At 42.4% G+C, this 72,089-nt stretch overlaps 2 protein-coding genes across 3 annotated transcripts in view; both read left to right on the forward strand.

Annotated features, from left to right (window-relative positions):
* The first annotated feature begins 15,011 nt into the window (after positions 1 to 15,011).
* arid5a (AT rich interactive domain 5A (MRF1-like)) lies at positions 15,012 to 33,362 on the forward strand. Its single transcript, XM_034169902.1, has 7 exons — positions 15,012 to 15,091; positions 15,974 to 16,044; positions 22,609 to 22,774; positions 22,853 to 22,905; positions 25,610 to 25,707; positions 25,804 to 25,957; positions 32,001 to 33,362. The coding sequence occupies exons 1-7, from the start codon at positions 15,088 to 15,090 to the stop codon at positions 33,255 to 33,257; spliced, it is 1,803 nt and encodes a 600-aa protein (XP_034025793.1). The 5' UTR covers positions 15,012 to 15,087; the 3' UTR covers positions 33,258 to 33,362.
* A 36,978-nt stretch (positions 33,363 to 70,340) lies between these two features.
* The window catches only part of gins4 (GINS complex subunit 4 (Sld5 homolog)), a 25,473-nt gene continuing 23,724 nt past the window's right edge, over positions 70,341 to 72,089 (forward strand). For both annotated transcript variants that reach the window (XM_034169903.1, XM_034169904.1), the window contains exons 1-2: positions 70,341 to 70,618; positions 70,731 to 70,817. In XM_034169903.1, the coding sequence (XP_034025794.1) occupies positions 70,526 to 70,618; positions 70,731 to 70,817 (180 nt within the window). In that variant the 5' untranslated portion in view covers positions 70,341 to 70,525. The remainder of the gene's footprint in view (positions 70,619 to 70,730; positions 70,818 to 72,089) is intronic.

The raw sequence follows: 72,089 nt of genomic DNA on the forward strand, positions 1-72,089 counted from the left end.
GATATGGAGTTGTGTAAAATTTACTCAAATAATGCACTTAGATACAAATTTGGGCTTGAGTATTTAAATTTTCTGCTATTTAATTCTCCATGTCAGAGGAAAATATTGTACTTTTACTGCATTTTGTTTCCCTGAAATTACCTGCTATTACATAGTCGATTCAGCTTAAAAAACACAAAATACAATCAGTAAATGAATTATATCAATAAGGTCTTACTGATCCACAGTATGAATAAAGAAACTACACAGAAGTATATAAAGTAGGAAAACAAATGAATCATTCTGCATTTAAGTACTTTTAGTTTTAGTGCTTTAAATATATTTTGTTATATTTATTTTTAATGCATTACCTTTACTTATAACTGTTTCTCTTGTGTGGTATTACTACTTTTACTTCAGAGAAGATCTCAGTACCTTTCACATTGATAATTCTTAATACTGAAATATTTTGCTGTCATCTCAGCACTTTTAAAAAGTTAAACACTTGTTTTTGAACATCAGGTATGTTAAAAAATCCCTCTGCAATTAGAACGTTGAATAGATATTTTTGGTTATTTTGACATTTAAATGTTAATAACACTGAAATGTCATTCTCTATCTGCAGCAGATGGAGGAATAGGGCATCCCCTTTTCAACAAGATCAAAAACATAGGGAGGAAATGTGGACATTATTGAGTGCAGCTTAGTCACCTGAAGGTGTTTTTATCATGAAACATATTTCAGTTTTGAGTGTCAGATCACCAAAGGGACATGGAAGGAAAATATGCTGTTGAATATTTGGTGATTTGAACATCTAAAAAAAAAAAAGTTTTATTTAGTGAATGTGAATGTAAATGGTTTATTTGAAGTTTTTTTTAAGTAAATTGGAAATAAAAGTAAATGGAAATCAAAGATCTGGCATGAGACAAAAAACATACATTACACAAATCTTATTTCAGGCGTCATAAGTTTGCACAGTTTCATAAAAGTCCGCCCTTCTCGACAATCATTTTGTTCACCAAGGGGGACCTAGTCCACAGTTTGAGAACCGCTGCCTTGGGTCTTCACTGACTCACAGGAAATGTCTGACCATTTTTGAGCTCTTACTCACTCTAGTGGAAAATGTTTCTGCAGTGTCCTGCTGTTTTATTTTTGTCTGCGGCTGTTTTTAAAGTAGTGACCCCTGTCCTCTTAAAAAGTAACTCTTTAAATCTTTGCAGCTACCGACTTATTTTAAATCTTCAACTCACACTTAAATTACAAACAAAGGACTGAAACTCGAATAACAAGTACATTTAAGTGCATTGATGACAAGGTAATCTCATTTTTGTTTTAACCCTCTGGAGTCTTTTTTTTTTATGCTCATGCACATTCAGAACTTTATTTTAAAATAAATCCCATAATTCCATGTCTGTGTGCAGTGGCCTCCAAAAGTATTTGAACACTTGGTATTTCACACATTTTAATTTGTTTATGCCATTTGAAATACAAAAATTACAAAAAATAAATACATCTAAAAATGATATTCCTTGAACTAAAACTGAAAGCAAAACTCTACAACTTGATATAAATGAATTAAAAATATTAAAGCCAAGATGATGGGCTGCATAAGTAATGGGGTCCCTTTGGTACAACCCCAATTCCAATGAAGTTGGGACGTTGTGTAAAAAAACAAAAAAACAGAATACAATGATTTGCAAATCCTCTTCAACCTATATTCAATTGAATACACCACAAAGACAAGATATTTAATGTTCAAAGTGATAGACTTTTTTGTTTTGTGCAAATATTTGCTCATTTTGAAATAGATGCCTGCAACACATTTCAAAAAAGTTTGGACGGGGCAACAAAAGACTAGGAAAGTTGATGAATGCTCAAAGAACACTTGTTTGGAAACAGGTGTGTCATGATTAGGTATAAAAGGAGCATCCCCAAAAAACTCAGTCGTTCACAAGCAAAGATGGTGCGAGGATCACCACTTTATGAACAACTGCATGAAAAAATAGTCCAACAGTTTAAGAACAATGATTCTCAATCGTCAATTGCAAGGAATTTAGGGATTCCATCATCTACAGTCCATAATATAATCAGAAGATTCAGAGAATCTGGATAACTTTCAACACGAAGGCGGCAATGCCGAAAACCTCAGGCGGCACTGCATTAACAACGGAAATCATTGTGTAAAGAATCTTACTCCGTGGGCTCAGGAACACTTCAGAAAACCATTGTCAGTAAACACAGTTCGTCGCTACATCTACAAGTGCAAGTTAAAACTCTACCATGCAAAGCAAAAGCCATACATCAACAACATCCAGAAATGCCCTCACCTTCTCTGAGCCCGAGCTCATTTGAAATGGACAGACGCAAAATGGAAAAGTGTGCTGTGGTCTGACAAGTCCACATTTCAAATTGTTTTTGGAAATCATGGACGTCGTGTCCTCCGCACAAAAGAGGAAAAAGACCATCCAGATTGTTACCAGCGCAAAGTTCAAAAGCCAGCATCTGTGATGGTATGGGGACTAAAAGGTTTTAGTCATACTCATGCTCCCAAGATCCATTTTACTGAAAAAAGTCTGAAGGACCTAAAGGACATGGTTAGATGGCGAGGAGCTTTTCCAAGTATGTGAGAGGCAAATAAAGAAAAATGCTTAAAAAGGCAGGGGAAGCTGAAAGGTTTTTACCATGCTAATGCTCCCCTGAAGCATTTATTCAAAATAAAGTCTGAAGAACCGACATGGTGAGATTCTGATGAGCTTCACTCGTTCATGCCCGCGACATATGCATATTATTTTAAATGAATTTACAGTATATCAAGTTGTAGAGATTTGCTTTTAGTTAAGGAAGAAAACTGAAATTTTTATTTTTTGCAATTTTTTGTATTTGAAATGGCATAAACAAATTAAAATGTGTGAAATACCAACTGTTACAATACTTTTGTTGAGCATTGTATTTTGAATTTCTCACACCTTTAGCGAAATTTAGGTCTGAAATGGCAAATTTTATAATTTTGTGACGTATGTCAGGGAAGTCCTTATGGAATCTTGGGTGCTTTGTGAGGAACACCTAGTGGGCCAGTCTGTGCTCTGTGTGGCACCCCCACAGGTTTTGTATGATGGGAGAGAAAGATGGAAATGTGCTGCCTCTCTGAGGGAGAGAGGGGGCGTGGCAAGCAGCAGCTTCTTTCTGTTTAAAGCAACAGAAACAGGTTGTTTCTTAGAAAACTGAAATGGAGTGATTAGTGTATTTATGGTGTGTTTTTGGCTGCAGACTTTATATATCTGTTGACACAAGGTGCCACATTTATAAAACTGTAGAATCCCAACTAAAACTGTGTGCACAAATGAATGTGGAAATGTGTGTGTGCACATTCTTTTCACCAGTTACAAAAATGCACACGCATAGCCTTGTTTCGTAAGTCTGAGTCAGCAACAAATTGTGCACACAAGCCTGCTTTCCACGCCCATCTTTACCCATGAATGGATGTAGACACACCATTAAGTGTTCATGTATATATAAACTCTGTGTGTCTGGTGGTCTAAACTTGGCCCATTTCCTCACACAGCTCATAGAGAACAGCCCACAGAAACCAAAAGAAGCAAATGAGCCAATGATCATATTGAGCCAGAAAATCTATCTACAAAGCAAGAAACATCTGTGTGTGAGTATGTGGCTCACATATCGCTCTGACAGAGGCAGTTTCTCTAAGACTGCAAGGAAAGCTCAGCTTCCCCTAAAATGTCAAAAAATTAAATGGTCAAATATGTACAGTTTGTTAACATTTCATTGACTATAAATGCGTTAGAACACGTTCATCTTGAAGACGAGTTTGTTCAGAATCAGCTACACAGAGAAACACACTGGATTAGATGTTATGTGAGGAGATAGGGGAGGGGGAGGGGAGGTGATGGTCTAGTGGTTAAGGGTTGGGCTTGTGACCAGAGGATCCACGGTTCAAATCCCAGTCTGACCGGAATATCACTAAGGGCCCTTGGGCAAGGTCCTTAATCCCCTAGTTGCTCCCAGTGTGTAGTAAGCCTTGTATGGCAGCACCCTCACATCAGTGTGAATGTGAGGCATTATTGTAAAGCGCTTTGAGCGTCTGATGCAGATGGAAAAGCACTATATAATGCAGTCCATTTAAGATCCTGGTGAGTTACTCTTTGCTTCGTTCTTCAGTAAGTGTTTAAAAGTCATTGCACGTTAATTAACATCCCGGTTCGCAACACAGCATCAAAGTATTCATGATTATAATTTATCAGGGCATATGTGGTAATAATTAGTGGTTGCTGATGCATTTTATTCATGAAAATTACTAGTGACGGAGAAAACAAATCACTGAATCAATATGAAGCAATGGTTCAGTGTTTTGAAGCTTTGATACAATTACATATGGCGACATGTGCTGGCCAATCTTTAAAAAAACATTTGCATGAAACAATGTCAGGAAACAGGCTCTGTTGTGTATGTTTAATAATAAAGGTTCTATGTGCTTCTTTAAATTTTTGATATTTTTGTTTAGAAACATTAATAGTATTCTTGTAGAAGTAAGTCCCTTCGGCTGCTCCCTTGTTTTCACTCGGGGTCATCACAGCAGATCCAAGGTGGATCTGCATGTTAATTGTGGCATATGTTTTATGCCGGATGCCCTTACTGACCCAGCTCAATATTACATGCAGAAATGTGGCGGGGGGGGGGGGTTGAACCTGGAACCTTCCACACAGAAACCAAGCGCACTAACCACGGTAATTGTGCCATCATAAAATGCTGTATGTAATAAAGATATAAACTGTGAAATGCTTGTACAACTCGGGACTGTTATGACCATCTATATACATAAAGGGCTACGTCTGTCTGTCTGTCTGTCTGTCTGTCCAGGATAAACTCCAAAACTATAATATGTAGCCCTAAAAACTATATATATTCTGAATCCTCATGACATGGGGAACAAACTGGTACCATTTTTTTAAAAGCTGAACTGAAAATTATCCCCAAAATAGCCGGCTGTGGGTATGACCAGGCAGATTCAAATTTCCAGCCCTGTATATGTGTTGGCCATCTCTGTTTATTTAATCCCTTCCTTCAGCTACTTTATGTTCTCAACTGTTAAACACCTGACTGTCCTGTACAACCCAGTTTGCCTTCCTGTCTGAATACATTAATTTTATGTTAGTAAAATTGCAATGTAAAAAAAACAGTGAAATACACCACTACCTCAATTTTGATTTATTGATATTTACATTTACTGTTACCTACCTTTTGTGTGTAATTTTGTTATAAACTTGATTGCAAAACAAAGTCTGCATGAAGGACTTCAAATGTGTTTGTCTTTTAACCAAGTATTTCCACTTAGTTTGGGGAGTCCACCTCTTATAGTTCTGCTGGACAAACTTTAGCCCATTAACTATTACATTTATAAGACATCAGCATTACAAAAGCAAATATTGGGCAATTGTTTTGATTAAAATGATTGGCATTTGGCTTATGTCTAAAACAGGTTGACCCGGGCAGCGCTGGGTACCACAGCTAGTTTACATATAAATAAACTGACAAATTTTATGATTTAAGCCGAGAATGAGCTTCCCCTCCTTGACAGACCAGCAGCTGCCACTGCTCTCTATTTGTCAAATCAGCTTTCAGATATGGTTTGCGCATAGGACGATGATGTGCATCCTTTATTATGAAAATTTTGGGGATTAATTTTCAAAACCTTTATTTTGAAAGCTTTATTCTGATTAACATTGTAACCACAGATTTGTAACATTTGTACTTCCAAGATGGCGAGGTTCGCTGATGTTACTGGTAGCAAAGTTAAACAACATCAGATAGCTCATGCTGCTCGCACCGTTTCACAACAAATGTTTAAAGCCAGCGTCCCAGCAAATACTTTTACAGTGAAAGACATGCTATCAGTGTTCCTTGCATCTGAGCTTAACTTGAAAACACTGAGGAGGCAGCTAAAATCCGTTTATTAATAACGCCAACAAATTTCCCACTATTTGTACAATGTTTCAGTAAGTACAAAATCTAAATAAAATCTTATATTTGCTGTGAATTCAACTTTAAAGTGTGTTCAGGAGGTGGGATACTGAGGATTTGCTGTTTCGAATATTCTAAATGTTCTGTTTAATTTTGTCTGTCTTCCAAAACCTGTTTAATAGCAATACTTTTATTTTCATATTATTGATAATAAAACTGATTTTTTTTAAACAATCTGAAATACTATATTCAAATAATATTATAACATAAGTCCACCTCTTTGTAGATCCCACCTTCAAACACAGCCATACGACCATCCATCCATGAGTAATCTACTTTTAAGCACACAAACTTCCTACAGCCACTGCACTAGTGTGAATACTTTCTAAATATTCATTCTTGTCTTATAGTCACATAAGGTTCTCCATCATTGCCAGAGCAGCCATCCTTACACACGACTGTTATGCAGGGCTCCAACTATTTACATAATAATGACAATAATAATAATAATAATAATAAAAGGACTCATAACAATGTTGTACATACTTTTTACAGTGGAGTTTATGAATGGTAAATGGTGTGTTTGTGTGTGCATGCGTACGTGTGTGTGTAAGCAGAAATGACATTTGAATGTAAGTAAGAAATCCAAACTATGATACACGCTGCTTTGTTTTATGTTACATTCTGCCTTGCCTTGTTTTTCATTTCCACTTTGCCATACCAGGCTTGATTTGCTCTGAAAACGTGTACCGTCCATGTGTAGGGAAAAGGTGCACACGTGGCTTTTGTGCAGACACATCATTTAGAAATGAAGTCAGTGGTGACTCTTCTTAGTGAAATAATATAACACTGTATGACCCTTAAGTTTGCCTTTACTTTGAAGAATCGTGAAAATAATAATAATAATCAGCATTAAAAGGTTTCTATGATGTTGCAGTTGCAAGTTTTAGAGTTGAAATAAAACCTTGTTTAATTTGATGTTTTTACATCCACAATTCAAGAACACACGCCACAGTTTCAATGGAAATGTTCTATTTCTGTTCCTGACGTGGTATTCACCTGAAAACCACCCAGATATTAGTCACCACCACTTTAAAATAAATTAAAAAATGAATTCTCTTCACAAGCCAGTGATCATAAACCTTACATCATCTTACACTTTCTAATAGCATGTTTGATCTTAAATTGGTCACTCACATTCTAACATTCTCTTATTTAAGACTTTTTCTGAGGCCACTTGCAGTTTATATTATAGGTTGAGTGAATAGGATTAAAACATGGAAAAGTTTTGACTGGTTTGAATGCTTGGTTTGCAAAGTACAGGTCAAACAATGTCGACGTCCATCGGATTCTATGGCATGTGTCACTTTTTAAAACCCTTTATTAAAAAGAGCAACTTTAACTTTTGACCCCTGTACAAACTGAAATTGACCTTTGTCACCATTCTTGCTGTTTTTACCTCGTAACTCCATAACATTCAGTCATAGATAGTCCAAACTATACCTTTTTGGAATCTTTGTGATCAGACAAATAATGTGGTATAGTTTTCAGTTTGATTGGAGTGTCTTTTAATTTTGACCCCTGTGTAATACTTCAACTGACTTTGAAAATTCAAGTGGACAATCAGCTTTTTCAAAAGACTAATGTCTGAGGAGTATGTGTGCCAATTTTGCTGCTTGTTTCCAGAAATTAACTATTGTTACAGATGAGTTTACAGTGCATACGGAAAGTATTCACAGTGCTGCACTTTTTCCACATTTTGTTATGTTACAGTCTTATTCCAAAATGGATATAATTCATTTTTTTTCCTCAAAATTCTACACACAACACCCCATAATGACAATGTGAAAAAAGTTTTTTAAAATAGATTTTTGTAAATTTGTTACAAATAAAAAAAAACTAAGAAATCTCATGTACATAAGCATTCACAGCCTTTGCGATGAAGCAAAAAATTGAGCTCAGGTACATCCTGTTTCCACTGATCATCCTTGAGATGTTCCTACAGCTTAACTGGAGTCCACCTGGGGTAAATTCAGTTGATTGGACATGATTTGGAAAGACACACACCTGTGTACATATAAGGTCCAACAGTTGTCAGAGCACAAACCAAGCAAAGCAAGGAGAGCATCCATTATTAATAATATCCATGACTGCACTGTTATTGCAGCAAAATGTGAATCACCTTCTAGCCCACGACCTGCCCAGAAATGGCAAGAATGCTTTCATTGGGTACAATTAGTAGAGGACAGAAGAAGCAGAACAGAATCTAAAATTCCAGGGCCATATTTTTTTTATGTTACAGCTATAAGATCCAGCTATATGTTGTCTATAAGGTCCCACAGTTGACAGTGCATGTCAGAGCACAAACCAAGCATGAAGTCAAAGGAATTATCTGCAGACGTCCAAGACGATGGTCTCGAGGCACAAATTTGTGGAAGGGTACATGAACATTTCTGCTGCTTTGAAGGTCCCAGTGAGCACAGTGGCCTCCATCATCCATAAATGGAAGAAGTTCTGATCCACCAGGACTCTTCCTAGAGCTGGCCACCCATCTAAACTGAGCGATTGGGGGAGAAGGACCTTAGTCAGGGAGGTGACCAAGAACCCGATGGTCACTCTCTGAGCCTCAGCATTCCTCTGTGGAGAGAGAAGAACCGTCCAGAAGGAGTACCATCTCTGCAGCAATCCACCAATCAGACCTGTATGGTAGAATGGCCAGATGGAAGCCACTCCTTAGCAAAAGGAACATGGCAGCCCACCTGGACTTTGCCACAAGTCAGCTGAAAGTCCATGAGAAACATTTTTTTCTGGTCTGATAAGATAAAGATTGAACTCTTTGGTGTGAATGCCAGGTGTCATGTTTCAAGGAAACCAGGCACCATCCCTACAGTGAAGCATGATGGTGGCAGCATCATGCTGTGGGGATGTTTTTCAGTGGAAGGAACTGGGAGACTAGTCAGGATTGAGGGAAAGATGAATGCAGCAATGTACAGAGACATCCTGGATGAAAACCTGCTCCAGAGCGCTCTTGACCTCACACTGGGGCAATGGTTCATCTTTCAGCAGGACAATGACCCTAAGCACACAGCCAAGATATCAAAGGAGTGACTTCAGGACAACTCTGTGAATGTCCTGGAGTGACCCAGCCAGAGCCCAGACCTGAATCTAATTGAACATCTCTGGAGAGATCTGAAAATGGCTGTGCACTGAATATACACTGATGCCCTCCATCCAACCTGATGGAGCTTGAGAGGTACTGCAAAGAGGAATTGGCAAAACTGCCCAAAGATAGTTGTGCCAAGCTTGTGACATCATAATCAAGAAGAGGTGAGACTGTAATTGCCGCCGAAGGTGCACCAACAAAGTATTAAGCAAAGGGTTTGAATACTTATACATACGTTATTTCTTAGTTTATATTTTTAATAAATTTGCAAAAAAAAAAAAAAACCTTTTCATGCTGTGATTATGGGGTACTGTGAGTAGAATTTTGAGAGGGAAAAATGAATTTACTCCATTTTGGAATAAGGCTGTAACATAACAAAATGTGGAAAACATGACGAGCTGTGAATACTTTCTGAATGCACTGTAAATACTTGTGGTCACTTATTCAAAGTAATGGAGAGTGTGGTAGAGAGGTGAAGAAGAGAGTGCAGGCAGGGTGAAATGTGTGAAGAAAGTTGGCAGGAGTGATTTGTGACAACAGGAGGAGGAAGGAGTACATACAAAATGTCCATGAGAACAGCGACTATGTTGTACGACTATCTTCTTCTTCTTTGTCTTTCGGCTGTTCCCGTTAGGGGTCGCCACAGCAGATCAATCGTTTCTGTCTCACCCTGTCCTCTGTATCTTCCTCTGTCACACCAACCACCTGCATGTCCTCCCTCAGTACATCCATAAACCTCCTCTTTGGCCTCCCTCTTCTCCGCCTGCCTGGTGGCTCCATCCTCAGCATCCTTCTTCCTATATACCCTGGGTCCCTCCTCTGCACATGTTCAAACCATCTCAATCTCACCTCTCTGACTTTGTCTCCAAACCATCCCACCTGAGCTGTCCCTCTGATATGTTCATTCCTAATCTTGTTCATTCTCGTCACTCCCAAAGAGAATCTCAACATCTTCAGCTCTGCCACCTCCAGCTCTGCCTCCTGTCTTTTTGTTAGTGTCACCATCTCTAAGCCGTACAACATAACTGGTTTCACTACTGTCTTGTAAACTTTCCCCTTCACTCTTGCTGATATTCTTCGGTCACAAATCACTCCTGACACCTTTCTCCACCCACTCCACCCTGCCTGCACGCTCTTTTCTTCACCTCTTTACCACACTCTCCATTACTTTGAAGAGTTGAACCCAAATATTTAAACTCATCTACTTTCACCACTTCTACTCCTTGTAACTGCACTATTCCACTGGGCTCCCTCTCATTCACACACATGTACTCAGTCTTACTTCTACTGACTTTCATTCCCCTTCTCTCCAAAGCAGATCTCCACCTCTCCAGACTAGACTCAACTTGCTCTCTACTCTCACTACAGATCACAATGTCATCTGCAAACATCATAGTCCATGGGGACTCCTGTCTGATCTCATCCGTCAACCTGTTCATCACCACTGCAAACAAGAAAGGACTCAGAGCTGATCCTTGGTGTAATCCCACCTCCACCTTGAATGAGTCTGTCATTCCTACTGCACATCTCACCGCTTCTTGTACATGTCCTGCACTACCCTAACATGCTTCTCTGCCACTCCAGACTTCCTCATACAATACCACAGCTCTTCTCTTGGCACCCTATCATAAGCTTTTTCTAAGTCCACAAACACACAATGTAACTCTTTCTGGCCTTCTCTGTACTTCTCCAACAGCAAACATTGCAACTCTAGTGCTCTTTCTCGGCATGAAACCATATTGCTGCTCACAGATCTTCACCTGTTTTCTAAGCCTAGCTTCTATTACTCTTTTCCATAACTTCATGCTGTGGCTGATCAGCTTTATGCCTCTGTAGTTACTACAGCTCTTCACATCACCCTTGTTCTTGAAAATAGGAACCAGCACACTTCGTCTCCACTCCTCAGGCATCCTCTCACTTTCCAAGATTTTATTAAACGATCTGGTTAGAAACTCGACTGCCATCTCTCCTAGACATTTCCATGCCTCCACTGGAATGTCATCTGGACCAACTGCCTTTCCACTCTTCATCCTCTTCATAGCAGCCCTCACTTCTTCCTTACTAATCTCTTGTACTTACTGATTTACTCTCAGCACATCATCTAGCCTTTTCTCTCGCTCATTTTCTTCATTCATCAGCTCTTCAAAATATTCCTTCCACCTTCTCAGCACACACTCCTCACTTGTCAGCACATTACCATGTGCATCTTTTACCACCCTAACCTGCTGCACATCCTTTCCAGCTCTGTCCCTTTATCTGGCCAGTCGGTACAAGTCCTTTTCTCCTTCCTTACTATTCAACTTCTTGTACAGCTTGCAATGTGCCTTTTCCTTCACTTTTGCCACTTCTCTTTTCGCCTTGTGCCGCATCTCCTTGTACTCCTGTCTACTTTCTTCATCTCTCCGACTATCCCAAACCTTTTTCACCAACCTCTTTCTCCTTATACTTTCCTGGACCTCTTCATTCCACCACCAAGTCTCCTTGTCATCCTTCCACTGTCCAGATGTCATACCCAGTACTGTCCTAGCTGTCTCCTTCACCACATCTGCAGTACTTTTCCAGTTGTCCAAAATTGCTTCCCCTCCAGCCAGTGCTTCTCTCACCTGCTCGCTAAATTTCACACAACAGTCTTCCTCCTTCAGCTTCCACCATCTGATCCTTTGTTGAGCTCTCACTCTCTTCTTTACCTCTAAAGTCATCCTACAAACAACCATCCTATGCTGTCTAACGACACTCTCTCCTGCCACCACCTTACAGTCTCTGATTTCTTTTAGCTTGCATCTCCTATAAAGAATGTAGTCCACCTGTGTGCACCTTCCTCCACTCTTATATGTTACCCTGTGCTTCTCCCTTTTCTTAAAGTAGGTATTCACCACAGCCATTTCCATTGTTTTTGCAAAATCAACTACCATTTGTTCTTCCCCATTCCTACCCTTGATACCATATCTACCCATTACTTCCTCATCACCTCTGTTCCCTTCACCAACATGCCCATTGAAGTCTGCTTCTGTCACCACTCTTTCGTGCTTGGGCACACTCTCCACCACCTCATCTAACACACTCCAGAAATCTTCTTTCTCCATCTCACAACCTACCTGTGGGGCATATGCACTGATGATATTCATCATCACCCCTTCAATTTCCAACTTCACACTCATCACCCTGTCAGCCACTCGCTTGACCTCCAACACACTTTTAACATACTCTTCCTTTAAAATGACCCCAATGCCATTTCTCTTCCTGTCCTCACCATGGTACAACAACTTGTACCCACCGCCGATGCTCCTGCTCTTACTTCCCTTCCACTTGGTCTCTTGCACACACAATATGTCTACCTTTCTCTTCTTTCCACCGGCACCCTGTTGGGCAACAGCACCGGTGGCGGATGTTGTTAACCCGGGTCGCGACCGATCCGGTATGTAAATTTGATTCTTAGTCTGCATAGTTGGGTTGGCTTGTTTTACGCCGGATGCCCTTCCTGACGCAACCCTTCTCATTTATCCAGGTGAGGGACCGGCACTCAGAATGTACTGTCTGCACACCCCATGTGGCTGAGTTACTATGTTGTACGACTGTGGTGCCAACAAAAGCACAAGGTGGCAGAGCTGAAAATGTTGTGATTGTCTTTGGAATTAACTTGGATGGACAGGATTAGGAATGAACATATTAGAGGGACAGCTCGGGTTGGATGGTTTGGAGACAAAGTTTGAGAGACAAGACCAACATGGTTTGGACATGTGCAGAGGAGGAACCCAGGGTGTATATTCTTTTGATCATGGAAAGAAAAAAAAATGTAAAATGAACAAATAAATTAAATGGTTATTTTTATTCAGTGATTTGTACTATAACGTTATTTTCCTTTTAACTTCACCAGTTTTAGATGATTTTTAATTCAAAATCACTGAATTTTCACATTTGCTGTTCAAATACTGAGAAGAGACTTGTGCCTCACCTTGGAATGCACAATCACTGGGCTAACTGCTGGCATGCTGTGCAGTGAGACTCTGTCTCACTGTCTCTATGTATGTCACCATTAAAATGACCAAACACTTTGGCTGTATGGACTTAAATTCCATAGTTTAGCTGATGTACATAATGTACAGTGTTTTCAACAACTATGTGTGTGTAATGTGTTTCGTTTGCTGAGCGATCACAAAATGACTGCAAAAAGGCACCAGGTGAGGCACGCAGTTCTTCTGCCTTGTGTTAGGGGGCACTAGTGATCCCAGAGATTCTTCTTGAAGTAACTCCTCAGCTGCAGAATAAGTGACAGCAAGCTACAAGAGCAGCCGTTCATTTATTTTTTCCTCTCACCTGGACTTTACTTTCAGAATGGTGGATTACACATCCAAACTGAAACAATTTTCTAAACTGCACTTTCAGTCGAAGCAGGAGGTAATAATTAAAGGAAGACCAACACCAGAGCTAAAAGGTTTGTTTCAGACAACAGTGATCTCCACTGACTCAGAGAGACTTTTAAAACTGAAGGAAGCTAAGGAAAACTTCCACAAGCAAGTCGTCAATGCTTTTGTTCAGAAGGAGCGGCACATAGACTTCATTTATAAGTAAAGGTAAGACCATAATGTTTTTTTTAATTAAATGTGGTTTTTTGTGTGCTACAGTTTGTATGTGTAAAGAATGCTGATATGAGATTTTAAACGTAACCTGTTAACTGCTGTCAATCAAACGGTGTCACCGTTCTTACCACACGCTGCCTTGCGTTGTGCTGCGCCTGCAGAGCCCCCGTCTCCAGATCAGTTTCCGTAATCAGTCAGTGCAGCAAGCTCACCTCCAAAAGTGCCTGACCCTGCCCCGCAGGGACTCATTCTGACTCCTGCTCCTGTCTGCGCGAGGACAGATCCGCAATCCTGTTCTTTTCTTCATAAGAATTAATTTTGGAGACTTTACGCACTGGATTACGCATCTGTCCACGCGGCTAGGTATCCTGCTGGGGGTCAACAAGGTGGTTTTATTTTTACCTGGTTCTTTTATGCAAGATTCTGCCCCTTACCAAAAACCAAATCATTGTATTCCCCATTTTGAGTTTATTAAAGGTCATGTTAAAAACCAGGCCTGGGACCCTCACAGACAGTGTCCATCTTGTGAAAGGCCCCTAAACATGTTTTATATTTTGTGGGTGTTAACAATGGGTGTGGTTTATTCTCACATTTCTAATGTTACTGGCTCTCACCAACAGGGGAAGATCTCCCTGTGTCTGAAACTTGGACACATGATGAAGTAAAACTTCACTTATATTTCTCAGAACTTCCAAAGAAATAACACAAATACTTGATAGCTAACATAAAATAAAGAATTAGCACAGATATTATCTAACAGTGGCTTGGAGTTGCTCATCTCTTAAGCGTGGGCGCGCTTTCACCTGTTCCTCTCCCTGTCCTGGACGTGCAGCACTAAAAAGCACTGACTTCTCCCCTTTGCTCCCCCACCAACACCACGCCTGCTGGACTCTCCACCACGTTCTGGACAGATGTGCGAGGTTGAGATTAAGAGGTTGAGATTAATAAGTGCAAATTTCTTAACAAGGCTAAATACTTGAATACTTTGTTCTGTGTTTACAAAGTTCAGTGCAACGTTCAGTCTGCTGTGGTTGCACAAATCAGTTGTTTTTTTAATAATGGTGGTGGTATTTATTTATTTAAAATTTTATATTTATTTCTTGTCATGTTTTTGCCATTGTTAATGCAAAACTATTTAAAACATTCATAAATTATTGAGAAGTTATTTGTGCTTAGGGCACTCAAATGTCTAGCACCGGCCCTGATTGTTCGAACTGAATATCTGAAATTCAGGTGGTTCCACGCAGAGAGAATATGGACTTCATGATCACGCAGAAAAGACTCTGTTTCCCAGACTCCTTTGCTGCAGTGTGGCTTGTCCTGTGGACCCACCTTCCTGTAGTTGAACAGAACGACGAATGAAAGCCAGAGAGCAGAAGACATCCTCTTGAAATGGGTAAGCAACATTTTTCATTTTAACAACCCTTCAAAATATTCAACCTTATAAAGACTCTAAAGCACCCGTGTTTGCACCTCCTGCAAAACTTCATGAATGTTGTTGAAAATTACAAGTGGGGGGGACTTTTCAGGAAGACAACCTAATTTTCCAACTAATATGTGCCTTAACTATAATTATTTGTTTAAAAATACACATATTGTTTGTATCACCTTTTACAAAGATTACTGATATTAATTATTATATTAATATTAATAATGAATGTGTGGGTTTATGGTGAATTTTGTATCATACTCACAATGACAGAAAGCAGTTTGAGTTTATATATGTGTGTGTGTGTGTGTGTGTGTGTGTGTGTGTGTGTGTGTGTGTGTGTGTGTGTGTGTGTGTGTGTGTGTGTGTGTGTCGAAACTTGCCAACTGAAAGCAGAATTAAAATTTGAAGCCGCAGCACAGGAAGCAGTGATCTGAAAAGAGAAGTATTTAGAAATACACACTTAGAAAAATGACCCCCCCCCCCCCCCCCCCCCCCCCCAAAAAAAAAGTAAAATGACATTGAACATTTATTTAAAATAACATGAATGGGCTTTATCTGCAACATGATTTGATGCTGTCATTGTGTCTTATGCCATAGTTTTTGTGTCACAATATGAGACAGTACAGAAGGAGGGGATACGTTCACAATCAGGAAGAGGTTTTGCAACCTGTGGTTTAATATCAGTCGACGAAGTCTGACAGATTTTTTTGTCTGGGTGACCGTGAGGCAGAATTAAAGATGTGCTGCAGCTGGCAGATTGTGTTTGATGCATCACTCACTCTTAAGGTGCATTGTATCTTTTCTTTGTCTACTCTTGTAATAAACGTATCATTTCCATGTTTGAAGCTGAAGAGGAACAGAGCGACACATCACGGCAGACGTCAACCAGCGATGATGACAGTCAGGCGGTCACTCAGGTACCTGAGCACAGTTACTAAATCGTCCGGTTGGCCAATCGGCATCACTTACAGTTAAAGCCTGACTCATGGCATGACTCTTCACCGCCGCGTGTGTGTGTGTGTGTGTGTGTGTGTGTGTGTGTGTGTGTGTGTGTGTGTGTGTGTGTGTGTGTGTGTGTGTGTGTGTGTGTGTGTGTGTGTGTGTGTGTGTGTGTGTTATTTCCAGTTCCTGTTTTTGGTGAATTTGAGATACCAGTGAATTCTAAAGTGCTGATTCTGTACAGTTGATCATTTTGAAATGACAACTGAGGATTCAGTGCTGACCTCACAGCACACAATATTTCACTGTGGTACACTTAAAAAAAAAAAATGCAGGAGGCCCTCTGTTCTGTTCTGGTAAGTAAAATGAAAGACCCAATATGTGAAATAGAAATTAAGTCATCAAATTTCCAAAGCAGATCTACGCTGAAAGCCTGGTGGTTTCTGTGGTGAGTGCCGGTCTGTCGATAACTCGCACTGACAGTCATTGTGAGACTCGTATTGACATCAATGTCACCTACACGGTTTTCCAAAAAAAAGAAAAGAAAAAAAAAAGAAGTCATGTAGGGGAAATTGGCTGAATGTGTCACTGTGAAATTCATGCAGCAGAGTGGATCAGTCACTTTTGAACTGGGGTCAAGTTTGTGCACACGTAAGCAAGGAATATTTGTGCTAAACCCAAAACTGAATTCTAACAACCATGCACTTCATTTCATTTCACACAAATCTTTTTAGGTGTTCTTAGCATTTTTTGTTGTTGTTTTTTTTTTTTGTGAAAGCACAGAAGTGACACAAAGGCATGACGACCCAGCACCCTCCTTTTGGCTGCACTAGCATTTGCTCGACGGCGTCCACACTCGCCCAAGCAAATACGATCTGCTGTTTGAGACAAATGGGAATGAAAGCGGGACACAGTGCCTACAAACCGATTAGTGGGACAGACATGTTTTCAAAATGCGAAATCTATGACAGGAAGCATGAAAATTGATATATAAGGATTTTAAGAATAAGAAGAACTTTATTAATCCTGAAGGAAATTGTTCTGCTAGAGTGCAGAAACAATAAACATTAAACATTGCTTTTTCTTTTTTTACAGTGAGAACAGTGAGTACAACATGTTTATGCAAAATGACTGAAGACGCACAAGATCTTGACATTATTGGACATAGCTCTGAGTAACTGAAAACTCTGATCGTTATGTATTCATCCTGCAGAAGGTGGAGGAGTTATACAGTCTGATTGCCACAGGTAGGCTTCAGATATCCCTAACTACCATATGCCACTAGCATGAGCATGTAATTATGTCTTATGCAGTATACTGTAGGTTAAGCGCTAATATGCAGTGGATATTTCATGCTGGGTGAAATCAGAACCACAACTGCTCATACCAACTCTGCAGAACAAATTTCTTTTAAATGCTCATTCAATGAGCATAAAATAAGGTCTGTGTTGTATTTTTTTTGACCAACTAGATCAGAAATTTAACTGTCTAGAAAGCTGTTTGTGCTGATCATCAAGTTCCAAATGGTAACCAGCCACATACAGTGGACAGCTCCTTCAAAGAACTTTATGACTCATATTCACACACATGCTGATGTGACTGGGTGCAACTTGGGGATTAAGAACCTTGCCCAGGTTCCTTTGGGGTTTATCTAGTTTGATGGGAATTTGAACTGAGGATCCTCTGGTCACAAGCCCACCCACCACTTTAACCACTTGACCATCACCTCCCCGTGTACTCGTTGGTCAACATTCATGTTTCGTGGTGTTACGTTTTGCAGGAATTGATAATGAATTCCTTATCACTTGTTTTTGAGTTTGGGACAGAATCTGGTCAATATCCAAATATGTGGTTGTGGTTTTAGTGGTGGTGACAGTTTAGACACTTTACATGAAAAATACATAAATGTCTTAAATTTTGCAGTATAAGAACATTGTAGGGTAGATCCATTCAGCTTCTACCTTTTTGGATCATTTGTGAATTAGACTGAGACTGTAATGAACAGAAGAATTATTTTGCCTCATTTGTATACAGTCTATTCAGTTCAAAAGAAACATGATTTATTTAATTCAGAACTTACTTATTCACTCATCTTCAACTGCTGACTCCAATTAAGGGTCACAGGGGGGTTACTGGAGCCTATTTCAGCAGTCATAGGACGTAAGGCGGGTCCACCATAGACAGGGCGCCAGTCTGTCACAGGGCCACATATAGACAAACAAACAGTCACACCTGCACGTACACCTACGGACAATTTAAAGGAATCGATCCCAAGTTAGGCAACAGTGCTAACCACTAAGTCACCGTCCTGCTATATTTCAGAACTCCTCATAGATATATCACAACAAAATCTCATTAAATGGGATTCAGAGTACAATAAGCAACAACTGCTTTTAAGTTCTGTAGAAATAATTAGTGTTAAAGCAGCACAATCAGGTTATAATTTCACCAAAAAAAGGCTGTTGCATTTACTGATTTAAAATGTAAATCTTTTGAAAATTACAACAGCTTTATAGTGTAAAATCTACAGGTTGTATTGCTGTTTTTTATATAGAATTATTCTGGCAAACTCCCCATTAAAAACAATGGATTTTTATTTTTATTGTATCATCCTAACAACATGTAATAACATGACCGGTTCAATACATACTTATATATGTGTTGTATTGTATTGTTTAGGGAGAGAAAAAAACAAAACAAAACCCTGTGTTAATGTGTTGAAGACCCTTTGTGAGCCATTGGAATGTTGGAATATAATTTCACAAAGTAGTTATCCAAAGTTCAAAGGAATCAAAAAGGTTACCAAGGGAACAAGAGTTTGAGAATTGAGCTGACTTTTAATTACACTGACTTCGAGGTCAAAGACCTAAAACGGCCAGAATGGAATGATATTAGAAATAAAGAGGAATATGTGCCTCCTCAGCACACTGTGTTCAGGTGGACCGCAAGACACGGCCCACGGTGGGACCATGCGCCGCCATTTGAAGATGTTTGGCTGCAGACGTTTCCTGGAGGCAACCACTGAGGCATACAACAGAAACTTTTGTGAATCAGAAATAAATGCAGCGTCTGAAACTCTTCATAAATGCCAGTGAGGTTTATACAACACAGCAAGCAAAGCACCACAACTTTAAATCCACCAGCTGCCAAAAATGTGTTGATGTGACAAATGCTTTGGAATTTTACATGGGATTTGTGAAATATGGGACTTAGACATCCCTCTGTTTTAAACATAATCAAGCATGATTTTTTTTTTTCACCCCATTTTATAAGTGGCTGATAGAGGTGTTGCAGAGACACAGCGGAAAGTCTTTGCTGCTGTCTGTTAGCTGGGAACAGCAGCTGAGCTGTGACTCAGTTTTGGTTACAGGCCTGCACCTTCACTATTACTCACTCTGGAGGTCTACTTCTCGGAACCAGGAACCGCATAGAGGAACTTGATTCAATATGAAACCACCTTGAGCTGTTTTGTTGTACATTGACTGCCACAGAAATAAAGCAGCGCTTACGTCTGGTTATTCAAACTAAAATATTGACATTGTCAAATGTGGTCTGATATGACATCCTATCTATCGAAATACATCAGCCAAGCAAGCAGTGATGTGAAATTTAAATATGTGACATGAAATACCCTAATTTTTCATTTCACTGCAATAACAGAAGTGAGTAGTTTGGTAGGTACTGGAAGTTGCCATGTATACAGTCAAATAAATGATGTAGTATATGGTCCGCATGAGTTTCCAGCTTGTCTTATGAATTGCAACACTTAAAAACAGGATGCTCAACATATAGTGTGACTAATAAAAGAAATGTCAGTATCAATGCATACTGCAAGTACTTAATTTAAAAGACAATTCCTCACTCCGGGGAGGAGGAGTAACAGAAAGACAGAGGACGGGAAGGAGAGGAACAGTAGTAGCCAGTAAGCCAGTAGTGAGCAGTATTTCTGGTATTTATATTTGCATTTACATTTTGCAAATAGTTTTTTACTTCTACTTTGGGTACTCTGTCTGGTTCTTACCCTGTGTGCTGCTATACAATGCTGCTGGAACCTCACTTTCTCTGAGGGTGATCCCTTGGGAAGATCTAAGATCTTAAAAACACTGCAACATTTAATAATAATAATTTTTATTATTGTTACTGTAATTAATTTCAATAATTTATTATTATTATTACTTATTAATTAATCAGTTTTATTTATTTTCAGAAAAGAATAAGTTTAATGGTCACTGATTTGGGCAATCATTTCACTAAAGTTCATGTGTTTTATATTTTTGTAACTTGATGACTGCGTTTATATCTGATAAAATCTGCTTATGTAAATATACACCCATTAATGACCAAGACTAATTTTTTATTAAAATTATAAATACAGTATGGAACATAAATCATTCATAACACTGACAACCGACTACATCAAGTTAAAGCAGTATTATGACGAGTACTATTATGTACTTTGTGATCTAATTAGATATGATCAGATAAATATGCTCGTTTTCTGAGAGCAATAGATGCAATCAGAAGATGTTATCACTATGTTGAATATTAAAATTTATGACTTTACAGACACCAAGTGCAGTGCATTTCTGCATCATGTTCTATATGAATTCAAGTACATCAAAGATAATGGCACGAGCAGAACCCGACAGTAACAAATCTACATCTTTAACATTTCTATATTGACAAAGTCAAAGTCAGCTTTATGTCAGCAAAAATCCACATCACGTCAGTCCTTAATTGTAAGCAGGACACTCCTACTATCAGTGACAATTTGGTTATCCGGTGTGACCAAGTTGTTAGTGCATTCGCTTTTTAATGCAAGTGCTGCAATCAAAGTGCCCATTGAGAATCTGAATGTCTGGGTTTGGGATTGTGCTGGATCAACCAGGCTTTTAATGCTTTCCTGGACAGCCATCAGATGTGTTTCTGTATGTAGTGAATGTGTTGAACTTGTAGAGACATTTAATGGCATATGTGTCTCTGAGTCCTCTGCCTTTGAGATCGAGAGGCACCTGGGAAGAGGTTATGGAGTCATGATGTTTCTGCACAGAGGTGTTTGGTGATGCTGATATCTTTGCAGGAGAATGATGGCCCAGGTCTTTAAGGTTCTTCATGTCTTATTGTATGGTTGCGACACTTGGAAGCTAACCTGTGAACTAAGGCAGTGACTGGATGTCTTTGGTACTAGTACTCAGAGTACTAGTACCAGGATCGTACTGCTGAAATGACTATGTACCAAACAGGCAGTCACTTAAGTAGACTAAGGAGTATCGCTTGCATTGTGAGGGAGCATTAATTTTGACTTTTTGGCATGTGGTCCCTTTCTCAGTGCATGATCCAGCACGCAGGTGCCAGACTGTTGAGGACCATAGTGGCTGGAGAATGCCAAGGGGGTGCCCATGTTTCACTTGGTTGCAGCAAAGATGTGAAGATGGGCCAGTTGTCTGCCCAGGTGGCTTCCATCCAGTACCCAAAGTTGTTCCGTGGTGCTGAGGATGCAAGGAAGTACAGCACCAGTGCGTGCTCCCAGATGTGACTTGACTTTGAGTAGAGAGGGTTCCTGGTTGCATCAGGAAGGGTGTCTGGAGTAAAACCTCTGCCAAATCAACATGCAGATCCATGTCAGAGCTGCTGTGGTGACCCCAAGCAAAAAGGGAGAAGATGAACACACACACACCACCACCACCACTGTTATTCTTCAAATTGAGTAGAAATATGTAAAATCTATTCTACTTAATGTTTGGTTTTTCCAATGCCAAAGTGACATTTTCAAGTGTCTTATTTTATTCAACCAATAGACCAAAATCTCAAAATATTCAATGACAATGATATAAAAGAGAAAAAGTAGATTTTTGTCTGTGCAAATTACCCACATAAAATGTAATTTCTTCAGGAATTGGTTCACATTTTTTTCTTTTGGTCCATTGAACTGTTTAACGACAATTTGTTTCAGTGTCAGTGAAAATACTGAAGTGGTGTTTTAATCAGGATGAATGCTTCAAATGGATGGTTTTAATTCTGCATGCATACACTGTTTCATTTCTCCTTTCTTGCAAACCACAAACAATGACATTGGCAATTTCTTTTACAGCACTTCTCTGTATTATTATTATTTTTTTTTTTTACAACCTGCACTTTCCTGGGTATTAAAGTTTTGCAGAATCCAGTTTTTAACCAACACACCAAATAAGCAGTGACTGTTATTCAAAGTCTAAAGTCCTGATGGGTCACTGTTGGTCTGATCTCACGGCAGCGTGAATTCATTTGTTCTTTTGGGTTATGATTGTTGTTCAAAGTGACATTTGCGACACCGACAGACAGCTCTCAACCAAAAACTCCACAAGTCTGCTGCTTTCTCCTCAGACAGGATGTGCAGCGGTTATCTATTGAAAGTAGCGGTAAAATACCCTCCGATTCTGGTGTTTCATTTCAAGACGTGTTTCTGTTTGCTTTATCTAATCTACTTTCACCTGTAAAACTGGGGGCCATGTCGCATTTACAGGAGTCGCTTGGTTTTGATGCAAAACATCTCCGTTTTTCAGACTTTGCCTTCTGTTATTGAGATTCACGACTCCACCACTGAATGCGAGGAAGAGACGAAGCTCAGTCCAATACAGATGGAGAAGTCATTTGTGTCGAGTCTGCAATCTTTTATGAAGGACAGAGGTACACCCATAGAACGGATCCCACATCTGGGCTTCAAACAGAGTGAGTTCTTACTACGTGCTGCTGCACAGATCAACTCAAACAGATAAGTGTGGTCTCATGCATTTTCCACGTTTCCAGTTAACCTTTGGAGAATCTACAAAGCTGTTGAGAACCTTGGAGGTTATGACTCAGTGAGTACAAGTTCTTTCATCGCACACTGATTTAATGGTGCTTCAGAAGTTCATAACAGTTGTGAGTCGGTTCTGAATTTGAAAATGAGCTGTAGGTCAGGTGGGTTTTACCGCTGAGCTCTCAGCACGTCAGCGCCAAAGAAGTGTCTTTGATGCTGACGCTGTTATGTGGGAGGATTTCTGAAAATGCAACACTTACCACAATTTACAAGGATCGCATGGGGTTACATAGTATTGCACATCTTCAAAGTTACTCAATTTTGTATCTGTGTAGAAACTATCCTGCTGTAAGGAAAATGTAGAACTCAACTGAGTTTTTCTTTTTTTTTTGTATTCTGTAATAACGTATGGTATAGAGGGGGAGCTTTTAGCAGGGCCCTCTTTATTTATTTTCAAGAAAATACAAATACAGAATTTTTTTTGGACAAATTTACAGCAAGATTTCTGCAGACAAGCAAGGGGATAGATACATAAACATTTACAAGTCACAGAATATGTCTTGGGCATGATTTACATTCAAATATGTGTGGAGTGTGCAATTCTTAAAAAAAAAAAAAAAAACTAAGTGGCTGTTCATGAGAGAGACTAGTGAGGGGAAGCCACCAAGTCACCCACGAGAACTCTAAAGGAGTTATTGGCATCTGTGACTGTGAATGGACAAACTGCGCATAGTGCAACTTTTATGTGTTGTGCCAGCAGTCACAGCTTCAAGGTGAAGTGGATCAGAAAAGGATTTTCTTACAAGAAAATAGGTCATATCTAGACTTGAGTCTCCCACGTGCTTTCTGGCAAACTGTATCTGAAATTTGACATCATCTTTCTAAGAAAATCCTTCTGTTTCATGCCACCTTGAAGCTAGTTTTTCTCATTACTTATGGCCAAATTTCCCAGAGTTAATATTAATGACTGGAGATGATCGTGGACTTCAGGAAAGCCACAGCCCCCCCGCCCTCCCTCGCCCTCACCAACAGCCCCATCACCACTGTGGTCTGTCACCGCTTCCTCGGCACCACCATCACCGAGGACCTCAAGTGGGAGTCAACCATCAGCTCCCTCATCAAGAAGGCCCAGCAGAGGATGTACTTCCTGCGGCAGCTGAAGAAGGCCAAGCTGCCTGTCCAGCTGATGGTGCAGTTCTACACGGCCATCATCGAGTCCATCTTCTGTTCCTCCATCACGGTGTGGTACGCCGGGGCCTCAGGCAGGGACAGACACAGACTGCAGCGCGTTGTGGCCTCTGCTGAGAAGGTGATCGGCTGTAGCCTTTCATCTCTCCATGACCTGCATGTCTCCAGGACTCTGGGCCGAGCAGGTCGGATCACAGCTGACCCTTCTCACCCTGCACACGGTCTATTCAAACCACTCCCCTCGGGCAGGAGGCTACGGCCCATCCTGACCAGAACCTCCCGCCATAAGAACAGTTTCTTCCCCTCTGCCGTTAGACTCATGAACACCTCATAACTCAGTCACATTAAGCTTAACTCTGTCACTTTATCATTTTATCACGGGTCACTTTAGACAATGTACTTTGGTTTTTAATTGCACTCCTCCCACTGCACTGTTTTTTCTGTTTCTCTGCTTTTCTGTTGCACACAGCCTTTCATATTTCTTTTTTTTATCTTATATTTTATCTTATTTTGACACATATGTTATATTTTATCCTAGCATTTTATCTCTTCTTAATGTTGCACCATTGTACCGAAGCAAATTCCTAGTCTGTGAATCCTGTTCACTGGCAATGGCAATAAACTTCTTCTGATTCTGATTTATTCATTCATTTTCTGCCACTTATCCGGGTTCGGGTCATGGTGGCAGTAGACCAAGCAGCTCATCCCACACTTCCTTATCCTTGGCCAAGCCCTCTAACACTTCTTGTGTCTTGCCCCTGAGCCTCCTCACAGTTGGACGTGCATGGAAGACCTCCCTCGACAGATGACCGGGGGGGAGGCATCTTCACAATATGCCCAAACGAACTCAGCTGACTCCTTTTAATGCAAAGAAGCATTAGCTCTGCTCCGAGTCCCTCCCAAATGATCCTGTCCTTTAGTGTAAACTGAAGTACCTGATAGAAGAACAATCTCATTTCCTTCATTTACCCACAGTCCATTGTCTCCTCCTGAGTACTGCTATTTTGGAGTTATAATAAAAACTTAGTGCAGTATTTTTTTAAACTCCTTGAATTAAAGCAGAGACCTTATACTACAAGCACATTTTGATTGTTTCAGTTCAACTTCACTGCAATGCTGTAAAGAAGCTAAAAATAAATAAATAAATAAATTTGAAAAGTCTTTGTCCAAAAACCTGACTTTATATTAGCTTTTCGTGGCACCCCCTGCGAGTGCTTTCTTCCTAAAAGGCTATTTCTCGCAATGACAGAAATAAAAGTTATTTAAATTTTCCTGCTTACACCTGTTTATGCAGATGTACAGCAAAATTCAGTGAGTTGCAACATATTCTATCTTGCAAAATTTAAAATTTAAATAAAATTTTATGCATCTCCTGTCACAAAAGCTTCAAATGATTCTTTAAAAGTCTTGTAGTCTTGTAGCTTCTGATTGTGATACAGTGCCAAACCTATTCACTGAGATTCATGTAAATTGGCTTATTATTTGCATCACAAGTTAATAAGCCACAGAACAAAGACACGAAGGAGAACAACCTCTTGCCTTCTAACTTTACATGTATGTACTGTGTTCACAAACAGGTGACTGCCCAGCGTCTGTGGAAGAAAGTTTATGACGAGTTAGGAGGAAGCCCAGGTAGCACCAGTGCTGCAACTTGCACTCGCAGGCACTACGAGAGGTGACGATGATGATGATTCTGTCCCCAGCATACAATTGAACAGGCCATGAAATCAGTGGCAACATATTCTGAATTTGAAATGTGATCATGTGACAGGCTTGTGCTACCCTATGAGAGACACTTAAGAGGAGAGGATGACAAGCCACTGCCCCCAACCAAACCACGGAAGCCATATAAGAGAAGTCAAGATGGCAAGATGAATCAGAGGAAGAGGAAAAGGTCACAGTCTGACAGAGAGGTGGCGTCTGAGGTAATATTTCATATCACTTGTTTCATTTATGCTCTACACCCGCTTACTGCAGTTAAGGGTCACGATGGGGCTGGAGCCTATCCCAGCTGTCATAGGGCAGGAGGCGGGGTACAATGTATTATTGTTAGTAGCATTATAGTAAGAAACAAAGATCTCCTTCCACTCCATTCAAACATACAGTACTTGGCATTTTCCAGCCTGAGCCTTATTTAAAGTAGACCTGCATTGAAATAAATGCAGTCAGATCTTTGGACCAAAAAATGACATATTTACACATAAGATCCTTCTGAATGTAGTAAAGTAAATCTGCAAGCCCAGATCTGTCATTCAACAGAGAAATCTTCATTTAAAAATGACAAATTTACAGCTAAAATTGAGCCCGCCGCAAAACTGTCAGCACATCCGGGACGCTGCCAAGACGCCAGAGAGAAGACCCTATCCCAGCATGCATTGCGCGTGCCAACTGTAATTTGTGGATTTACATCAGTTTGCATCTCTTACAAAAGCACCTTTTTATTGTCTTATACAGAAGGATCGACTTTTTTTAAAACTTCATATTGTCTTGCGGTACGTTTGAGTATACATTTCTTTTATTGTTGCTTGAAAATGATTTTTGGGGACATTTTCATACGCCCATTTGACTGAGTGGTGTCGCATTGAAAATCTACTGTCTTTAGCCTCCGGTGTTACCGTCGCGGGGTACGGATGCGGGACCCGCAAAGAACTCAAGTCATTAAAAGATATAAACCTCTCTCAGCGGCCACTGAGCTCTGCGGCTCCGATTACTGAGACCGTGCAGCACTGCGGATTTTGCGGCAAGAAGTCTGTCCTTCCGTGCAACAGGTGTCACCGGCCGCTCCGCATCAAAACAGCGAGCTTAGTCTCTGGACTTGCTGCCAAGTTGGCCGCACCTCCATTCAGTAGACAGGGAGGTGGTGCCGGTTGCACAGCAGACACGAGGGCGGTGTGAGTGGCCCACTGCGGCGTTTACCAAGCCGTGAGACTCGATAAGCGCATCGGAGGCAGTGAGAGCAAGGGGTCGGAGAAGAACGTCGCCCGCTGTCGATGTCGCCGCTGATCTCAGCATGCAGAGCTGTATCTCACATTCATTGCAGCTTACTTTTGGATGTTGAAACCAGGATGTATATAACAGTAACATTACTAACAGATAAAATCAATTTCAATGCAGGATCGGACTGAAGGTGTGAGCGCTCTGTCTTCTGCCGGACGTCATGGAAATGACCCGGATGTACAGACTGTTTTCGCGGAGGGCTAAATTTTAGCTGCAAATTTGTCATTTTTAAACCAAGATTTCTCCGCTGAATTACAAATTTGGGCTTACAGATTTACTTTACTGCATTCATAAGGGTCTTATAAATACATATCAGCTATTTCTTTCTGAGATCTGACCACATTTATTTCAATGCAATGCAATGTCTACTTTAAAGATTTGTTGGGGATTAAACTTTTCAGTAGCAACAAAAACAGTGATAATCAGTCTAATGTTAATTTAGAATGTGAATAGCAGTTTAGTCTGTGATGGTGTTTGTATTCTAAACCAAGACTGGATCATTGTCATTGTTTTTGTCCGGGGTGAAATGCTGAACCCTAAAAAAATCTTTAAATCGGGCCCAAGTTGAAAAATTCTAGAGTTTCCCTTTAACTTCTTCTTGACAAAATCACGAGAGGATCAGCCCATACTGTTAGACAGAGACAGAATTTGAAAACTTGGAAGAGCATTTTGTGGCACTGTGTTTTCATCATCAACTGTTGCTTGGGCCGGAGTGTTGTGCACCAATTTACAGTGTCTATTGCACAATTTAAAACTCTGAATTATTAAAAAAAAAACAAAAAAAAAAACAGCCCAAATTGTTTGTATGAATAAAATTTCAGTTCATTTTCTTAAAGCTGTTAAATTTCTATATTGTTTGGATTTAAAATAAATAAAACAAACATACACGGTGGCCTTATGTAAGTGCCCCTTCACACGTAGCATGAATAAGTAGGAATCAGGGCGACACAGCTCAAATGAGCAAACCACAAAAACATCGAGCCGACGTCGGGAGGGACACACGGTCGGGCAGGTGTGAACATTCATGCTGTGACAGTTTCCTGCACATGCACAAACATGCACAAAACCATCGCAACGGGAACACAGTGCGAGCAGCTGGAACATGTGGAACCACATTACGCGTTGCTGTGGAGAAACAACACATAAAAATTATATGCCACCCACGGGATTTGAACCTGCAATTTACAAAAGCTCTGATTAACAGACGGAAACTTTTCCACTGCACTACCATCGCTGCCCTGTAACAGGAGCAGAATATTGCCTAAAATCAACAAGGAGATCAACGTTTTTAAAGAAAAAGATAAATTAGATGATGTAAACAAAGAGGAAGTCTTTAATTATGGCAAGAAAAGCGCTGTAATACCTGACAAAACTGAATTTGTTACGACGTGATATGTGACTGAAAGTGGCGTATTTGTCGCACTGTTGGCTTGTAGTCCTGCGGCATGCTGGCGGTGGTCTCTGTTTTTTTTAGCGTGATACGCTGTCATTTTGCAGCTGTCAGTGAGTCTCTGGCCAGCAATCAGCTGAAAGGTGGCTTGCTGTGCGCCACTTCCAATCTGTACATACATATCAGCATGTCATGCAAGTGTGCTCCCCCACACGCCACATGTGTTGCAGGGAGGGGAGCATGCAAAACACATGCACCCATGTTGTGGGGGGGGGCTGTAACACACACACACAGCACATATGTTGAGGGGGGGCCGACACTCCGGCATATGGCCAGCACGCCATATGTGTTGTCGTGGGGGCACTTCGACAAATTTCACAGCCAGCTTGAAAGTGGTCACGTGCTCACTATTTTCGTGCTGACAGCGCGAAGTGCCCAGAGAGTGGTGTTGGATGTCTGTGTGTGTGTCACCTGGAATTTGGCCGACACCTGCCATGAAAGGGATGGATCAAATGGGCTCTCACAGGGCACTCTCTGTTTTTCGGCCACTGGTGTGCGTGAATAGTTGTAGCAATGGGTGTATGAGGTGTTTGAGGCGGCTCAGATTTTTCACGAATGGCATGCAATTCCTCCTTCGTGCGCTAGTCGTCTTCAATCGTGTTATGTGTGAAGGGGCCCTAAGCTGTGAGTGCATGGCTTCAGAAGCTCTTTCAAGTAGTTGAATGTTAAGGCCACCTGACACAAGCATGCCTTTGACTCATGCAGTAGCATGACCTGTGTCATGCTGGAGCGTAAACTTGTCTTTAACTGGTGCAGCCAGGATGCGAGAGGGGTGCCAGTGCATGCTATTGCACACAGACAATTTTTAAATGTTCAAAAAATCTTTCACCCATAAATGTCATGCTACGTGGCGCCATCTATTCGCCAAGTCAATGTGCAGCTCAAGTGGAGTAAAGAAGAGGTGAACAGAGCGAGTGGTGACATCAGCGGATCGCATCAGAGCGCAGCTCGTCTGAACGATTATAACAAGAAGTTAAATCTGTTATAAACATACTTTAACAGTTGCACACATGAAGGAAAGAACACACAACTGTTTTACCAAGCCATGACAATGTAAACATGACAAATAATTACCTTTTTAGATGGCTCAAAATGCTTTCTGCAGCTAGTTAGGCGCACACATGCACGCGCGCAAACAGCTGACGCTGGAGCGGTCCTCTGGGATTCAGGAAGTGATTACAGCAATTTTCAACGGCCAATTTGCAGCGTAAATGATTAATCCGACACACAATATTTATTTTATATACACAGCTTCCAGCACAGAGCATGTGGCAGCCAGTAGAACAAAGAACGGTGTCCAGCTGGGAACACAGCGGGTGGGATCATCACGACAACGTGCGTGCTAGTGCGTGAATGAAAGACATGCTTGTCTCAGGTGGCCTTTAGAGTCCAAAAATGTTATGTCTTCGTGTTCATCCTGTTCAACCTGACCTACTTCGTAACACGTCCTCATCTCAAGGCCTACATTTGACACTTTCTCATGCACCTCCTTTGTCAGAGGTAGTGGTGGGTGTCAGGGGTTTGCAGCGACCATTTTCTGATCCGTTGTCCAAAGATAGGGGGGAGGTCTTGCATCAACAAAGGCTCATTGATGAACGCTGTTGATTGCAGAATTACCAGATTTCCAGTGTTTAATATAAAAATTGTGTATTAAAAGCAATGACTAGAGACTGAGTTTTTAGCTTCCCAGATTGCCTTAGAATGCAGGAAAAAGATTACACTTTTTTCGGTTGTTTTTTGAAGAGAGCTAACATAGTGTCAAATTAAAACAACAAATAACTGCGTTTACATCCCCAATTCCAATGAAGTTGGGACGTTGTGTAAAATGTAAATAAAACAGAATACAATGATTTGCAAATCCTCTTCAACCTATATTCAATTGAATACACCACAAAGACAAGATATTTATGTTCAATTTATGTTTATGTTCAAACTGATAAACTTTGTTGTTTTGTGCAAATATTTGCTCATTTTGAAATGGATGCCTGCAACATGTTTCAAAAAAGCTGGGACAGTGGTATGTTTACCACTGTGTTACATCACCTTTCCTTCTAACAACAGTCAATAAGCATTTGGGAACTGAGGACACTAATTGTTGAAGCTTTGTAGGTGGAATTCTTTCCCATTCTTGCTTGATGTACGACTTCAGTTGTTCAACAGTCCGGGGTCTCTGTCGTATTTCGCGCTTCATAATGCTCCACACATTTTCAATGGGCGACAGGTCTGGACTGCAGGCAGGCCAGTCTAGTACCCGCACTCTTTTACTACGAAGCCACGCTGCTGTAACACGTGCAGAATGAGGCTTGGCATTGTCTTGCTGAAATAAGCAGGGACGTCCCTGAAAAAGACATTGCTTGGATGGCAGCATATGTTGCTTCAAAACCTGGATGGACCTTTCAGCAATGATGGTGCCATCACAGATATGACAATGGTTTTCTGAAGTGTTCCTGAGCCCACACAGTAAGATCCTTTACACAATGATGTTGGTTTTTAATGCAGTGCCGCCTGAGGGATCGAAGGTCACATGCATTCATTGTTGGTTTTCAGCCTTGCTGCTTACGTGTAGAAAGTTCTCCAGATTCTCTGAATCTTCTGATTATATTATGGACTTTAGATGATGGAAATCCCTAAATTCCTTGCAATTGAACATTGAGAAACATTGTTCTTAAACTGTTGGACTATTTTTTCACGCAGTTGTTCATAAAGTGATGATCCTCGCCCCATCTTTGCTTGTGAACGGCTAAGCCTTTTGGGGATGCTCCTTTTATACCCAGTCATGACACTCACCTATTTCCAATTAATCTGTTCATCTGTGGAATGTTCCAATTAGGTGTTCTTTGAGCATTCATCAACTTTCCCAGTCTTTTGTTGCCCCTGTCCCAGCTTTTTTGAAATGTGTTGCAGGCATCCATTTCAAAATGAGCAAACATTTGCACAAAAATATAAAAGTCTACCAGTTTGAACATTAAATATTTTGTCTTTGTGGTGTATTCAGTTGAACAAAGGTTGAAGAGGATTTGCAAATCAGTGTATTCAGTTTTAATTTACATTTCACATAATGTACCAACTTAATTGGAATTGGGGTTGTATTTCAATGCAGTCACAGTAAAATCACTGTGTGAGTGGAGGTGCTGCAGCTGCACGTGGATGTCATGAAAAACAAGCCAAACGTGTTAAAAACATTCTTGTAGTCTGTGATGTTCTGGGGCTGCAGAGTACAGCTTTTCCGCATTGATTCCTCACTGATAAATCCGCTGTACACCCTGCTGATGCACAGATCAAAACTCTGATCGAATGCAATAAGAATCAACCTGATAAAGCAATAAAAGAAGTGCAAGCTTCCTCTCAGTTCGTCTGTGAGGTGGAGCGAACAGCCAGTGTTTGCTGCTGGTGGGATCCCAGCAGTCACATTCCATCAGTGATTAGAAATGCTGTTGTTTCTCTATTGTCCTTTATTGACATTTTGAAAAAAGCAATAAACATTTGTGCTATTGTTTGAGCATAATTTATTTGCTTTGTAGATCCTCACCAAGAGAAGCACCAAACCTTCCTGTCAGAGTGAAGCAGGGCGACTCGCAACCTCCACTCTCTGGACTGCCACCTCTGACAGGCACCATCCGGAGAGTTCTCAACAAAACAAAGGTTCCAGCGATATCTGCACTTCTGTCTGCGCATGCTCTTGCCTTCTCCAAGTCCCTGCATCCAGCCCATGGACTGGTCATATTCCATCTGCTGCTGGAGAGGTTATTTCTCCTCTAGAGAAGAAAAAGCGCGTGGCTCAGGCCAGCCTTAAGTTGCTGCTGAGTCCCCATGCTGAGGATAAAGAAAGGCCCTCTGTCATCCACTGCTCCCAGTCTCCAGTTCTGGCTTCCTCTGTTCAAAACTGCAACTCCCCTGAAGGTTCCCCGCTTCCTTTATCTTCATCTTCTTCACGCAGTCCCTCACCTTATTCTGTCTCATCAGAGGACAGCACATCAGTCACTGAAGACAAATCCACAAGAAGCACAGAACTGTCCCATAACTGTTCCAGTGCCATCAAAAAGATATCTGGGAGCTCAGAGAACAGCAAGTCTCCGATCTGCAGTCAGGCATCCAGAAATCTCACGGGACAGACTAAGGATGTCTCTCATGTCAGCTCCCAGTCACTCAACACAAACTCAAATAAAAGCCAGAGTAAAGACTCAGCCGGGAAGCAAATCCACAAAGGGAATGACAGATATTTCACTCATCAGTATTTATTTCCAACCCCCTCTGGTCCCTCCTTCACTGGCTGGACTCCAACATCTACCTCGAGTTTCACCAAAGTTAGCCCGCAGTCGGTTCAGATCCTTCGGCCCGCTCCCATTCACCCTGTAGGTTACAAAATCCACCAGAGTAGGATGACACAGCAGGACGACCCGCTGTCTTGTGCAGATAAGCTGAACAGTGTGTCTCCATGGTCTTACCAAACGGACAAGAGGGAAAAATCCAGGACAACTTCTGCAAAAGCTGTTTCTGCGCAGCAGAGTTTGAGCAGTTCGGCCGCCCTGCCGATGTCCTGTGTCTTGTCTGGTTACGACAAACCAGGACGAGACACTCGACACCAACCCCCGTTTCATCCTGCGTTTCTCCATAGTCGACTAACTCAAACACAGCCGGTGTACCGCCACTTCCCAATGGCCGCGGGCCACTCTGCACTCATCGGCTCTACTGTTTACTCATACCCCTACACCATTCCGCTGTTTAGTTCTCCACCCAGATATAATGCTGTGAATTCAGTGTACCCTCACAAATTGTGAGGTGTGTTTAGGTTCCAGACTTCAGTATTTGCTATGTGCCAAAGAACCTTAACCCTCAAGCGACCAAGCTATTTTAGCGACTAATATGACCGAGTGGGGTTATTTATGACTCCATTGACTTTATATTGGAATACTTCTATATAAATGATTGTTTTTGGGTTCTTCATATTTATTTCACTCTCCAGTCATCATCCTTTTCATCCTCACTCAAGAATCAGTCTTGATGCTTGTGCAGCTGTAAATCTTGCTATTCTAGGTCTGTTGGCCAGGCTTCACTGCAAAACAGTAAAATATAATGATTAGAGTTGGCAAATTACAATACCATCTGAAGCTATAATGTCGAAAATCTCATAGATCTTCCCGGGGTCATAAGTGACCCTGCACAAGTTTGGATTATACAGTGAGGAAAATAAGTATTTGAACACCTTGCGATTTTGCAAGTTCTCCCACTTAGAAATCATGGAGGGGTCTGAAATATTTATCTTAGGTGCATGTCCACTGTGAGAGACATAATCTAAAAAAAAAAAAAATCAGAAACTCACAATGTATGATTTTTTTTTAATAATTTATTTGTATGTTACTGCTGCAAATAAGTATTTGATCCCCCACCAACCACCAAGAATTCTGGCTCACACAGAGCTGTTAATTTTTCTTTAAGAAGCCCTCTTATTCTGCACTCTTTTTTCTGTACTTGCCACACAGATTGGCGGATCCTTACAAAATCCTATGAAAAAATGCAGGACAAATAGACTGACACATTCATGGTAGGAAACGTTTTACCGATTAAAATGAGAAAAATTGTGCACAAAAATATATGCAGGGGTCATAAATGACTCCACTCGATCACTTGAGGGTTGAGATAAATAATAATAACAATAACAATAATCTATCAACTCCTCTTTACAATAAAAAGGCAGACATTAATCTCTTCTCAGTTTTTTATTTGGCTACTTGTATAAATCTTACCTGCAAATATGACTAATTTGTTTCAAAGAGGTGCAGAGAAATGCTGTTTTTTTTTTTTTGTTTGTTTGTTTGTTTGTTTTGGTTTTGTTTTTACTCATCCAACGTGATGACTTGAGCTACAGTGTAAGAACATTTACAGCCTGTGTGGAACAGGTAAAATCATAATTATGTGCTAATTACTGTAGAAAAAGTGATTTCAGTGACATTTGACTGCCAAGCACAGTTAACTTAGTGATTGCCAAATTCAACTGAACCAAATCAGTGTTGCTTTTTCCCCCAGTTGCACTTTTTTTTTTTTTACTATGATGTGTTACAAGCACATTTTACAATATTATGATGTCTGTTTTTTAATACATATTTTTATACATTAGCAGACATGTTCAAAAATTGAAACAAAGTATGTAGTTGATAATAAAAAAAAACATAATACTATTTGTAACATTCACATTTTTATTGAATGCTGTGTTGGTCCTGAGACCAAAAAAAGTCATGATATTTTTGATGAAGAATTATTGATTGAGTTAGATTGTTATTCATTCATTGTTTATGTCTATTTTATTGTAAATATGATGATTAATTTGTCATCAATTTAACTTTTTTCTGAGCATGAAAATTTCACGACGTGTGTTAAAATGAGGAAAATAAGACATTTATCAGTTTATCAGGCAAATACGGATGAGTGACATTTCGTAACTAAAATAAAAAAAACAGTTGTAACGAATTACACTAATGTCTTTATCTTTATTTTAAAACTTAATTTAACATAGTTTAAAAAACAAAATATTTTAAGGTTTTTTCTATTTTTTCATTGCAGTTTTTTAAAGAATTGTCGTTATGCATGCCCATTTTTCTTCCTCTTATGAATATGATGTCTTAGATGTCACAAGACTTATTCCATGTTTGCTGAGTTGTTCAAGAATGGAACATTTTAAAATAAAGACGTTTTTGGAGGTACCTATCTAAAAAAAAGGGTATTAAATGAAGGCTTTGCATCTTTTTTTTCTAACTCTGTGTGCTGATCCATTTATACAATGTCTAGATTTTATCTGACATCTTGAACAGTCAGAGTGTATGTATGTGCCAAAAGCCCAGTCTTGGTTTATTTCTAATGTACTAGCTCCATCTCTTTTATCCTGTTAAGATTGATTGTAATGTCGGATTTGACTGAACAAAATCCCGTGAAAACGGGAAGTTGGGCAAAAATTGTGAGTTTTTCTGAAGATTTGAGACGTAACATGAAAATCGGCCAAAAAAAAAAATTTGTTCCATTTCTTGTCAGAATGGGGTTTGTTTGGTCCAACGGCATGACTAATGTTGGATTTGACTGAGAAAATCCTGTGAAAATGGGGATTTGGGCAAAAATTGTATGTTTTTCTGAACTTTTGCGACGTAAGCCCTGGACATGAAAATTGACCCCCAAAAATTTTTATTCCATTTTTTGTCAGAATGGTGTTCGTTTGGTCCAATGGCATGAGTAATGTTGGATTTGACTGAAAAAATCCTGTGAAAACACAAATTTGGACAAAAACTGTGTGTTTTTCTGCACATTGCGACGTTTATCCGGAGTCGGGTCACGGGCGCAGCAGCTCAAGCAAAGCCGCCCAGACAGCCCGATCCACACAAACCTCCCCCTGCTCCTCCGGGGCAACCACAAGGCGTTCACAAGCCAGCCGAGAGACGTAGTCCCTCCAGTGTGTCCTGAGTCTTCCCCGGGGCCTCCTCCCGATGGGACGTGCCCGGAACACCTCTCCAGCGAGGTGTCCAGGGGGCATCCGGAAAAAATGCCCAAGCCACCTCAACTGGCTCCTTTCAACGTGGAGGAGCAGCGGCTCGACTCCGAGCTCCTCCCGAGTGACTGAGCTCCTCACCCTATCTCTAAGGGAACGCCCAGCCACCCTGCAGAGGAAACTCATCTCGGCCGCTTGTACTCGCGATCTCGTTCTTTTGGTCATGAGCCAAATCTCATGACCATAGGTGAGGATTGGAATGCAGATCGATCAGTAAATCGAGAGCTTTGCCCCACTACTCAGCTCTCTCTTCACCACGATGGTCCGATACAGCGACCGCATCACTGCAGACGCTGCACCGATCTGTCTGTCGATCTCACCCTCCATCCGTCCCTTGCTCTTGAACAACACCCCAAGATACTTAAACTCCTCCACTTGAGGCAAGGACACTCCACCAACCTGAAGAGGGCAAAGCACCTTTTTCCGGTCGAGAACCATGGACTCGGATTTGGAGGTGCTGATTTTCATGCCGGACGCTTCACACTCGACTGCAAACTGCCCCAGTGCATGCTGAAGGTCCTGATTTGACGAAGCCAACAGAACCACATCATCCGCAAACAGCAGAAACGAGATTCTGTGGTTCCAAAAGCAGACCCCCTCTACACCCTGGCTGCGCCTAGAAATTCTGTCCATAAAGATAATGAACAGAACCGGTGACAAAGGGCAGCCCTGGTGGAGGCCAACGTGCACTGGAAACAGGTTTGACTTACGACCAGCAATGCGAACCAAGCTCCTGCTGCAGTCGTACAAGGACCGGATAGCCCTTAGCAAAGGACCCTGGACCCCGTACTCCCGGAGCACCCCCCCACAGGGTGCCCCAAGGGACATGATCAAACACCTTCTCCAGATCCAAAAAGCACATGTGGACTCCGGTGAATGAGAGGGTCGTGTCCCTACGCCTTCGAGTCGGGGACAGGTCTCTCACTGTAGTCTCAGCCTACAGGGCGAGCGGCAGTGCAGAGTACCCAACCTTCTTGGAGTCCCTGGGAGGGGTACTCGATAGCACTCCAACTGGGGACTCCATTGTTCTCCTGGGGGATTTCACTGCCCACGTGGGCAGCAACAGTGAGACCTGGAGGGGGGTGATCGGGAAGCACGGCCTCCCCAATCTGAACCCGAGTGGTGTTCAGTTGTTGGACTTCTGTGCTAGTCACAGTTTGTCCATCATGAACACCATGTTCGAGCACAAGGGTGTCCATAAGTGCACGTGGCACCAGGACACCCTGAGGTAGAGGTCGATGATCGACTTTGTAGTCGTATCATCTGACCTTCGGCAACGTGTCTCGGACACCCGAGTGAAGAGAGGGGCTGAGCTGTCGACCGGTCACCACCTGGTGATGAGTTGGATCTGCTGGGAGGGGAGAAAGCCGGTCAGACCAGGCAGACCCAAACGTATCGTGAGGGTCTGCTGGGAATGACTGGCGGAATCCCCTGTCAGTGAGGTCTTTAACTCCCACCTCCGGGAGAGCTTCTCCCAGATCCCGGGGGAGGTTGGAGATATGGAGGCAGAGTGGACCATGTTCTCCACCTCCATTGTCAATGTGGCTGCTCATAGCTGTGGTCGCAAGGTCTCTGGTGCCTGTCGTGGTGGCAATCCTCGAACCCGGTGGTGGACGCCAGAAGTAAGGGATGCTGTCAAGCTGAAGGAGTCCTACTTGTCTTTGTTGGTAGGTGGGACCCCGGAGGCAGCTGACAGGTACCGGCAGGCCAAGCATGCCGCAGCCCGTGCTGTTGCAGAGGTAAAAATTCGGGTTTGGGAGGAGTTCGGGGAGGCCATGGAGGAGGACTATCGGTCGGCCTGGAAGAAATTCTGACAAACCATCTGACACCTCAGGAGGCGGAAGCAGCTCTCCACCAGCACTGTTTACGGTGCGGGTGGGGAGCTGTTGACCCTGACTGGGGATGTTACCGGGTGGTGGAAGGAATACTTCGAGGATCTCCTCAATCCCATCGTCACGTCTTCCGAAGAGGAATCAGAGACTGGGGAGTCAGAGGCAGACTCATCCATTACCCAGGCTGAAGTCACCGAGGTGGTTAGAAAGCTCCTCGGTGGCAAGGCTCCTGGGGTGGATGAAATCCATCCTGAGTAGTCTCTGGATGTTGTGGGACTGTCTTGGCTGACACGCCTCTGCAACATCGCATGGCGGTCAGGGACAGTGCCTCTGGATTGGCAGACCAGGGTGGTGGTCCCTCTGTTTAAGAAGGGGGACCGGAGGGTGTGTTCCAACTACAGGGGATCACACTTCTCAGCCTCCCGGTAAGGTCTATTCAAGAGTACTGGAGAGGAGAATTCGACCGATAGTTGAACCTCAGATTCAGGAGGAGCAGTGTGGTTTTCGTCCTGGTTGCGGCACGCTGGACCAGCTCTACATGCTGCTCCATCGGGTGCTCGACATGAAAATTTGCCAAAAAAAAATTTGTTCCATTTTTTTGTCAGAATGGTGTTCATTTGGTCCAATGGCATGAGTAATGTTGGATTTGACTGAAGAAAATCCAGTGAAAACGTAAATTTGGGCAAAAATTGCATTTTTTTTTTCTGAATGTTTGTGACATAAGCCCTGGACATGAAAATGGGCCAAAAGATTTTTTGTTCCATTTTTTGTCAAAATGGAGTTCGTTTGGTCCAATGGCATGAGTAAAGTCGGATTTGACTAAAAAAAATCCAGTGAAAATGGGAATTTGGGCAATATTGTGTGTTTTTCTGAATGTTTGCGACGTCAGCCCCGGACATGAAAACTGACCAAAAACTGTTTTGTTCCATTTTTTGTTCAGAATGGTGTTCGTTTGGTCCAATGGTATGAGTAATGTCAGATTTGACTGAAAAAAATCCAGTGAAAAGGGGAATTTGGGCAAAAATTGTGTGTTTTTCTGAATATTTTTTTGACGTAAGCCCCGGACATGAATATTTGCCCAAAAAAAATTTTATTCCATTTTTTGTCAGAATTGTGTTCATTTGGTCCAATGGCATGAGTAATGTTGGATTTGACTGAAAAAATCCAGTGAAAACGTGAATTTTGGCAAAAATTGTTTGTTTTTCTTAACATTTGTGACGTAAGCCTGAAAACTGGCCAAAACTTTTTTTTGTTGCATTTTTTTGTCAGAATGGTGTTCGTTTGGTCCAATGACATGAGTAATGTCAGATTTGACTGAAAAAATCCCATGAAAATGGGAATTTGAGCAAAAATTGCGTGTTTTTCTGAACGTTTGCGACGTAAGCCTGAAAATTGGCCAAAAATTTTTTTTTTGTTGCATTTTTTTTGGCAGAATGGTGTTCGTTTGGTCCAGTGGCATGAGTAATGTTGGATTTGACTGAAAAAAAAATCCTGGGAAAACGTGAATTTCGGCAAGAATTGGCCCAAAAAAATTTTGTTCCATTTTTTGTCAAAATGGTGTTTGTTTGGTCCAATGGCATGAGTAATGTCAGATTTGACTGAAAAAATCCCGTGAAAATGGTAATTTGAGAAAAAATTGCGTGTTTTTCTGAATGTTTGCAACGTAAGCCTCGGACATGAAAATTGGCCCCAAAAAATTTGTTCCATTTTTTTGTCAGAATGGTGTTTGTTTGGTCCAAGGGCATGAGTAATGTCGGATTTGACTGAAGCAAGTCCGCTTGCGTACATGGTTTAATATCGCTAGTGTTATCCTCATTAGCATCACCATCTTTGGAGCGAGCTTCGGTATTAACTTGCCTGCAGGAACCTTTTGGATCCTTCTGTTTGTCTGTGCCTTCCAAAGCCATACCTTTCCCAGACATTGTTGTGATGCCAAAAACTTTGACTGTACTCACACTAACATGCAAATGTATCTTAAAAATATCACTTTAGCGGTGGTTTGGTCCAGAGCTATCTGACCTCGCACCTCTCAGTATGGTGTCATCACCGGAAGTCCCAGAATGTTTAATACGTAGAATAGAATAGAGGCTTTATTGTCATTGTACATATATATACTCAACAAAAATATAAACGCAACACTTTTGGTTTTGCTCCCATTTTGTATGAGATGAACTCAAAGATCTAAAACTTTTTCCACATACACAATATCACCATTTCCCTCAAATATTGTTCACAAACCAGTCGAAATCTGTGATAGTGAGCACTTCTCCTTTGCTGAGATAATCCATCTCACCTCACAGGTGTGCCATACCAAGATGCTGATTAGACACCATGATTAGTGCACAGGTGTGCCTTAGACTGCCCACAATAAAAGGCCACTCTGAAAGGTGCAGTTTTGTTTTATTGGGGGGGGATACCAGTCAGTATCTGGTGTGACCACCATTTGCCTCATGCAGTGCAACACATCTCCTTCGCATCATCCGTGAAGAGAACACCTCTCCAACGTGCCAAACGGCAGCAAATGTGAGCATTTGCCCACTCAAATCGGTTACGACGACGAACTGGAGTCAGGTCGAGACCCCGATGAGGATGACGAGTATGCAGATGAGCTTCCCTGAGACAGTTTCTGACAGTTTGTGTAGAAATTCTTTGGTTATGCAAACCGATTGTTCCAGCAGCTGTCCGAGTGGCTGGTCTCAGACGATCATGGAGGTGAACATGCTGGATGTGGAGGTCCTGGGCTGGTGTGGTTACACGTGGTCTGCGGTTGTGAGGCTGGTTGGATGTACTGCCAAATTCTCTGAAACGCCTTTGGAGATGGCTTATGGTAGAGAAATGAACATTCAATACACGAGCAACAGTTCTGGTTGACATTCCTGCTGTCAGCATGCCAATTGCACGCTCCTTCAAATCTTGCGACATCTGTGGCATTGTGCTGTGTGATAAAACTGCACCTTTCAGAGTGGCTTTTTATTGTGGGCAGTCTAAGGCACACCTGTGCACTAATCATGGTGTCTAATCAGCATCTTGATGTGGCACACCTGTGAGGTGGGATGGATTATCTCAGCAAAGAAGAAGTGCTCACTATCACAGATTTAGACTGGTTTGTGAACAATATTTGAGAGAAATGGTGATATTGTATATGTGGAAAAAGTTTTAGATCTTTGAGTTCATCTCATACAAAATGGGAGCAAAACCAAAAGTGTTGCGTTTATATTTTTGTTGAGTTACATACAATGAAATTCTCCACTGCATTGAACCCATCCTAATTACAGTTAGACACAATCCAACCACTAGGAGCAGTGGGGAGCCACAATCTAGTGCCTAGGAACCAACTCCAGATGTAGAGACGTTGCCTTGGTCAAGGGCAGAGAAAAGAGAAGACCCTAAATAAGCATGTTTTTGATTGTGGGAGGAAACCAGAGTGCCTGGAGGAAACCCACGCAGACACAGGGAGAGCATGCAAACTCCACACAGAAAAGGCAGGAAACAATCCCATGACCTTCTTGCTGTGAGGCAGTGGCACCAGTGCTAACCACTAAACCACCATGTTGCTGTTTCTGTACATTGCTGCATTTTCTTTCCCTCAATCATGACTAGTCTCCCAGTTCCTGCCGCTGAAAAACATCCCCACAGCATGATGCTGCCACCACCATGCTTCACTGTGGGGATGGTGCCTGGTTTCCTCCAAACATGACTCCTGGCATTCGTGCCAAAGTTGTCAGTGACACTGTCCCACATAGACCATGGGACAGCATGGTCCCATGTGCACCCCCACAACTCTATACATTTGGTGTCATTAGAAAGCTTAGGATGTCTAGATTACAAAAATAACAGGTTAAAAAAACCTTTTTTCATGTTGTCATTATGGGGTGTTGTGAGTAGATTCTTGAGAGGGAAAATTAATTTACTCCATTTTGGAATAAGGCTGTAATGTAACAAAATTTGATGTTACAGCATTGCTGAACTCCTTTTGCCTGACCAGAGAATTATATGTCAGATATATTGTTTTGGAAAAACTGGGATATGATTGTAACATAAGCAGACCAAACAGCAAACGTCAGCTCTCCGTAGTTTCTCCATGATCGAAGTTATACACACGCACACATGCATACACGTACACAGAGGTCACTTGCCTTGTAATATGTACTGTAAAACTCAGTGGACCGGTGAATTTTGCCCGTTATAATCTAATCTGTATAAAATGGACAAAATCTGTTATACTGTATGTATGTAATGGATTAGTTACAGTCAGATTGCACCGAACAATCTACAGGAAATCCCCAGCACCAATTACACTTACGTATTTCCTTGATTAAATGCCTGACCTTGAATCGGGACCTGCCTCATTTAATCACCGGGTCAAAACTTCATCTGAAAAAAATAAACTTAATTAAGCGTTGGACATTATGTGCATTAAAAAGATTACATTTAGTCAAGTCATTCTTTTTACTAAGTACGCTGTGGAGTGGTACCTTAAAATCCTAAAGCCTGATTTATGCTTTTCCAGCTCTGTGGCAATGCAATCACGTCAGTATGCGTATGACCCTTTTAAAGTTCTTCCTCGTGTCTTTATGCAATTTGCAACGACAACAATGTTTTTTTTTTTTCTGGATCAAATTGTCCCTCAACAAACTCCACTTTTTTCTACAATCATCAACTTCCAAACCAATGGTACTGTACGTACTGTTTCCCTCCATGAATTGTGATCCATTTGAGCATCTTTTTCTGACTTCGTGTTGTAAAGCTGGTCATATTTGTAGACTTTTCTGCTAAATGTATTTGATCCATGATCAAAATGTAATTGGCAGGCACACTGCAAAAACTTTTAGATCAAAGATACATCTTGCGGATGCACTGGGAGACATCATCAGTGATGTAACCTGGGGTCACTGGGTGTTTCAGGTCTTACAACATCAGACACCCTCCCCCAGCCGACCCGACCAGGGTTGATCAGACTCCTGCCTGTGTTCCAGCAGCATTTGCCCACGGATCTGCCCTCTTGATCCATAGCCACATCCCTGCAGCATCAGTTGCAGACTAGATGGCCTTCCTCTTTGCCTCCCCAGAGACGCCCAGCAGCGTGAGAACTTTGCAGAGAGAGTGCCCTGCAAATCCTCAGCAGCCCACCTCCAGAGGTTCGTAGTGCATTTTCCAACCTTGCCTCCTGCTTCGTCCATCAGCTGCTGGTATTTGGCACACTTCCTCTCATTGGCCTCTTCCATGCACTCTTCCCAGGGCACTGTGAGTTCCAGAATGATCAGCTGTTTGGTGGAATTTGACATAATGATCATGTCTGGTCGAAGCCGTGTAGATGTTGCTGGCTGGGAACTTCAGCTGTTTGCCCAAATCCACTTCTAGTTGTCAGTCAGTGGAGGAAGTGAGGAGGCCAGACTTCACCCGTGGTTGAGTGCTGGGCTTCTCTCTGACTCTAATGGAACCTGATGGTCTTCAGCTTGTGGTGACCCTTCATGGTGTTAATAGCCGTAGCACCCGTCTCCGAGGGCTTTTGGGCAGCTGCTGAGGAGGTGTTCCAGGGTTCCCCATCCCGGACACTGGGGGCAGGCTGGTGATTGTGTCTTGCCCAAGACATGGAGGTTAGCTGGGCTTGGTAGGATGTCATAAACAGCCTGGACTAAAAACATAATGCACCGGAGGTCTGCTTTCCAGATGTTGGACCAGGTGATCTTTCGTTGCAGAACATTCTCCCATTTAGTCCAAGCTCCTTGTTGCCCCATTCCCACCATCCTGCTAGCTCGTTCTTCCTTGACGCCTGCCCGCACTTCCTCCTGAACAAGACCTTGTCATTCCTTGCCCTGGGCCTTGTCCACCCTGGTTACTGGGAAGTAGCCAATGCCTTCTATGGACCCCACCAGTGCCTTCTTCCACTGCCACCTTTAAATCCCTGGATTCCCTGTACTGCAAGACTTTCCGTGTCCTGGACACCATGAACTCTTCAGCGAGTCCCCTGAATGGGAGGTGCAGGATGTTACTTATACCATAAGGGTGTAGCTGCTCAAACAGCGTGGTAGGCCAAGCCATCTTCATAGGTAGCTGCTGATCTTTCTCTCCATGGCCTCGACTATTGTTATGGGTATTGTGTACACCAGCAGAGACCACAGGATCCGGGGCAAGATGGAATGCTGGTAAATCAAAGCCTTGAATCTCCCTGGCAGGCCTGACCTGTCAACCCGACTCAGGCAGTCATCAAGCTCTTTGCAGGTTTTTTGGATAGCCACAGAATCTTTGAGGCTACAGTCAAAGTGCTTCCCAAGGCTCTTAACTGGCTGCTCTGTGATGGATGGGATGGCAACTCCAGACAATGTGAAGCGGAACTTGTCCCCTACTTTTCCCCTCTTGAGCACTAAAGACCTTGATTTTGTTGGCTTAAAGCTCATCCTTGTCTAGATGATGAGCTTCTCTGGGCCTTTCTCTAGGCCTGTCCTACTGCCTGGGACAGATGTGGTGGTGACTGTTAGATCATCCATAAAGGCTCATATGGGGGGCTGGCAAACTCCTGATTTTGTCACAGGTCCCCTGCACTCCACCTCTGCTGACCTGACTATCATGTTCATGGCAAGGGCAAAAAGTATAACTGAGATGATCAGCCTGTTACTATTCCTCTCTCAAGTCGATGCCAGTGTAATGTACCTGACCCAGTAGTGACTCAGCCTGAAATTGTTGTAGTAATCCAGGATAAGGCCTGTGATTTTGCTGGAAACATAATGTCGATGGAGAGTGAGCTCAACAAGTTTGTGAGGTATGGAGCCATATGCATTAGCGAGGTCCAGCCAGAATACAGTGAGATCTCCTTTCCCTTCGCGAGCCTCCCTGATGAGTTGTGTCACCACACCAATATGCTCCAAACAGCCGGGCACTCCAGGGATCCCACCCTTTTGAACAGAGGTGTCAATGTAACTGTTCTTCAGAAGGAACTCTGTTAGTCATCACGACAGGACGCTGAAGAAAATCTTGCCTTGAACACTTAGCAGTGAGATGGTTCTGAACTCGCTGATGTTCTTGGAGTCCTCTTCCTTGGGGTTCCACACACCCTGTGCGCATCTCCATTGACCTGCTACTTTTCCCCTGCACCAGATCACCTTCAAGATCTTCCAAAGGTGCTGAAGGAGTTGCGGGCAGCACTTGTACACAATGTATGGCACACAACTAAGGCCTGGGGCTGAAGATGTTCTGGCTTGCTTCACAACCTCCTGGATCTCAGACCAACTGAGCTCTTTCATAACAAAATCCAATGTTGGAGGCTGTGGGCTAATAAGAGCCCTCTGTGGACCAAGCTCCTGGTGTCTGTCTGAGTCGAACAGGATGTTATGCACGAAGGCATTTGCGTCCTCAGGTGAGCACATGAGGTAGCTGCTGCACTTGACCCCTAGCAGCTTCTTAGTGAAGGCAAAAGGGTTGGAGATGAACACAGTGCACTTCCTCGCTCTTTCCTTCCCTCGTCTTCGATGCCACTCTACCCGGTGCAATGACATGAGCTTCTTCCTCAAGACGTTGCTGTCATGATCTGGCCCATTTGGGCCAGCTGTTCTGATTCTGGACTTTGTTTTTTCCTCTTTCATGTTCTGAGCCTTTTGTCTTTTAGTCATGTATAGTCCCGCTTAGGTTATGTCTGGTCTTGTTTCATGTTTATGTCAGGTTGTCATGCTTATGTTATCATTAGTTTTGTTTCTGTTATCCTGGTATTTGTCATTCATGTTCACTTAAGTCACTTCAGTCCTAGTTTGTTTCTGTTCATTTATGCTTTGGTCTACAGTTCGGTTTATCACATTTTTGGTATTTTGCTTTTGTCACAGGTATTGGTCATTATTTATCTCTGATTATGTTCCATTTATTATTTATCTGTTAAGTCCTTTTATTTATAGCTTATAGTCACTGGCTGTCATTCTGTTCATTATTCAGTCTTAGTTTATACTGTCATCTCACCATTGTTTATTGCATTCACTTTTATATTTTGATCCATCTCACTCCGCTTATAGTTAAGATAATTGATTTCTTTGTTTACTGCCATCTTAGTTCTGTCAGGTCTGGTTTATATGATTCTGTTTTAGCTCTGTTCATTGTTCTAGGTTTCTTTCATGCCAGCCCAAATATGTTCCCACTCCATATCACTGCACCAGCCATTGTGTTTTTGTCTCACACTTTGTTTGTCTGCTTTGTATTTTCACTCACTCCCGCTCTTGCACTTGCTCACGTGTCTTTGTTACTTTCATCACTCCACTGTGTTTTCCTGCCTTCACTCTCTTGCACTTACCTTTGTCTTCCCTGGTCACACCCCCTTCCAGAACCTTCCCTGACACCTGTGTCTTGTTCCACTAATTACATCACCAATTATTTAAGCCCTCACAGTCTCACAGTCCCTTGCTCGATTGTTGAATGATTTCAAATTCCAGCACTCACGTCCTTGCCTTGTTTTGCCTTGTATTCAGCCTGCCGGTATCTGACCTTGTTTTGCCCTCGACCTTGTACTTGTCTTTGCCTCTGATTACCTCCACGCCGTGTTTTTTGACCACAGCCTGTTTTTTGGACCAAGCCTCAGCCTCACATCTGTCTGTACCTTTGCCATCGCTACTGGACCTCCTGTGTACCGAATCCCAGCTTGTAATTAAACCTTTTTCTTACACCAGTCTGTTTGTGAGCATTTTGCATTTGTGTTCTGCTCGGTTTGTGCCACGCCTGACAGTTGCAAAGCTCAGTAAGTGGTTGTTTTTCCTCTTCACTACTTACCTTGTGCTGTTTTCTGAGGCTTCCAAGTGCTTGATGCAGTCTGTGGATCTGGGTGGCTCTATGGTTCATTGTGTAGTTGGTCTTGGAGTTCCTGGTCTCACTGTGGCCAAACCTCTCAGCTGCATAGTTGACTATGATTGCAGTCTTAAGGCCCCCTAACACGAGCATGTCTTTGATTCACGCAATTGCACGCGCGTCGTCGTGATGATCCCACCTGCTGTGTTGCCAGCTGGATGCTGTTCTTTGTTCTACTGGCTGCCACATGCTCTGCGCTGGACGCTGTGTATATAAAACAATTATTTTGTGTCAGATTAATCATTTTCTCTGCAAATTGGCCATTGAAAATGGCTGTAATCACTTCATGAATCACAGAGGAGCGCTCCAGCTTCAGCCAACAAGCTACAGAAACCATTTTGAGCCATCTAAAAAGGTAATTATTTGTCATGTTTACATTGTCATGGCTTGGTAAAACAGTTGTGTGTTCTTTCCTTCTTGTGTGCAACTGTTAAAGTATGTTTATAACAGATTTAACTTCTTGTTATAATCGTTTAGATGAGCTGCGCTCTGATGCGATCCGCTGACATCACCACTCGCACTGTTCACTTCTTCTTTACTTCACCTGACAAGCTGCACATCACGTTGGCGATTAGATCGCGCCACATAGCATGACATTTATTCGTGAAAGATTTTTTTGTACATTTCAAAATTCTCTGTGTGCAATAGCACACACCAGCTCCCCTCTCGCGTCCTGTCTGCACCCGTTAAAGACGGGTTTACTCTCTAGCACGACACAAATCGTGCTAGTGCGTGAGTCAAAGACATGCTTGTGTCATGGGGCCTAGAGTCTCAAGCTGCCGGTCCACCTCCCCCTTGGCTGTGGTCTCCAGGATCTGGCACACGTCTACATCAAACTGTGACCACACTGCCTAGCTGTTAGTTGAAGGCTATCAGGCTGGATGGTCAGGAATTGCAGGACACAAATGCATGGCTCAAACAAACAGCTCTGGTTTTTAAAAGGCTGTCGAGGATAGCAGAGGTCAGTACACAAGTAAACGGTCCAGAAAAAGCAGCAGTACAAAAAAACATCAGGCAATCAGGCATGGTCGAAGCAACAGGCTGGAGGTCAGGCATACACAATGTGGCAGGCAGGACTATGGAACGCAGGTACAGAGCTGGAATGAAGGCACAAAGCACGACAAACTGGCAAGGGACAAACACACCCAGTGAGCTTATATAACCCCAGGTGGTAATCAGCCAATCAGAAGCAGGTGTGCATGGAAAGCACCAGAACCAGGGCGAGGCCAGAGAGAGAGAGAGAGAAAGTAACACCCATCACCAAGAACCAAGAGAACCGGTTCAAACCCCCGTCTGGTTAGAAAATCACTGAGGGCCCTTGGGCAAGTCCTTAATCCCCAAGTTGCTCCCAGTGTGTAGTGAGTGCCTTCCATAGCCGCACCCTGACATAAGTTTGAGAGTGTATGGGTGAATGTGAGTCATTACTATAAAGTGCTTTGAGCTTCTGATGTACATGGAAAAGAGCTAAATAAATGCAGTCCATTTACTATTAAAACCCTTTTCATTTATGCCTCCTGTTGGAGTCTTAACACTCCGTCATAGAGATGAAGAGACAAGGGAGAGGCCTTATTACAAACTCATAAGTGAACAGGAGGAGGGAAGACGCGGTAATAATGAGAAAGGGGCAGTGTTCTTTTAACAACACCCAGATACTAACAGGGAAACACCCAGTAGGTTTGTGTGAGGAGTGAGTATGATATATCAGTAATCTGAGTGAGTGAGTCAATGATTATATCCACATTCTTTCAGACAGGATAAGTCCAAAACTAAAAACAAGCATCTTGTTATTCACCACTTCACATGTTGGTATAGAAGAGATGATGTGATTACCTTTTGATCAATATAAGTATTGGGTAACATGTTCAAATATTAAATGAATGATTTTAAAAGCAGCATCAGTGCAGGATCGGTGTAGCATCTGCAGTGATGCGGTTGCTGTATCGGCCCATCGTGGAGAAGAGAGAGCTGAGCAGGGGAGAAAAGCTCTCGATTTACCGATTGATTTACGTTCCGACCTTCACCTATGGTCATGAGATCTGGCTCATGACCAAAAGAACAAGATTGCGAGTACAAGCTGCCGAGATGAGTTTCCTCCGCAGGGTGGCTGGGCGCTCCCTTAGAGATAGGGTGAGGAGCTTGGTCGCTCGGGAGAAGCTCAGAGTCTAGCCACTGCTCCTCCATGTCGAAAGGAGCTACCTGAGGTGGCTCGCGCATCTTTTTCGGACGCCCCGTGGACGCCTCGCTGGAGAGGTGTTCCGGGCATGTCCCATCGGGAGGAGGCCCCCGGGAAGACCCAGGACACGCTGGAGGGACTACGTCTTGCAGCTGGCTTGGGAACACCTCAGAGTTCCCCCGGAGGAGCTGGGGGAGGTGTGTGTGGATTGGGAGGTCTGGGCGTCTTTGCTTGAGTTGCTGCCCCCGCTACCCGACCTTGGATGAAGAGGAAGAAAATGGATGGATGGATGGATGGATGATTTTAAAAGCACCTACCAATCACCAATCAAACTATATCAGCTGCCAACTACATATGCCCATATTACTTATGCTGCATTTTGTGAATGGAAGTCGATAATTCTGAGTTGGTATTTCTGATGCCCGATCTAAATGCCTTCCAGTGTTTTTGGTCAGGAAAAGGTCATTAATCTCTTTCTGCTGTATTTTCATTATCTATCTTGGGAGGGGGATTGTCACGAGTCAGTTAATGAGACCAACATTGAGGTCCACAACTTGAATCAGGACCATCACATAAATTTATTGCATCAACCAATACATGAACTAGTAAACAACAACAACAACAAAAAAAATAACAAAACGCTTAGTGTAGTCTCGTATAGATGTATGGTTGATGTCATCACAAGAACTACAGTTTGTTAGAGATGCACTGTAAACCCGAACAAGTTAGCAGAACTGAAAAATATTGAGGAAATCAATTGCCACAAAAATTTTTGAGTTCAGAAACTTAAAAGTCAATTGTTTCCAGAACTTAAAAGTTTTGATTACATGCTTACTTGTAACTCATAATTACAATTAAATTAAAGCGTTCATTAAGTCCCTTCAGCTGCTCCCTTGTTTTTCACTCGGGGTCTCCACAGCAGAGCTGCATGTTGATTTGGCACAAGTTTTACGCCACAAGCCAGATGCATCTTCACATTACATGGAGAAATGTGTCAGGTGTGGGGTTTGAACCAGGAACCTTCTGTACCTAAACCAAGCGCACTAACCACTTGGCCACCAACCTGCTAAAGTGTTCATTAAGTCAACTCAAATATTTTCATATTTACATGAACATGTGCTTTTATATCAGCCCTCAGCACACCCACCATATGTTGCTGACATCAGACACATGCAGTAATCAGAATCAGAATCAGAAAAGTTTTATTGCCATATGAGTGAACAAGTTCACAACATTAGGAAATTGCTGCGGTACTTGGTGCTAACATAAAAGACAAAAAAAAAAAAAAATAGAGCAGTAAAACAAATAATATATAATAAAAACTTTACACTATAACAATGTTACAAACTGTACAGAATGTATATGAGCTAAGATAAATATATAAGCTGTATATACGTATACATATACGCACCCATACATACATACACACACACACACACACACACACATATATATATATATATATATATATATATACACACACACACATATACAATGAGGAAAATAAGTATTTGAACACCCTGCGATTTTGCAAGTTCTCCCACTTAGAAATCATGGAGGGGTCTGAAATTTTCATCTTAGGTGCATGTCCACTGTGAGAGACATAATCTAAAAAAAAAAAAAAAAAAAAAAATCCGTAAATCACAATGTATGATTTTTTAATAATTTGTATGTTACTGCTGCAAATACGAGGTCTATTAGAAAAGTATCCGACCTTATTATTTTTTTCAAAAACCATATGGATTTGAATCACGTGTGATTACATCAGACATGCTTGAACCCTCGTGGGCATGCAAGAGTTTTTTCACGCTTGTCGGTTACGTCATTCGCCTGTGGGCAGTCTTTGAGTGAGGAGTCGCCCACCCTCTCGTCGATTTTTTTCATTGTTTAGGAATGGCTCAGACTGCTGCTTTGTTTGATAAAATTTTTTTCAAAACTGTAAGGCACAACTGAGTGGACACCATTCGATAAATTCAGCTGGTTTTCGTTGAAAATTTTAACGGCTGATGAGAGATTTTGGTCTGGTAGTGTCGCTTTAAGGACGGCCCACGGTGCCTGACGGCGATCTGCGCTCTGAGGCGGCGTCATCTCACTGTTTCAAGTTGAAAACTTCCACATTTCAGGCTCTGCTGACCCAGTAAGTCGTCAGAGAACAGAGAACTTTCAGAAGAAGTCGGCATGAGGAGTTTATGCGGACATTCCACTGTTAAAGGTCATTTTGTAATGAAAGAACGTGCGGGCAGATTCGCATGTCGGGCCGGACCCGACCGCGGGGGGTCGCGACAGGAAAAACACCTCCGTTGGAAAACTTAACGGGCAAGTTGGAACATGCCCAACTGTTAAACAATTTCTCAGTTACTCACTTGTTGAAAGCCATCAAAAGCCGCCTGAATTTTACAAATGGTTTTCAACACGGAGGTGTTTTTCCTGTCGCGGCGCACACAGATTTGCGGTGTCGTCACGGAAACGACTCAGCAAATTTGCACGCACGTTCTTTCATTACAAAATGACCTTTAACAGTGGAATGTCCGCATAAACTCCTCATGCCGGCCTCTTCTGAATCTTCTCTGTTCTCTCACAACTTCCTGGGTGAACAGAACCTTAAATTAGGATGATTTCAGCTCGAAACAGCCAGACGACGTCGCCTGGGAGCGCTGCGTGACGTCCCGCTCCATGGGAGGTCCTTAGAGCGACAGAAACACCCCATAATCTCTCATCAGCTGTTAAACTTTTCACCGAAAACCAGCTGAATTTCTCGAATAGTGTCCACTCAGATATCCCTCACAGGTCCCGAAAAAAGTTTGATAAAGCAACGCGCGCCGTCTCGAGCAGCGTCTCAAACAAAGAAATTCAGCCAAGAGGGCTGGACCAGTGCTCACTTAAAGCCTGCCCACAGGGAAATGACATCACCGACACGCGTGAAAAAACTCACGCATGCGCACGAGGGTTCAAGCATGATTGGTGTAATCGCATGTCATTCAAATCCATATGGTTTTTTCAAAAACCATATGGATACTTTCAGTCTGGAGACTGGCCAGGCCACTCCAGGACCTTGAAATGCTTCTTATGGAGCCCCTCCTTAGTTGCCCTGGCTGTGTGTTTGGGGTCATTGTCATGCTGGAAGACCCAGCCATGACCCATCTTCAGTGCTCTTACTGAGGTAAGGAGGTTGTTTGCCAAAATCTCACAATACATGACCTCCTTCCTCCCTTCAATACGGTGCAGTCGTCCTGTCCCCTTTGCAGAAGAGCACCCCCAGACTATGATGTTTCCACCCCCATTCTTCATGGTTGGGATGGTTTTCTTGGGGTTGTTCTCATCCTCTAAACATGATAAGTGGAGTTGATTCCAAAAAGCTCTATTCTGGTCTCATCTGACCACATGACCTTCTCCCATGCCTCCTCTGGATCATCCAGATGGTCACTGGTGAACTTCAGATGGGCCTGGCCATGTGCTGGCTTGAGCAGGGGGACCTTGCTGCCCTGCAGGATTTTAAACCATGACAGCATCTTGTGTTACTAATGTAATATTTATGACTGTGGTCCCAGCTCTCTTCAGGTCATTGACCAGGTCCTCCTGTGTAGTTCTGAGCTTTCTCAGAATCATCCTTACCTCACAAAGAGAGATCTTGCATGGAATCCCAGACTGAGGGAGATTGATATACTTGATAGAAAATGTACAAACAAACATGTTAGGAATAGACTTCTGCGTTATAACAAGCTCTCCCCCAAAGGAATATGCTTCTGGAATTCAGAATTAGGTGATGTAAATTGGCATACAACATGGTTGTGGCCCTTCTGGTTTTGCATTTCAAATAAAATATGAGAACTTTAGTTTAAAATACTACACAACATTTATCCTTGTAATAACACAATTTCCTGGTTCACTGACTTGGATGATAAATGAACATTTTATGGGACTGAATCAGAGACAAATACACATTTACTATTAGCCCTGTGTTATCTATGTTTTGGAAGGATTTTGTAATTTGTAAAATTATAAGATTATAAGGCAAATTTTTCTTCAACAAAATGAGAATCTCCTATTCTTGATGAGTTTTCAAATATTTCTGACAGAATTTTATTTGTACGCAAATACTTTGGAACTAACACAGAATAAAAAAGGTGACTATACACTGCAATATCTTGGTGACTAGAATAGACCTCGGATGAGTTTACTGTGCCTTACACCCTTGTATATCTCTTTCTTTGTTTTGTTTTTAATGATAAGACTTAATATTTTGTATGCTACATTGATGTTTATGTGTTCTGTGCTAATTGCCTGCATTTAAATGTTTGTATATTTTGTATATCGAAATCTCAAAGATTTTGAAGGGGGGAGAGTTTCTACTTGGTTACTAAAAAAAATTACAACCCCAATTCCAATGAAGTTGGGACATTGTGTAAAATGTAAATAAAACAGAATACAATGATTTGCAAATCCTTTTCAACCTATATTCAATTGAATACACCACAAAGACAAGATATTTAATGTTCAAACTGATGAACTTTGTTTTTGTGCAAATATTTGCTCGTTTTGAAAAGGATGCCTGCATCACGTTTCAAAAAAGCTGGGACAGTGGTATGTTTACCACTGTGTTACATCACCTTTCCTTCAAACAACACTCAATAAGCATTTGGGAACTGAGGACACTAATTGTTGAAGCTTTGTAGGTCGAATTCTTTCCTATTCTTGCTTGATGTACGACTTCAGTTGTTCAACAGTCCGGGGTCTCCGTTGTCATATTTTACGCTTCATAGTGCTTCACACATTTTCAATGGGTGACAGGTCTGGACTGCAGACAGGCCAGTCTACAACCCCTGGCAAAAATTATGGAATCACCGGCATCGGAGGATGTTCATTCAGTTGTTTATTTTTGTAGAAAAAAGCAGATCACAGACATGACACAAAACAAGTCATTTCAAATGGCAACTTTCTGGCTTTAAGAAACACTATAAGAAATCAGGAAAAAAAAATTGTGGCAGTCAGTAACGGTTACTTTTTATGGACTCACTCAATTCTGAGGAAAAAATTATGGAATCATGAAAAACAAAAGAACGCTTCAACACATCACTAGTATTTTGTTGCACCACCTCTGGCTTTTATAACAGCTTGCAGTCTCTGAGGCATGGACTTAATGAGTGACAAACAGTACTCTTCATCAATCTGGCTCCAACTTTCTCTGATTGCTGTTGCCAGATCAGCTTTGCAGGTTGGAGCCTTGTCATGGACCATTTTCTTCAACTTCCACCAAAGCTTTTCAATTGGATTAAGATCCGTACTATTTGCAGTCCATGACATTGACCCTATGTGTCTTTTTGCAAGGAATGTTTTCACAGTTTTTGCTCTATGGCAAGATGCATTATCATCTTGAAAAATGATTTCATCATCCCAAACATCCTTTCAATTGATGGGATAAGAAAAGTGTCCAAAATATCAACGTAAACTTGTGCATTTATTGATGATGTAATGACAGCCATCTCCCCAGTGCCTTTACCTGACATGCAGCCCCATATCATCAATGACTGTGGAAATTTACATGTTCTCTTCAGGCAGTCATCTTTATAAATCTCATTGGAACGGCACCAAACAAAAGTTCCAGCATCATCACCTTGCCCAATGCAGATTTGAGATTCATCACTGAATATGACTTTCATCCAGTCATCCACAGTCCACGATTGCTTTTCCTTAGCCAATTGTAACCTTGTTTTTTTCTGTTTAGGTGTTAATGATGGCTTTCATTTAGCTTTTCTGTATGTAAATCCCATTTCCTTTAGGCAGTTTCTTACAGTTCGGTCACAGACATTGACTCCAGTTTCCTCCCATTCGTTCCTTATTTGTTTTGTTGTGCATTTTCGATTTTTGAGACATATTGCTTTAAGTTTTCTGTCTTGATGCTTTGATGTCTTCCTTGGTCTACCAGTATGTTTGCCTTTAACAACCTTCCCATGTTGTTTGTATTTGGTCCAGAGTTTAGACACAGCTGACTGTGAACAACCAACATCTTTTGCAACATTGTGTGATGATTTACCCTCTTTTAAGAGTTGTATAATCCTCTCCTTTGTTTCAATTGACATCTCTCGTGTTGGAGCCATGATTCATGTCAGTCCACTTGGTGCAACAGCTCTCCAAGGTGTGATCACTCCTTTTTAGATGCAGACTAACGAGCAGATCTGATTTGATGCAGGTGTTAGTTTTGGGGATGAAAATTTACAGGGTGATTCCATAATTTTTTCCTCAGAATTGAGTGAGTCCATATTTTTTTCCCTCTGCTTGGTCTAAAAAAATAACCGTTACTGACTGCCACAATTTTTTTTTCCTGATTTCTTATAGTGTTTCTTAAAGCCAGAAAGTTGCCATTTGAAATGACTTTAGTTTTGTGTCATGTCTGTGATCTCCTTTTTTTTCTACAAAAATAAACAACTGAATGAACATCCTCCGAGGCCGGTGATTCCAGAATTTTTGCCAGGGGTTGTAGTACCCGCACTCTTTCACTACGAAACCACGCTGTTGTAACACGTGCAGAATGTGGCTTGGCATTGTCTTGCTGAAATAAGCAGGGACGTCCCTGAAAAAGACATTGCTTGGATGACCCATGCCATGGGCAACTTACACACCCCTGTTGTGTGTGGGCCGCTGAAGAGGAGGTACTGCTGGCCCATCACCACCAGAGGGCGCCCTGCCTGGAGTGCGGGCTCCAGGCACCAGAGGGCGCCGCCGCCTGATGAGAGCAGCCAGGGTGACAGCTGTCACCCATTACCGGACACAGCTGACTTCACTCAGTACGGAGGTATATCAGCAGGACAGCGTCTCCACCTCAGTGCCGAGATATCGCCTTGAGTTAAGGTAATCACCTCAGCAGCATATTCTGTGACAATATCTGATAACCCTTTCAGGACAGCAGACTACTGAAGGCCAAGTGTTTGGATAAGTACTCACCTTTCTTGCTTAAGTGTGACAAGAGGTGGAGGCGGCTTTGCCCCTCTCCGTCTATTGGGTGCGGTCGCATCCTACCTGTGTGTTTGTGCTCTTTTCCGCCAGCAGTACCGGATCCGACGAGCGAAGGCAGTGGCCACCTGGGAATTCGGGACTTGGCGGTTCCAGTACTTCTGGGTTTCGGTGGCAGAGGAGATCTGGGTGGTTCCGGTTCAACTAGGACGGACGTCTCCTACCTTCGAGCCTGCCCACACGACACCAGCAGATTTCGGCTTACGCCTCCAAATTGTTAATTGTTGTATTAGTTGTGTTCTTCTCACAACAGTAAAACTAATTCTTTACTTCTCTCCATTGTCCGTTCATTGCGCCCCCTGTTGTGGGTCCGTGTTCCAACACTTTCACAACAGGATATCTCGGCCAGCGTCATGGACCCCGAGGGGCGTCAACCGGCTGTTGAACGGCCAATGGAAGACCAAGGCGCGGCGGAGGCTTCGGGAGGGGTAATCGGTGAGTTGCAGCGGATCCTCACCGCCTTCACCTCTCGGATCGATTTAATGACCGAGCAGTACGTTCTCCTAAACCGCAGGGTGGAGGCTCTCGCCGCACAAGTGGAGGCGCGCCCTTCGGGCGCCGCTGCGGCTTTCCCTCCCGAGGACCCTGCGCGTGAAAGTGACGTTCCACTGGTCGTTCAACGGTCCCTTCCTCCGTCCCCAGAAGCATACATAAGCCCTCCAGAGCCGTACGGAGGCTGTGTGGAGACGTGCGCGGACTTTCTGATGCAGTGTTCGCTCGTCTTCGCACAGCGTCCCGTGATGTACGCGACTGATGCTAGCAAAGTAGCTTATGTGATAAATCTGCTTCGCGGGGAGGCACGCGCTTGGGCTACAGCGCTCTGGGAGCAGCACTCGCGGCTCCTTCATACATACGATGGGTTTGTACGGGAGCTCAGAACGGTGTTCGATCATCCCAACAGAGGAGAGTCCGCTTCAACCGCACTACTGTCCATACGACAGGGGCGTCGGAGCGCAGCTGCCTATGCAGTCGCCTTCCGCATCGCGGCGGCGAGATCCGGCTGGAATAGCACTGCCCTCCGCGCTGCCTTTGTAAACGGACTGTCACTGGTCCTAAAAGAGCACCTGGTGGCCAAGGACGAACCGCGGGATTTAGATGGGCTCATCGATCTAGTCATACGACTCGACAACCGGTTAGAAGAACGCCGCCGGGAACGAGGCGAAGGGCGTGGCCAGGCACGCGTCGTCCCTCTCCCTTCCGGGTCCGATCAAGCTCCGCCCTCCCCACGCTCCTCTGTTCCTGCGCTCCGTGGGGTCACAGCTCCCCCTACTGACGAAGCTAGGGACACGAGTAGGGCAACATTTAGGGCACCAGATGCACAGAGGAGATGGACCCACGGAGCATGTCTTGTTTGTGGTTCAATAGAGCACCATGTGAGAGACTGCCCCGAGCGGTCAAACGCCAAACGCCCGCCCTTAGAGACTGGGCCAGGGGTGGGCCAAAACATTCACGTGGGACACACCCACATTGCTACACGACTCCCAGTCACAATCCTGTATGAGGATTCAACCCTGAAGGCCCCAGCACTGGTGGACACGGGCTCTGAGGGGAATCTGCTTGACAGCAGATGGGCCAGGGAGATAGGGCTCCCTCTGGTGGCTCTTACCTCGCCTGTGCAGGTTCGAGCACTAGATGGCTCCCTACTCCCACCAATCACACACAAGACACCTCCAGTAACTCTGGTGGTGTCAGGTAACCACCGGAAGGTGATCGAGTTCTTCGTGACTCAAGCCACCTCCCGTGTGGTTTTAGGGTTTCCATGGATGCTTAAGCACAATCCCCGGATTGATTGGCCGTCCGGGGTAGTGGTGCAGTGGAGCGAAACCTGCCATCGGGAGTGTCTCGGTTCCTCGGTTCCTCCCGGCTCCCAAGCTAAGGAGGAGGTCCGAGTCCCGCCCAATCTGAAGGCGGTGCCAGCGGAGTACCATGACCTCGCTGACGTGTTCAGCAAGGATCTGGCTCTCACGCTTCCTCCCCACCGCCCGTACGATTGTGCCATTGATTTGGTTCCAGGCAGTGAGTTCCCGTCCAGTAGGCTGTACAACCTCTCACGGCCGGAACGCAAATCAATGGAGACCTACATCCGGGACTCATTAGCCGCCGGGTTGATCCGGAATTCCACCTCACCGATGGGCGCAGGTTTCTTTTTTGTGGGTAAAAAAGATGGCGGACTTCGTCCATGCATTGATTACAGGGGGTTGAACGAGATCACGGTTCGCAACCGATACCCGTTGCCCTTGTTGGATTCAGTGTTCACCCCCTTGCATGGAGCCAAGATTTTCACCAAGCTGGATCTTAGGAATGCGTATCATTTGGTTCGGATTCGGAAGGGAGACGAATGGAAGACGGCATTTAACACCCCCTTAGGTCATTTTGAGTACCTGGTCATGCCGTTCGGTCTCACTAATGCTCCCGCGACCTTCCAAGCGTTGGTAAACGATGTCTTGCGGGACTTCCTGCACCGGTTTGTCTTCGTATATCTAGACGATATACTCATCTTTTCCCCGGATCCTGAGACTCATGTCCGGCATGTCCGTCAGGTCCTGCAGCGGTTGTTGGAGAACCGTCTGTTTGTGAAGGGCGAGAAGTGTGAGTTCCACCGCACTTCTTTGTCCTTCCTGGGGTTTATCATCTCCTCTAACTCCGTCGCCCCGGACCCGGCCAAGGTTGCGGCGGTGAGAGATTGGCCCCAACCCACAAGCCGTAGGAAGCTGCAACAGTTCCTCGGCTTTGCTAATTTCTATAGGAGGTTCATTAAGGGCTACAGTCAGGTAGTTAGCCCCCTGACAGCCCTGACTTCTCCAAAAGTTCCCTTCACCTGGTCGGACCGGTGCGAGGCCGCGTTCAAGGAGTTGAAACGGCGCTTCTCGTCTGCACCAGTTCTGGTGCAGCCCGATCCTAGCCGCCAGTTAGTGGTTGAAGTGGATGCCTCGGACTCAGGGATAGGAGCGGTGCTCTCCCAGAGCGGGAAGACCGATAAGGTCCTTCACCCGTGTGCCTATTTCTCTCGCAGGTTGACCCCCGCTGAACGGAATTATGACGTCGGCAATCGGGAACTCCTTGCTGTGAAAGAGGCCCTCGAAGAGTGGAGACATCTGTTGGAGGGAACAGCCGTGCCATTCACGGTTTTCACTGACCATCGGAACCTGGAGTACATCAGGACCGCTAAGCGTCTGAACCCCAGGCAAGCCCGCTGGTCACTGTTCTTTGGCCGTTTTGACTTCCGGATTACCTACCGCCCCGGGACCAAGAATCAAAGATCGGACGCATTGTCCCGGGTGCACGAGGATGAAGTCAAAACGGAACCGTCGGATCCCCCGGATCCCATCATCCCGGAGTCCGCTATCGTGGCCGCCCTCACCTGGGACGTGGAGAAGACCGTCCGGGAGGCCCTGACCCGTGTCCCGGACCCCGGAAACGGACCAAAGGACAAACTATACGTCCCACCAGAGGCTAGGGCTGCAGTCCTGGACTTCTGTCACGGTTCTAAGCTCTCCTGTCACCCAGGGGTGCGAAGGACCGTGACAGTCGTCCGGCAACGCTTCTGGTGGGCATCCCTGGAGGCCGACGTCCGGGACTACATCCAGGCCTGTACCACCTGCGCCAGGGGCAAGGCTGACCACAAGAAGACCTCAGGGCAGTTACAGCCACTGCCCGTGCCTCATCGCCCCTGGTCCCACATCGGCCTGGACTTCGTCACGGGTCTCCCGCCGTCCCAGGGAAACACCGTCGTCTTCACGATAGTGGACCGTTTCTCCAAGGCGGCCCACTTCGTGGCCCTCCCGAAGCTTCCAACGGCCCAGGAGACAGCGGACCTCCTGGTCCACCACGTCGTCCGTCTGCATGGCATCCCATCAGACATCGTCTCCGATCGCGGTCCCCAGTTCACCTCACACGTCTGGAGGAGTTTTTGCCGGGAACTGGGGGCCACGGTCAGCCTCTCGTCTGGGTATCACCCCCAGACCAACGGGCAAGCAGAGCGGGCGAATCAGGAATTGGAGCAGACACTACGCTGTGTGACAGCCGCGCACCCGACGGCCTGGAGTACCCACCTGGCCTGGATCGAGTACGCACACAACAGCCAAGTGTCATCTGCCACCGGCCTCTCCCCGTTTGAGGTGTGCTTGGGGTATCAGCCCCCCTTGTTTCCGGTGGTCGAGGGGGAGGTCGGTGTGCCCTCGGTCCAGGCCCACCTACGGAAGTGCCGTCGGGTGTGGCGTGCCGCCCGCTCTGCTTTGTTGAGGGCCCGGACGAGGGCGAAGAAACATGCAGACCGGCGGCGGGCCCCGGCTCCCACGTATCGTCCTGGGCAGGAAGTGTGGTTGTCCACCAAGGACATTCCCCTTCAAGTGGACTCCCCCAAGCTCCAAGAACGATACATCGGCCCCTTCAAGATCCTCAAAGTCATCAATCCCGCCGCAGTGAGGCTTCAGCTTCCGGCCTCGCTGCGGATTCACCCAGTGTTCCACGTCTCCCGGATAAAGCCCCATCACACCTCACCCCTCTGCACCCCGGGTCCGGCACCGCCTCCTGCCCGGATCATCGACGGGGAACCGGCTTGGACCGTGCGCCGGCTCCTCGATGTCCGTCGAATGGGCCGGGGTCTTCAGTACCTGGTGGACTGGGAGGGGTACGGCCTCGAGGAACGCTCCTGGGTGAAGAGGAGCTTCATCCTGGACCCGGCCCTCCTGGCCGACTTTTACCGTCGCCATCCGGGCAAGCCCGGTCGTGCGCCAGGAGGCGCCCGTTGAGGGGGGGGTCCTGTTGTGTGTGGGCCGCTGAAGAGGAGGTACTGCTGGCCCATCACCACCAGAGGGCGCCCTGCCTGGAGTGCGGGCTCCAGGCACCAGAGGGCGCCGCCGCCTGATGAGAGCAGCCAGGGTGACAGCTGTCACCCATTACCGGACACAGCTGACTTCACTCAGTACGGAGGTATATCAGCAGGACAGCGTCTCCACCTCAGTGCCGAGATATCGCCTTGAGTTAAGGTAATCACCTCAGCAGCATATTCTGTGACAATAGCTGATAACCCTTTCAGGACAGCAGACTACTGAAGGCCAAGTGTTTGGATAAGTACTCACCTTTCCTGCTTAAGTGTGACAAGAGGTGGAGGCGGCTTTGCCCCTCTCCGTCTACTGGGTGCGGTTGCATCCTACCTATGTGTTTGTGCTCTTTTCCGCCAGCAGTACCGGATCCGACGAGCGAAGGCAGTGGCCACCCCCAACACACCCCCATATCATCACAGATGCTGGCTTTTGAACTTTGTGGTTATAACAATCTGGATGGTCTTTTTCAGTGTTGTATAGTAACAATACTTCACTACTGTACTTAAGTACGTTTTGGGAGACTTTGTACTTTACTTGAGTTTTTTTAAATTCAGCTTACTTTCACTTTTACTTCACTACATTTCCGACTTTAATTTGCATACTTCTACTCCGATACATTTTCTATGCACCATGCCGTTACTCGTTACAAAAAAAAAAAAAAAAAACACACACACACACACACACATGAAATAAAGTTGTGTTTTCACCCAGAGACACCACTGATTACTAGTGACTGCAACGAAGTCAGGCCGATTTGTCATGAAGCATGTCCGGTAGGCTTTTTTGCAGTTTCGCACTTGTCAGGAAAATGCTCATTTCTCTACATTGATTACAGACCTGCAGCGGGTCTGTAATCAACTTTTCTGCAGCGCGGCTTTGCTTTGAACCTTGAACCAATCGAAGCACTGCTTCGATCTACGATTCGTCGATTCATTGTCGCTTTATCCTAATTTTTTCCCCGCTAAAACTCTGAAGAGCATATGTCTGTGAGTAATATTTAATATTTCTATGTTAAACCGACCTGTTATGGTCTTCTGAAACAGTTGATAGATGTATTTTATAACTTAAAAACGGGACCGATGCTAACGCGTTAGCATGTCTATGGTGTTTTCATTGTTAAAGTTAGCATTAAGCTGTTCGCATCAGCACATTTGTGCTGATTTGTTTTCTGTATAATTAATGGCTCAGCGTTCGTTGTCATAAAAGAGTCAAATTGTAATTTTTTTAATTAATTTTTATTCATCTATTATAGCAACAACAATAGTCTACATAATAGACAATAATAGTCAGTAATAATAGACTAATAATGTTACAATACAATTTTAGAGAAAGAGACAAAAAGAACCTAATGAAACAAAACAACAGAAAAGATAAAACCATGTAACAATGAAAATAAATAAATACATATAGAAATAAATATGTTTCCTGTGAACACCTAGTGAGTAGCCTACTCTCGTTTAGGATTGAAACATTGTTTCTAAAGTGTTTTTTTATGTGATGTGCACAATTTTCAGTACTTTGACTAATACTACCAGTCATTTACAAGCCTAGATAAACTTTGTAATATAAAAAAATCAGTCCGTTTTTGATTATTAAAATTTACTTGTACTTTTACTTTCGATACTTGAGTACATTTAGTTGTACATTACTTGTCATACTTAAGTACAATAAATACTAGATACTTTAAGACTTTTAATTGAGTAGCATTTCAATCGGTTACTTGAACTTCTACCAAAGTCATTTTTTAATGGGTATCTGTACTTTTACTTAAGTGTGATTTTCCGGTACTTTATACAACACTGGTCTTTTTCCTCTTTTGTCCAGAGGACATGACGTCCAGGATTTACAAAAAAAAAAAAAAAAAAAATTGAAATGTGGACTCATCAGACCATAGCACACTTTTCCACTTTGCGTCTGTCCATTTCAAATGAGCTAGGGTCCAGAGAAGGCAGTGGCATTTCTGGATTTTGTTGATATATGGCTTTCACTTTGCATGGTAGAGTTTTAACTTGCACTTAATGTAGCGACAAACTGTGTTAAGTGACAATGGTTTTCTGAAGGGTTCCTGAGCCTACGCAGTAAGATCCTTTACACAATGATGTCAGTATTTAATGCAGTGCCGCCTGAGGGATCAAAGGTCATGGGCATTCAATGTTGGTTTTCGGCCTTGCCGCTTGCGTGTAGAAAGTTCTCCAGATTCTCTGAATCTTCTGATTATATTGTGGACTGTAGATGATGGAATCCCTAAATTCCTTGCAACTGAACATTGAGAAACATTGTTCTTAAACTATTTTTTCACTCAGTTATTCACAAAGTGGTGATCCTCACCCCATCTTTGCTTTTGTGGCTGAGCGTTTTGGGGATGCTCCTTTTATACACAATCATGACACTCACAATTAGTGTCCTCAGTTCCCAAATGCTTATTAAGTTTTGTTAGAAGGAAAGGTGACGTAACACAGTGGTAAACATACCACTGTCCCAGCTTTTTTGAAACGTGTTGCAGACATCCATTTCAAAATGAGCAAATATTTGCACAAAAACAATAAATTCTATCAGTTTAAACATTAAATATCTTGTCTTTGTGGTGTATTCAAATGAATATAGGTTGAAGAGGATTTGTAAAATACTGTATTCTGTTTTTATTTACATTTTACACAACTTCACTGGAATTGGGGTCATAAAATAAAAAAATTGAAAATAAAATAAAAATGAAAAAGAGAGTTCTGACTTGGAATTCTTACCAGTGGGAGCTCTTCCCCCCTCCCCAAGTTCTGAGTAAAATAGAATGCACCATTAAAAGCTGCATTGTCTTATTATTATTATTATTACTATTACTGTTATTATTATCATCATCATCATCATACGATGGCGTATTAGGGCCATTCAAAGACAGGAAAAAAAAATGGAGATTACATTTTCGAGTTTAAAGTCACAAATATACGAGAATACACGTGCAAATTTATGAGAAATAATACGCAAATTTGCCAGATTAAAAACATGCAAATTTGCAAGAAAAAAGTAGTAAATTTGCCACAATTAAACACGCAAATTTTCGAGATTATAAACATGCAAATATGTGAGAATAAAGCAGCAAATCTGCAAGAAAAATGTAGCAAATTTGCCAGATTAAACACGCAAATTTTTGAGATTCTAAACATGCAAATCTGTGAGGGAAAAAAGAAGCAAATTTGCAACATTATAAACATGTACATTTGCGAGAAAAGACAACGCGAGATTAGAACACGTAACTACAGGTACATAGCGATGGAATGAGATGGAACAATGGCTTCATCATGTACGTTTTTATCGTCAAAAAGAAATAATACATGAGTAGCGGTTTCAATATTTAATGTCTGAGAGATAAGAGAAATAATGCTATAATGCTTGTGCTTGCAGTTAATACAGATGCGGGTAACAGCTAGCCTGGATGTTAGCTATACTGATTTGGCTATTTATCAAATTATTAAGTTGATGTAGCTAGCGTTGAATGTATTTATTATGTATGCTTTTAAGTTGCATAGGCTCAATATCCTTTACATTTACTAGCAGGTTATTATAGCCCATTTAAAAAATTAATAAAACTTAATAGGCTAAAGCAACTACTGTAAATGAACAAGATTTTTAAAAATATTTTCTATATTTATATTTTTAGTTATATTGGTTTGTGTCATTAGGTCAGATAATGCAAACCATGTATGATTTAAGGTTGTTGATTGATATTGTGCTGTCTTTTTACAGCAAAGGGCAGAGTCTTGACAGTCTCTCATTTTTTTGCGAGAACGTGGTGTCCCAGAGGAGGTTATTAACCATCTGGAGAATGAAAAGGTACCAGTAAAACACACAATAAATACAAAGCCATATATTTATAAGCAGTCATTGCCATGTGTCATCCTAATTAACGTTTTTGTGACTAATCTGTTAACTGATGTTATGTCCTTTACTTCCACAGATTGACATCCTTGTCATTTGTCTTATGGAGGAAAACGATCTGGCTAATTATATTCCATCATATGGGGATCGTCTGGCATTGAGAAACTTTTGCAAAGGTCAGACATCTCTTGAGAGGAGGAAGACTGGACTTTTTGAAAAACTGAGGTCAAAACAGAGAAAAGAAATTGCTGCCAATAAAAATAAAGGAACACTACAGCACAATGAATGCACTGGTCCTGCCAAAAAGTGAGGTAAAGCGAGCCATCGCAAAATTGAAATAGGGTGGATTCATTTTGAGAAGGGGAAGTTTAAGCAAATAAGAGCCAAACGAGGTGGCACTCAAACCTTGGATCTTGAAATACAAACTGGGATGCACACTGTTCTAGAAAAGGGGAAGAATCTTTTCTTTCCTGGTGGCAAGTCCACAAAAGGCCAGGAAAGTGATTTTAGATTTGAGCTCTGGGATTATAAGCAAAATAGAATCACTGAGGAGGACATTACCATTGGTGTTTTCTATGACACTACATGTATGTCCAGGTTACGATTTTATATTGCTACTTTTCGCAAAACACAGCCAAGTCCTACAGACACATCTGAATCAGAAGCAGGAAACAATGATACAGAACTCCTGGAGTCAAGTAACAATGAAAGCGATAAAGATCATTCTAATCAACAGACAGATGATGATTCATCAGAAGATGGTGACCTGTTAGTTCATGATCATGTTGAAGGCAGCACACTTAGCCACCCAGCCTTACCTAATGCAGACATAGATTTCTCCTCAGTCATTGACCACAGCTATGCCCAAGACCCTCAACACAACACAGAGCTTGTGGACCTCACCTCCTTGTCTGATGATGAAGTCACATTTGGCTCATATGTTGATACTGCAGAATATTCATTCATCAGATGAGAATGACACAGAGCCATATGACTTTGAATTCATGTTGCAACAGCCGCCTTCCACCTCCAGTGTGCCCACTCCACGCCACACACCACAAGTGCCTTCTACCTCCAGTGTGCCCACTCCACGCCCCACACCACAGGTGCCTTCTACCTCCAGTGTGCCCTCGCCACACCCCAACACCACAGGTGCCTTCTACTTCCAGTGTGCCCACTCCACGCCCCACACCACAGGTGTCTTCTACCTCCAGTGTGCCCAGTCCTCATTCTACATTACTGCTACCTTTTGCCTCCACTGTGTCCACAACACAGCTGCCCTCCACCACGTCAAGAGCTGCAAAGATCATAATCATCCATCATACCAACTGCTTAAATGACATGATCAAAGAATTTTGTGATCCAGCAGTGCTGACAGAAAACATATAAAACAGATACTCCCTGATAACTCTGTGGAAATTGCTGTTGGTTTAGGTGTTCAAAGGGATGTCTATTCCTCATTTTGGCAAGATTCTTATGAGCGCTGTACAGTGGGAACAAATGTAAAGGTACCTTTTATAAGGCATGACTTTAGCAGTGAAACTTGAAAGGCTATTGGGAGGATTCTTGTCCAAGGTTACCACACATGCCAGTATCTGCCAATCAAACTGGCTCTACCTGTTCTGGAGTTAATTTTATATGGAGAAGTGTTAACTAATTTACTTGAAACCTTTATGCATTTTGTAAGTTCTCATGATCGCAATATTTTGCAGCAGGCCCTCGATGATTTCGCATCAGTTGAGTTGGATGAGCTTCTTGAGGTTCTGTCAAACTACAAATGCCGCACAAGAGTTACACCAGACACACTGAGAAACATCCTGCAAGAAATTGCATACAAGGAGTTGGTGCAAAAGCCTATGTTTGTGATAGATTGTTGGAAGGACGTAGTGATGCCAAATGTCTCTTTCACACATGATGAGCTTTTGAGGATGTTTGAGAACTATAAACCAACTCCTAAAAAAGTAGTGGGATTACTTCAATTCCCAGAATCAATGACAGGAAGCCAAAGGGAGGTCCACAACCACCTTAAAAGATATATAAGAGAATTAAATGAAGACAAACTGGGAAGGTTCCTGAGATTCACAACAGGAAGTGATGTCCTAATATTTCAAAAAACAGAAGTCATGTTTTCAAATATGTCAGCATTTACAAGAAGACCTATTGGAAGAACATGTGGATGTATTCTGGAAATAGCTGATTGTTAACGATGGATTTCCTGATTTCCGATCCGAGTTTAATGCCATCTTAGAGAGCAACATATGGATCATGGACATTGTGTAGTTCATGTGGATGGAACAGATAATAGTTTAAAGGGAGACTAAAAATGTAGTAAAGTAAAGTTTGTTAGATACAAAGGAATAAGAAAGAACTTTTTTCCCCATTTCCATTCTGCACTTTTATTTTACCATCTGTTCTGTGTTTGTTATAAAAACATTTACATAGTCACATGTGGTGTCTTAAAGAGTAAAGTATTCACTGTTCACTAATTGTTTATAGATGATGTTGAACAAATCATCTACAGATGTTTTAGCAATATAAGTAAACAATGCTGCATCTTAATTTTAGTGTGTTCTGAACTGTATAAAAACTATATAAAATGTAAAGTTGAGCACCTAAGTGGGATACCAGTTCATGGGTATGTGTGCAAAAAGGAACAGTTTGTAAACCAATTGTGAAGTATTTTGAACTTTTTTTTTTTTTACCAAAACAATTGTGTAAAGCACTTCTACATGTTTAACACATTTAAGTTTAGCTGTTACTATAATCACACACAAGAACAGTGTTTATATCATTCCAAAATAAAAATAAATACATCAAAACATACACATAGTGAGGTATGGTGTGTATTCCCATAGGATTTTCATGCTAAAATTGATTTTGTTGCTGCTTGGGTTTCAACAGGGCCTAGACTGTTATAAAATGACAGAGTTCAAATTTTCAGACCCCTACATCTCTACGGCAAGGGGACAAATGTTAGTACACAGGTAAATTGAAAATCAAGTTAATCAATTTCGTATACACCAATATATCTGTCTTGTTGAGAGGATTATAATAATAGTAATAAATAAATATAGTTTGTCTAGGTTCTGACCAATATTTACACAGGTATAGGGCTTTAAAGCTTCAAGGTCATCCTGGGGTAAATGCTCAGATGTTATTGAAAGTGGTGTCAAATGATTCCTCTTGTCATACTGAAGCAGAAAATGAATTTTAACTGATTTGGTGATGGCACCATTTCCAACATCCAGGAAAAGTCTTGGTGGCCCCCATAGACCATGTAGAACCTTGATACACTCTGCCATTTAATTATCCAATCAAATGCCATACACTGTAAAATAGCTTTTTTGGGGACCCTATGACATAATACGAACAACTTTTCACCAGTTTCAACAAAATCTGAGCATCTGGTAAATTTTACCCCAGGATAACCTTGAACCATTGTGAGCCTATACTGCTTCAAGTAAATTTTTTTTATTATTTTAGCACAAAAATCCTACGGAAACTGTTTCATTGACATACTACGATACCACATTAACACGTTCTATGGCAATGCTGTTAGATATTTTCCAGTATCACTGTTCTAAGTGATGTATACAGCTCTGCTGCTTCAAATGCATCTGAAGGATGGCCCCATTGATTCTCCTGCATGAGTAACACAGAGAGATCGTAAACAGTCTCATCACAAGGGATCTGGCTCTTCAGTGTACACTCTTCCTTGCACACAGCTACTTCTTCAGGGTCCACTAGTTTAAGTTTAACTTTACTAGTTAAGTTTAAACTAGTTTAAGCATCATACAAACTTGGGACTGTGTACATCAGAACAGGACGACCACTATGCACATCTTGGCCAGGTCGCGGTCTGATCTTGTGGGTATCCCATGTCTGCACTACCTCATCCAACTCCTTCTACAAAAAAAAGAATAGAAGAAAAAAAAGCATGATTAATAAAAATGATTTTGAATTCAGATATAAATGGGTATGTAATAAACTTACCTGAACAAGGCCAAGAAAACAAAACTGTACCAGGTTTTTATCCAAAAAGTCCCCAGAAAACTGTCCATCTTGAATGGTTTTGAATATGTTCATCCAGAATTGGACACTTTGTTTCCTTAAAACCCCCCACCAAGACTTAATACGCTGATTCCCTGTGCTTCTTCCATACACAAAACTGTTGTCTCCTGCAAACGAGTCATCATGGTTTCTTCTAAGAAACACTTGCATATTGGCTACATGTCCATTTTCTGTGCCATGACCTGCACGTATCCTTTCTGGACACCAACCCAATTGTGTTACATTTTGTATGTAGTAATCAGCTACAACCTTTGGGTCATTGTTGGTCGTGTAAGCTTCCATCCACACAATAAAACGACTAAACCCATCGATGCATCCATTAATGGCTATACCATACGGTTTCCGCTTATCATATGAGTCCATGTGCCAAACAGCATTAGGCCCCCTAGGCGTCGTGATTTTCTAATATCAACACCGAGTGGATCAATTAACTTAATCAGCTGGCGTATTGTGTTCTGCTATACCACAAATCCCTGTTGCACTGCTCGTTGATGAAGCCAGCAGTAACCTTGCATCTGTCCGTGCTGTTGCAGCTCCTGGTACACAAATGTAAAGACGTCATCTAAGGCAGCATGATTTTTTCGACGAAACAGGTGCAATCTTTGACAATGCCTCTTCAGAGTGCGAATAATAATAATGACATGGTCATTCTGGGCTAATATCGCAAGTATCTCCTTGTTAGAAAACCCTAAGGAAAAGTAGAGTTTGATGAGATCTTCCAACGCCATACATATATGTGTTCCAACGCAGCCATTCCACATTGCCTTTTTTATTTTACTTTCTTTATTATTTATATTTCTTTGTAAAATTTAATTTATTTCTATATGTCCTTTACTTGTATGCTGGTCATCATTCAGTTCTGTAGCCTGTTGTGGCAATATTCAAATTGTTTCTCTATTTGTGAAATGCCATTTATGTTGTATATGTTCTTTCTCTTTTTAGGAAAGAAGGGGAAAAAAGGGGAGAGAGGGGGAAAGAAAAGAAAAGAAAAGAAAAAAAGAGCATGTATCACTAATTTGTGATACGTTCAAGACACATCGGGATGTCGGGATTTCACACAATCATCTTTTTTTTTTTTTTTTTTTTTTTTTCTCCCCCCAATGTCTGTCTGTGTTTGTGTGTATTCTGTGCTTGGATTGTGTTATCAGTTATTTTGTTGTTCTTGAATTGTCAATAAAGTTGGCTTAAAGGAAAGAAAAAAAAATTCCCACGCTCGCCAAAACAAACCAACTTCCCATAGTGTCATTTCCGTTTCCGCCAAGTCTTACAAATAAAACATCCTCACAGATTTGCATGTGTAGAATCTCAAAAATGTGCGTGTTTGATTGTGGCAAATTTGCAGTTTTTTTCTTACACATTTGCATGTTTTTAATCTCGCAAATTTGCGTGTTATTTCTCGTAAATTTGCATGTTTATTCTCGTATATTTGTGACTTTAAACTCGAAAATGTAATCTCGCAAATTTGCGTGTTATTTCTCGTACATTTGCATGTTTATTCTCGTATATTTGTGACTTTAAACTCGAAAATGTAATCTCCATTTTTTTTTCCTGTCTTTGAATGGCCCTAATATGCCGTCGTATCATCATCATCATTTGAGCAAGGACGCTGTTTTTTGTGTACACTCCTAATCAGTAGTTGGCGGTAATGCATCGTTACTTTAGATGCCAAACGAAGAAGAAGAAGAAGAAGAAGAAGGAAGAAAAAAAAAACAAAAAAAAAACAACAACAACAAAAAAACGCTATTTCCTTTATCCCGCGAGAGCATCGGTTCAGTGGCGGGAATGTCTTCGTAAACAGTTCACTTTTTGTCGAGGTGCTGCTGGTTAATATTTATCTATTCGGTTTGTTTTGTTTTGTTTTTCTCCCCCTTCGTTGTTCCTTTTTTGTTTTGGTGTTTTGTTGTACGTGGCAATAATGTCGGACGATGGCAGCGACGCGAACCCCGGCGGTGACAATCCGGAGGAGGTGATAATGACACCAGCCGAGCTGATCGCCAAACTGGAAGAAGTAATGTGGAACAAAAATAAAACTCCTTTCAGCCAGTGACGTTAATGTCCAGATGGCCCGTGACTGTGGACAGATATGATGTGAGTTTTTCTGCACTGCTCTTTTTGATCAGGCTTGGCTGAATGAGAAGTTCTCTCCGGAGCTGCTGGAGAACAAGTCCGAGGTGGTGGAGTGTGTTATGGAGCAGCTCCGTCACATGGTAAAAATAAATAAAATACAAAAGTCTGTGACTTAAACTGCAATGCACTTTTTCCTACTTTGCGTATATGAATTGAGAACATAATATCAAGAGAAATTGATGCACTGCAAAGACACAAGTGCCACATTGTAGGTAAAAGTGTTTCTAATTTGTCTCTATCGCATACAGAAGCAGAAACATGACGTTATAATCAGACTGTATGTGGCTATATACAACCCCTGGCAAAAATTATGTTCAGTTGTTTAATTTTGTAGAAAAAAAAGCAGATCACAGACATGACACAAAACTAAAGTCATTTCAAATGGCAACTTTCTGGCTTTAAGAAACACTATAAGAAATCAGAAAAAAAAATTGTGGCAGTCAGTAACGGTTACTTTTTTAGACCAAGCAGAGGGAAAAAAATATGGAATCACTCATTTCTGAGGAAAAAAATATGGAATCATGAAAAACAAAAGAACGCTCCAACACATCACTAGTATTTTGTTGCACCACCTCTGGCTTTTATAACAGCTTGCAGTCTCTGAGGCATGGACTTAATGAGTGACAAACAGTACTCTTCATCAATCTGGCTCCAACTTTCTCTGATTGCTGTTGCCAGATCAGCTTTGCAGGTTGGAGCCTTGTCATGGACCATTTTCTTCAATTTCCACCAAAGATTTTCAATTGGCTTAAGATCCGGACTATTTGCAGGCCATGACATTGACCCTATGTCTTTTTGCAAGGAATGTTTTCACAGTTTTTACTCTATGACAAGATGCATTATCATCTTGAAAAATGATTTCATCATCCCCAAACATCCTTTCAATTGATGGGATAAGAAAAGTGTCCAAAATATCAACGTAAACTTGTGCATTTATTGATGATGTAATGACAGCCATCTCCCCAGATGTGGAAATTTACATGTTCTCTTCAGGCAGTCATCTTTATAAATCTTATTGGAACGACACCAAACAAAAGTTCCAGCATCATCACCTTGCCCAATGCAGATTCGAGATTCATCACTGAATATGACTTTCATCCAGTCATCCACAGTCCACGATTGCTTTTCCTTAGCCCATTATAACCTTGTTTTTTCTGTTTAGGTGTTAATGATGGCTTTCGTTTAGCTTTTCTGTAAGTAAATCCCATTTCCTTTAGGCGGTTTGTTACAGTTCGGTCACAGACATTGACTCCAGTTTCCTCCCATTCGTTCCTCATTTGTTTTGTTGTGCATTTTCGATTTTTGAGACATATTGCTTTAAGTTTTCTGTCTTGACGCTTTGATGTCTTCCT

The sequence above is a fragment of the Thalassophryne amazonica genome, chromosome 5, assembly GCF_902500255.1.
Source record: "Thalassophryne amazonica chromosome 5, fThaAma1.1, whole genome shotgun sequence".
NCBI classification, from domain to species: domain Eukaryota; kingdom Metazoa; phylum Chordata; class Actinopteri; order Batrachoidiformes; family Batrachoididae; genus Thalassophryne; species Thalassophryne amazonica.

Bases quoted from the DNA above. Each gene is read 5' to 3' on its own strand.
- arid5a (XM_034169902.1), top strand. The intron at 22,775-22,852 runs GTGAGTTCTTAC...CCACGTTTCCAG, and splicing joins ACATCTGGGCTTCAAACAGA to TTAACCTTTGGAGAATCTAC. The intron at 25,708-25,803 runs GTGACGATGATG...ATCATGTGACAG, and splicing joins ACTCGCAGGCACTACGAGAG to GCTTGTGCTACCCTATGAGA.